Genomic DNA, 60,948 nt, shown 5'->3' with positions numbered 1-60,948 from the left:
AAGCCTACTTGATGTAGTCACTCAAATGACACGAGGTGTGATTAAGAAAACAAAACAAAAAAGTGGCTGTATTATGATATGTGGTCTGTTAAACAACAACTAGGCTGTACTTATTTTTGAAGTCAGACGTTGAGAGAAGAACAGTGCATTTTGCCAATGCTGGTGGTGATTGTTTTTTATTTATTTATTTTCAATCGAATGTATTTTATCTGTTATGTTCCGTGCTACATTCTCATCTTATCTCGGTGAAATTCCTAATGTTGTACCGATGGAATACGAGAGGTTTGATCATTTTGCGTAGAGTTGGCTATAACATTTGGGCAATACGGTGTAGGCTAATTGATCAGGTTAAGAAAATGAAAATGAATGTGAACATGTAGGCTATCGAGTAAAGGGTCACAAAGAGGGACATTTCAGTAACAAGCTTGTGTAGTTTTTTTCTTGTTATAGCCTATGTGAGCAAAAGTTGTAAATGACGATTGGAGGCGATATTTATGAATTCTGGTTTAACCTAATGAGACATTTTGCTACTAGTCAGAGCATCATGCGGAGGAGAGGGGGAGGGTTGGACAGCTGTTCCACAAACACCCGGTACTATAGGTCAGAATGATGCGCTAACGGCAGCCACGTGTCAGTGCGTGCGCTTAGTAGTAGGCAGGCTGCTGCGTAGGTAGCTTGGTGGTTATCCGAAGACCCCCACTCTGCGACTGCAAGACAAACGATTATTATTATTTTATCCTCAGTCTCCTCAGACGCAAGGACTCGAGTCAAACTGGAGCAGACAATAGCGTACCCAGAGTGGACCGGCACAGAGAGGCAGCCCCCTCCGTGGACCGATGAACTTGCGGAGATGTCCCGACATATTTACACCCGCCACGGGATAGGTGATGGAGTCCAGAAGCCTATGTTTCAGGTAGGTACACGAATTGCACACGGACACAGACGGTAATCCACCGAGGTGCTCTGCACGAAATGCTTTTGCCAGAGGACAATGGAATGAGACATTTTATACCTGCTATGATTTTCTTTCTCATGCTTTCCCGTTATCAGCGCTGAAGTGCATTTGGAAAATTGTCATAAGTCACCTGTAAACTGCCAGTATTATACAGTGACATTATTACACTTTTATTTATTTATTAGTTTATTTTCTGCACTTCGCACAGTTAGACTGTTTTTCAAGTAGCCTACACCCTGCGCATTTGATGAAATTGTATGCAAGATAGCTTACAGTGTGGCCACAGTCTAAAACATCGACTTCATCACCTTACAATACACCTAAAAGAGTCATGAATAACCTGCGCGCTGTAAAAATGTATGTGCTTCACTCATTTGTGTAAATGACTATATAGAATCATTAGTAAGCTACTGCTATTCTCTTCTAAATCAAAAGTAAAGAAAAGGGCTGACCCAATTAGTTAGTCCCTGTTTTGTAATCTGAGTTGGTGACTTCCTTGTTGTTTCCCATGGGTACTTGACTTGTTGTGGATGTACTGTAGGTGTTTCATTAATTTAATAATTGTAAAGGGCAGTCTGAATACTTGAAAATATGCAACAGCAGGGGGGAAACAATGATCAGCAAACTGCAATGCGGCCATCTGTCTCTCTGTTCGCCTGAGGCTAAACACAGTGCCCCTCTTGGACCAGAGGGGCTGAGAGAGGGCACGGTGGCACTGGGATGTTATGGGATGTCAGGCTGCGTTCAGATGATGATGTGCAGTGGCGTACTGTATCCCTCACACTGAGCTCTCTGCCAGTTTAACTTAGTCAGCGGCCCAGTTAAAGGACTTCTCCCCACAGACTGCTGCAGCTGGACAACGGACATTCACATGCAGGTTTACAGTAGTAGTAACAGTAGCCTTTAGTCAGTGTTATGCTATCATGACAACATGTGTTGATTGGACCATGTTTTATTTTATTACTTGCATCATTCATTTGACATGTTGGTACTCTCTACCAAGCAACTTACAAACAAGATAAAGTATGCTCCAGGCAGCCTCACAGGAGCTTAGGAATGTAATGACAATGCTCAGTTATTTATACCAGAGTGAAATAATTTGACATTCATCAATGCATGACCTGGATATGTGAGCCATTATAAACTGTAACATTCCAACCATTTACTGCCCTAAATGTAATTATAGACTGTCAATATACATTATATAACACCAAATAATTCCCAGTCAATATACAATATACATTACTGTCAATATACATTATATAACACCAAATTATTCCCAAATAATTCCACAGGCAGCTGTGTTGTCCATGTGGAGCTACAGATGTAAATTGCACACACTGTACAATGCAGGATGCATCTATGCTCACAGCCGACCACGGCTCCTATTTTTGGCGGAGGGGCTGGTGTGTGTGTGAGGAGGGGGGGGGGGGGTTGAAGGTGCCCTTGTCCTGTCAGCAAGAAAGAGGGGGGGAGAATTGGAGTGATTTATGTCCCGTGGTTCCTCTGCAGGTAAACCGAGGGACCTACTCTCGCCGCAGCCGCCTGAAGAGGTCCGACGGCAGCACCACCTCCACTAGCTTCATCCTCCGACAGGTAAAATAGCCATGTTACACAAACACTAAGAACCTCATCCTCCGGCAGGTGAAACAGCCATGTTGCACAAACACTAAGAACTTCATCTTTTCATAGGCTACACAGGAGAGATGTTAAATTCTTAGTGCTATAGGTAGGTGTTACATTCCTAGTGCTATAGGTAGGAGATTTCACACAGCAGCCAATCAACAAGCATGAACATTCTAACATTTCAATTCTATTTGCTTGTGTCAGAAGTTTTTAGTACATCGAGTACATGTGGGTGTTGTGCTGAAGAGTTCACGTAGTGTTATTTCTCAAAGTCTTACATAAAAAAGTTCCATGCTCAAATTAACCTTCTGTACCAGTACATCTCACCAGCCATTAAAAAGGCTCGACAGTGGTCTTCCAAGAACAAGAATAATCCGACCTCTAGTTCCTCTCAAAGAGCTGTTTAAAGGAGAGGCCGTTTCGTCTCACAAATGCCACTGAAAATGTTCAGGCAAATGCATAATACCAGGCACTGAAGTGTTAGACTGATAATTGGAGAAAACATTTTGTATGGAGGAGTCGCTTTGAATCACTGTGTGGACCTCTCCACATAACATTAGCAGAAATCAGCACCATAATAATAGCAAGATGGGGGCTGGGGTAAGAAGGAGAGAGGCGGGGGGGGAGGGGGGGCTGGGGGCTCGATTGCCTTGATTTGCGTCGATGAGGGACATCAGTGGACTGCACTCTCGCCGGCTGCCTCAGATCCGGCGCTGGCCATGCATAATTGATAAAGTGCACGCAGCCCTAGCTGCTGCCAGGAGCAAAGACTCCATCCAGTACGGTGACAAATACTAATGTTTCCGCCTTATGAAATCATTATCATCATCAGTTTCCCGGCTTCAGAGACCACTCGGTTACCGGACACCCCAAAACAAACAAATAAGTTGCCATGGCTTACCAAGGTGTAATCCTAGGTTTTGTTGTGGTTGTCGGTTACTATAGCTTTCCATACGATTCAAGGCACATACCAGCCCATAGTGGTGCAGGCTGATATAGAAATGTGGATTTTGTCACTATGGTGGATACCCCCCCTGCAAATGCAGCACCCTCCATCCCCTAGATTCAGAGCAGCCTACTTGGGTAATGCCCCATGCTTTCTTCCCCTGTGAATATTAAAGTCAGCGTTTAACTTTTAGCCGTCTTATGCTTGTGACATGGCTGTCAGTGAGGATAATAGCTCACAGTCAGCAGAGACACCTCCTGCTGTTTGCTGGTTATATTGGGCTCTCAGTTGGAAATAGCAGAGTAATGAGCCCCACAGCAGTACAGGGGTTCAGCACTGAAGGTGATGTTAATGAATGTATAGTGGTCAGTGAATACACTAGAACTGATGATGATGTTGGGAAACAAGAGCATCAGTGGGACTACAGCTCAGTATGCTGTCCAGGTTGTGAAATGAAATATACATCAAATGCCTTAAATATACAACATCGGACACAAACACAGCTGAAGCGATTAAAAAATAAATAAAAGTGTAAGTATAAGTATATATACTCTTTTGATCCTGTGTGGGAAATTTGGTCTCTGCATTTATCCCAATCCGTGAATCACACTCAGCACTCAGCAGTGAGGTGAAGCACACACTAATCTCGGTGCAGTGAGCTGCCTGCAACAACAGCGGCGCTCGGGGAGCAGTGAGGGGTTAGGTGTCTTGCTCAAGGGCACTTCAGCCGGAACTACTGGTCAGGGTTCGAACCGGCAACCCTCCGGTTACAAGTCCGAAGTCCAGTAGGCCACGGCTGAGTTGCTCAGATTGATGAAATAAGGTTGTGATAACAAAACAAAATGGTTTTGCTTTATTTATTTATTTACCACCCCTCCTTATCACAGTGTTAACCCATCCTATTCAATCAAAATGAGACCAGTCAGTGATCATGTCAGACAAAATGGATGGGCTTCAGCCTGCTGCCTCAGCGGCTCCTTGTCCCTCCAGAATGGTGCCGAACTGGAAACTTACAGCAATGTCCATTTCGCTAGTGTCCAGTGGTGACCGCTAGACAGTTGGCGTGTATTAATTGCCTGAGCTTGTGCGGTCACTGTTTCAGAACAGACTCTCATTTTGGGTTAGCCGAGCTGAAAAGTGACTTGCCGCTTTATGCCACTAGAATGAATAGTTTAAAAAAATTTGTTGTGTTCAACAATGCTGGTCCTCTTACTCTAACGGCACTGATTATCAACAGCTGATTTACATGGTTAATCCCTTGATGTAGGTCATAGTGCCACACTGGTGCTGAAGACGAGGCACAAAATCCTCTCCAGTGGTCCAACAGATTGCTCTTTGCCACCATTAATTATGTCAGTAAAAGGCATGCTGGTCTGTTGGAGGAATGACTCTGAGGTGGTGCATTCATAACCAGCCACTCACTCATCTGTTGAAGTAAAATATCTGTAATGCCAAAATCACTTCTCAGAAAGTTTAAATTGTCATTTAGATTAGATTACATTAAACTTTATTGTCATTGTGCAGAGTACAAGTACAAAGCCAACGAAATGCATGAGCTCTATATTTTAGTGTATTGCACTTCTACAGTAAATTTTACTGCCAGAATCTTATTAAAATCATGTAAATAAATGAGCGTTATGTCAATGGTGTAGTCTAGTTAGCTGTAGCAGGTATACTGTGATCAACCCCAAATGTTAATACTTATCCTTGCCTATTTTAAGTGGGTATATTGAGATGGTGAGTGTACTGCAGTGGGTATACTGCGTGAGTGTACTGAAGTGGGTATACTGCGTAGTCCTGCGTATCACAGACTACACCACTGCCTTATGTTATGTTGGTTGGATATTCCCTTTCCCCTCACTTTTCCAGGTCTAGTTGTTTCTGTCATTGATTAGTGATCTAATTGATTCGTTCACATATATTGATCTACAGCTGAGAAAGACTCCTGAGTCAGACAAAGAGAGAGAGGCTGCAGGCTGTGGAGGTTGTTAACAGCAACATAAATACAGTATCTCTCTTTCCTGGGGTTTTGTCTGTCCTAAGGCATGTTACGTAAAAGCATGTTGCACTTGCTAGAAAATGTGCAAAGCTTGCAAACCGAGCAGTAAATGTTTGTTCCGCTGTTTAGTGCTGCCCATCTCAAGTGAGGTATAATATCTGTCTCTTCCTTCCTACTTTAATCATTGATACGTCAGGAAAGACAAGTAATCGAGGAGTTGGTCATGCATAAAACCTTGAGATAGTGCTCTAGTGCTCTCTGCTGCCTGTGCTATGATACTGTTTAAATATGGGCTTAACAACATTAGCATTGCATTAGAATTTGTGATCACCTGATGGTTTCAACCATTTCAACCTGAGCTGAGCAATTAACTGTAATTATAGGATACTCCACCAATCCTTAGGGCATACATCTTGAATGATGGACTTAGGCAGATATAGCAGTTGCTGTGAGATTTTAAAAACAGACGAAATGTGTTTGATTCCTGTTCTCATAGTTTGTCTGGGCATCATAATATTACATATTATGGTGGATTTCCACCAATTCCTTGGACATGTCTTTCCTTGGATACAAAATTGCACCTGTGACTGAGACAAGGTTGTATCCTGCATTTGCCCGCAGAGGGCGCTAGTGGGACAATATATACATGTTTTTGTGTTTTTCTCTGTGCAAATGTGGTCATATGAGTAATAGTTCATTTTTGGTATTTCATATTTTTATTCTTTCTTTGAAGTTAATTGTGTACAGAATCAGCTGTGATGACCAAATGTTTGCCCTTGTGCACAAACATACATGGATTGGTGATGGAAACACAATATCCCTTCATATTGTGGTGCTGTTTTACCCATTTCTTTGGTTAAAGATGTAGCTAACAGACCTGTGAATGTGAGGACTCACCTCTCTTCATCTACATCCATTCTCTTGTCTCTTCTTCTTGTTCTCTCTCCATCGCTCTCTGTCTCTGGCGGGTCTAGAGAAAGGAGGAGGTTTGTTTTATGGCCAGGCTCAGGGAGCTCAGCTCTCGGAGAAGTAATGGTACATCCCAGCTCCATTGTGTCCAAGCTTCAGCAGCAGGTCAATAATCCCAGGACACGCTCGTATTTATGTTTCATTGTTTTCTCATTCACATGGGCCTGAAGACTCATGTGTACATGATGGGTTCAGGCTAGAGGTAGGATGACATATCTTGAATTTCCCCTGGGGATCAATAAAGTATCTATCTATCTATCTATTTTTCTATCTATCTATCAATCTATCTATCTCTGTGTGTTTGTGTGTGTGTGTGTGTTTGTGTTGGAGGGAGGAAGGGAGTCTGCTTTTATGGTTGAGCTTGTGAAACATATGATTGTCTTTGAAAGGAAGTTTTGGCCATGTCCTAATACAGTACATCTACATACAGTATGCCTGCACATGATGCTCTGTTTGCTGCAGGCTAAATGTGAGCAAGAGCTGGAGATCATATTTGGATTAGACAAAATCAAAACACAAATTCACCTGAATGCCTGAAATACAGACCAATCCTACATATGATGGTGTAGAGAAGAAATGTGTTGGTAATAAAATGATTCAGGACCCGCCTCCCTCCCCTCCTCCGCCCATTCACAGCCGAGGAGATGCTACCCTCTCTCAGCCAGCCAATCAGCAGTGGCGCATCACCGCCCCTGTCATGGGCAGCCTTTGACTGAGGAAGGATTCTCTCCTGCTCCGTATTTGGAGGCAGCTGATGAGGCGCCACGAGCAGAGCAGCAGCAGCAGCCGCATCTGGAGAGAGACGCGCACAGACAACACCGCCGTCGCCGCCGTGCCATGTGAACGGTCAGAGCACTCCAGACTGGGCAACAGGCAGGCGCAGCGCAGCAGCCAAACGGCAACACCACGAATCTGAAGATAAAAACCTGCCCATTTTTGGTTGATTGTTTTGTTTGTTTGTTTGTTTTTATACACACCCCCCACCCATCCCCTGTTCTTTGTGTTCCGCTTTGCCTTCTGCTCTTGGAGGGGTGTCCCTGTGGTGAAGGTGGTGGGAAGGGGGTTGGTCAGCAGGGACTGACTCCTCTCACTTTGCTACGGCAGCATTCCCATCCTCCACCCATCTTTATTGATTCCTGAAGAGACGCCTTTTGGGAATATCAAACCTCCATGTACGAAAATTTGTACCTGCATGGATTTGAAGACTCGGAGGGGGTGAGTGGAAGCGGCTTGTCTTGGGTGGATGACAGTTATATCATTATTGGCTGTTGTGGGGGTTTTGTTAGGTCGTTTTATGTTATTTAAGATGCGACTTTATGAAATGTGATGAAATCCTAGAGCAGGTCAACAGACATATGTACATACAGACTCCAGAGTTGAGTAGAGATTGTGATTGTACTCAGGGGCTTTGACTGGTATAGTGGTAGAAAGAGAGAGGGAGGGAGGGAGGGAGGGAGGCAGAGATGGCAAGAGTGAGTGTGTGTGTGTGTGTGTGTGTGTGTGTGTGTGTGTGTGTGTGTGTGTGTGTGTGTGTGTGTGTGTGTATGTCTGTTTGCGCACAGGCATGTTGAAGTATATCACTGTCACCCACACCAAGTTCCCTATCCCTCTCTCCAGCCTTCCGTTTGTCTCTCCAGTGCACTCGCTACCTCTCTCCCTCCGCTCCAAGCTGAGTTCCCGAGGCATCGGGGGAGGAGAGCTGGCTCCTGTATCTCACCCTGTTGTTGTGAGCGCAGGCTGTTGGCTCTGTTTGTTTATTATCCTGTTGGTGACGATGCGTGCGGCTGTGTACTTGGTGGAGACGGTGGTGGTGTTTGGTGTGGTGGTGGTCTTTTTTCGCAGTGCCTGCCCCTTTTGAAAGGCTGTATTTAGCTTAATGTATCATTATGTAGCTCTCTCTTATGTGGAATGGAAAAGGGAGTTGTGTCGTTTTAAAGGGACAATGCACATGTGCCACCTCTTGCTCATGCGGAATAATGCAGGCTTGATCAACCAGGAGGAGTCAGTGCTGTATTATCCACATCCAGTGCTTTCTCCAGGTTTCAGAAGACCTCAGATGTTTTCTGGTTCTGACGAACCACTGAGGCAGCCCTGAAATCCGATGCCTTCTAGGCCTAATGACACACTTCGGGCAGGCTGGTCTCTCCTCTCTGGTGGCGTTGAGTAGCCCGCTGTTGTATTGATGTATATTGTTTCCTATTGATGGCTATCGGGGCGAGAGTTTTGTGTAGGATCAGCGGAGGAAGAGAGAGTGCTTACAGAGCCAATTAGATGGCATGGCTGCAGAAAGACTGGCGCTGAAGAGGCTTACCTCCTCATCTCCAATGAGCCTTTCTTAGGTCAAAATGTACTTCTGTGATCAGGTGGTGTTATTACATCATTTAAGACAGTGTTTTTCAACCTTTTTTGTGCCACGGCACACTTTTGACATTTAAAATGTCCCACAGCACACTAACATCCTGTGTGAAGAGAAAATAAACATACCATAGTCTAAAATTTCAAATAATACACAGATATGGCCTTATTATGGCTTCTACGCAAGACCTGCTCAATAAAACAAGCGCCCTCTGTTTCATTTGTAGGTGACTATATCTAATTTAATTGTTGTTATGAACTGGATATGTGATGATTCTGTGAATACTGGATATGGGGCCCCGTTGTACAATGCCTGCATACCACAAACAGTGCAATCATACAATCAATGAGAGCATGTGGTTATAAATTCTTTATGAAACAGTTGCTTTTCTGGACCAGTGAGTGACATTTGGGTAATTTTCTGCGGCACACCTGATGATCTCTCACGGCACACTAGTGTGCCCCGGCACAGTGGTTGAAAAACACTGATTTAAGAGACAGAAAAAACTGGAAAAAAATCACTCAGCACACGTGCTAGAAATATTCGTTTATTTTAACAGCAGACTGATGGTAGGGAATTTGATTATGATGATGAGAAGTAAGTTTTGTATTATTAATAATTTTGGTTTACTCTGTATGCAATGAAGTGAGAAAACAATATGCTTGTTAGAATAATTCTGGTTTGTTGCTTTCCCTAAAACGTCTCTGACCTCTTCACATTCCTGTGTGGACTTATCGGCTGTCGCTGGCAGTGGACCTCTGGTTGTATTTCTGGAGACCATTTCTTCACATAGACCAACTCAGATAGACCTACTCAAAAACCAGAGAAGAAATTGAGAAATCTGAAAGAATTTGATGAAGTATTCGAAGATGTAACGATGGAATATACACGGTTTAACCCCCCCAGTTTTCATTTATCCTTAGTTCCAGTGCAGTCAGGCTCTTTATTTTGCCACCAGGACACTTTCAAAGAAAGAACTGCCCGCACTGAAAGCAGCGTCTCCATTGTGAGTCATCTACTGCTTTCTTCAAAGCCCAGAGATGGAAGTCTATTTAAGGGAGTGTCAGGTGTACACTGCCTTTTTTGTCTCTTCCCAGCTTAGTTTGGCAAAGACACTTGTCCTGCATACCCACCAGGAGGACTGCTCACTGATAAGGGATGGAACACACTACAGATATTCATCTCACTTCATAATTTGTGCCACATGCCATATATGAGAAACTGTCTTACGATGGATTGTTATAATTAGAAGAGATGTTGTTACTTTGAGATAAATTAACCCGCTTCAGTGTCACACAACCATAAACATTTCCTCTCTCCCACCTTTTTAATAATCAGTTAGTTGATGCATGAGCTAAGTATATGGGACCATTCATAATGTGGTTCCAGCGTTTATTGTTCTGTGGCAAGTCTCTTTCTACTCATTCCAACAGATCTTTGAGCCTAGGCCTGTGTGAAAATGTGTTCATGAGTTCCAAGTAATTTAAGCACCCTTTAAACGTCTCATTGCAACACATTTGTAGGTATCAAGTGGTGTAACACATACATTGGGTTATTTTGTGGTATGTCTACCCCAACAATGTTATCAAAACAATGCAGGTGGTCAAAAGTGGAACTATTTTTTATATACAACCCATTTTCAGATTTAGATAAAGATTTAGTGTTATAAAAAGGCATTTATCTTCTTCATTTGGTGGAAGAAGTTGGTGTGAGATGTTTGTTTTTAGACTGGGGAGAAGTGCTGCTGTTCTGCTTTGCGATGCTTCACATCAAGTGACACTCACTGCATGATGGATGAGGTCTCTTTCTCTAAGCTCAGCAAAAGCAAGTATAGCGTCAGCCACCATCGCCTGTCACAGGGGACACAAACTAATGTCGATCACTCACATTACACTCACAGGACACAGAAAGGCCACACAAATAGGGAACATTTTCTTAGTTTTCATGAAGCATTAATAAAAAGGACAAAATACCAGTCATTTATCTACTATCAGGACTGACTTTCAGTTTGTAATAAAAAAGGGAAGACGATCAGGATGAGGACACTCAGTATCCTTAAACAGTGACCCTCAAACCTACATAGTGAGAGTCCCTATCCACCAAAGCTGTATCTCTGTATACTCAATTGTAGAACCACTGTCAACACTTACACAAAGTTGGCACAGACTACTTCTCCATTAGTTTTATCGTCTCTTTTTTTTATCTGATGGATCTCTGAGTCATTGTTGGTATGCCATTCCGTACCACACTAGATAGATGCATGCCCATGCTTATCCAGGGCTCGGGGGTGAGCTCAGACGTAGTAGTTGGCCGTGGATGGGCTGGGTTGGGTTCCTTCAAAGACTTCCGAAGAGGGCAGGCCGCCACTGCCCAGTGCGTCTGGGCTGCGTCATGCCCAGTGGGACTGGATAAGGCAGGGAGCCAAGCGCAGCCTGGCGTCGTGCGCGATAAGGCCAGAGTGTGGTGTGACACACTCAAGCCCAACCTCTCAACGCCTGGCAGATAAGGCCCCAACAAATGGCTGAGTGGCTTTGTTATGTGTCTGTGTGTTCAGGCCAGTCATTTGAGGAAGACAGATTCACTTTTGTCTGCAGGATGTCCTGATCTGATTTTAAACTGTGTTTGCTTTATTGGTTATTCATGTCTTAACATAACCCATCATATCCTATCATTAGAGAGTGAGTATCATTTTTTATTAATTTTGTAGATCTCACCAGTAAAGTTGTGTCAGGGTTTGAACTTTGGTCTGGTTCATTTTAGTCTTTTTTTTTCTGCTGCCAAGCAACAGGTTCTACTGTCTTTTTTTGCTACCAACATCAGATGTATTCTTGTTTTTTCTGCGTCTTGTTTTTTTTTTTAACTACACTTTGCCTCAGTGACATTTCATCGTGTGACTAATCTAGAGAGCCGCCCAGCGGTCGTGTTGGAAGGCTAACGTTAGCCAGGGGGGGTGACATGCTAATGGGCCTGGAGGCCACTATACGAGGCTGAAGACAGAGCGCTCTAGTGTCACTCTGTGTTTTTCTTAGCTGTCTCTCCAGCAGCAGAAATGGCAGTGCTCTTTGCATTTGTCATTAACTCCTATTTGACGGAATGGTGGGCTAACCGACTCATTGGGTGACTCTGTCGTCTGTGAGTTTTTATTAATCCCCTTATGACTGGTTCCATGGGTATCCTCCATTTGGGTGAGGGATGCTGTTCCAGACACGCTCTCTGTAATTGAACCTGACTCTCGCCACCACAACGCTGATGCCATCGACTGCAGAATGACACTTTTTGTCAAGCGCATCCGTTTCCCTCTTATTGTGCTTTTGCATTATGGATTTTGTATTTTAATGAAGCCATTAATACCTGTTATACGTATCAGTGGGAGGGCTCCTTCGCCGCTAAACGGATCACGATAAGGACGTAAAGTCATTTTCTTGACCACTGGGACAATGCTTCACGGCCGAGTGAGAAGCGCAAATGTGCTACATTCATTCCATTTTGTCAGCGAAAATGATTTCTTATCTGTCTCCCCGAGTGAGCCCCTTTGAACTGCATATTGCATATATGGTTCCAAATAGGTTTTTGAATGCCAGAAGAACGTTTCCTAAAGCACATTTTTATTTGTTTTTATGAAGCCCATTTAGGATGCATTTGTTCATTTTCAAAGCAATGAAATATGATGTGTATTATTTCAATAGCCATTTCAGTTATTTTGAAGTAGCCCTTGAATTTATGATCTTGTATCCTAAATGTTCTCTCTCACTTGTGTTTTGAAGCATTGAAGGCTATATGAAGGAATCGTTTTATGATGTGTCCTACCATAAACCGACTGCCCGTGCCATAAGCTCAAAGAAGCTCATGATGAACTGGTTGTGGCACATTCTCTGGATGATAATGGGAAGGGAGTGTTTTGCAGAGCAAACTGATATTCACAGGACCACCATGCATCATATGGTGTCAAGCTACCCTTTGTAAGCATGTTTTTCACAGACATAAAAGCTCTCTTGGTTGGGGGGGGGGGGGGGGGGGTTGTGTACATACACACAGGCATGCAAGAGTGAGAGAGCCACTCTCACTGTGGTGTGGGAGGGTATGTTACCTTCTTGTCTAGTGAAAATCAGTTACCTTTACCTTAGCTTTTCATGTAAATGCAAAATACTAGCATAATTGCCATTGCAATAATGTTTGTTTGATATTGTGTATATGTGGTTAGCACCTGGTCCGGTGTACCCATCCTTCTCCAGGTCACCAATCCCAAATTGCAAAATACTTTGGAATAATCAACATTTGGAGAAGGGATGTGTTCACTGATTCCATTCAAATGAATGAGTGTGAGGGCACTACGTTTAGAATATTTCCTTATAAAACATTGGAATTCAAAATATTGCGGTCACCAACCTTTTGTGTGACTCTCAGCTGGCAGGGCAGCTTTGCATTGTATGCAAACTAGCTTTGGACAATGACCCATGCAAGAGACAGGAAAGGAAGAGGACCTAGTGGCGAAGCTCGGCCCAGTTGCTCCATATGGCTGGACTGCGGCCAGGCTCCTGGTGACATCACAGCAGAGTGGACAGCATGGGCTCTCGAGAGCATCTGTGGTGGAGGGGAAGATGGAGGAAGGGAAGTGGTGATAAGTGAAGAAGACTACAACCAGAGAGGCGGCCTGTACCACATGGGTGTGCGTGTGCACAGAGTTGGATTCTGATTTTAACAAAAAGAAAGAAAGAAAAACATGTTCAGTTCAGTTCCATCGCGTTTTTCATAGCTCCCCACACATTATATATGGTGGAAATGATATCTGATTGAACTGTATGTATGCTGTTCTGGGCTTTAAAGAATCCCCAACTCTCCCACTCTAATGCTGCTCAGAATGAGGCCCGGTTACAACTCTGCCTGAGGGGAGGTACGCAGGATTACTGAATTACCTATGAAAGGGGCCTGGGTCTGCTTTACAGTGAGGCTTGTTTGGGAAAGGATCTGCATAGAAAACCTGGGTGAACCTTTTCCATGTAACAAATCCTTTACTGGTGGGAAATGTATATTGTGGCTGTTTAAATGATTGCCAGTCCAAACAAAAAAATGCTACAAAGCACAAAGAGTCAATCAGTTGCTCAAAGGTGAATCATTACTGGTAATGAAGCTAGAGCGATCATTTTGTTGTCTTGATGTACTTGCCGTTACTGTCAGATTGTGTATTTTTGTGTTGACCAAATTCTACTGTAGCCTACTGTAGGTCTGTGTACTGCACCCAGTTGGATCAACATGTAGCACAGCCAGCCAGCTGAGCCAAAGTGCAGTTGTTTGAAAGCAGCCCAGGCAGCTGTTGGAGCCCGTATCCAGCCTCCAGAAGGGTGAAGGGTCGGTACGTAAATTGAGCAGCCAGCCGAGGAAACAAGCTGGCGGTGTCAGGCTGAGGTGAAAGCCACTGTCATCTGCTGTGCAAACAATTCTGTCCAGCTCCCTGCGTCCCCATACACACCCCCCTTCGGAGTACTGCCGAGTCGGCATTGCTCGATGGAAGCGCACCAGCTGGCCAATGGCTGTAATGCATTCCAAAGTGGAGTGATTGGCTGATGGAGGACTATGTAAGTGCTCTTGTGTGTGTGTGTGTGTGTGTGTGTGTGTGTGTGTGTTTGAGAGAGAGAAAGAGAGAGAGAGAGAGAGAGATTCTTGCTGCTGTGCTACCAATAACAATAATGATTTGAAAAAAAACCTGAGTCCCTTGTTGCCAACAGCAGACCGGCCTCTCAGTCGGGCGCAGGAGGTTGCCAAGATGAGTGGGGGGAGGATAGATGGTGATTCATAAAGCCCGTGGTTGCTTTTGACACTTGAATGAATTCTGTGGACTGACTAATTCTGTGAAATGAAAACAGGAAATCTGTTGTGGCTAAACTTCTTTATTTAGTGCTCAATTTCATTCGTATTGGAATGCGTTGTGAAGCCAGACGTGCCCCTACACTTTCCTGAATGCATACGTCAATTAAGGCATTTGTTATGAAGGCACAATGAATGAGGGAGTCATTATCGCTTAAAATATTTACGTTGAATTGAACAGAACTGGATTATTCTACTATAGGCTATGTACAGTATGTATTATGCGGTATTGGATGTCCACTTCTGTGGTTGTTGAAAAGTGAATAGTTATGGTATGAGCATTTTTCTGGACTAGCATTCAGATCCCTGGAGTACTTTCTTTGAGCACACAAGCGTTTGAGCTCCAGAGTGGTCTACTTCAGATGCCTGCTTCAGTGATTCACGTCAGATGCCAGTGGGCCAAAGGGGCAAGGTGAGCCACATGGTACCCGCATGGGCACAGATTGGTATGGTGGCACAGTGGAATTCTGAGATACTCCTTCAGAACTTTCCTTTGTGACAGAGGAAGTAATATCAGCTTTGATGTCATTTGGGGCTGATTTTCTGTAGAGGCGCAAAAGCATAGCATTCAAGAATTGTACGGTTGTATCTGTAGCAAAGGTAATGAGTGGAGTTGTGTGTGTTTGATAGAAGGAGATCAGTGGTCTTATGATAGATACTTGAAATTGCTATGTCTACCTGTTGTCTCCATTGATCATCATCCTGATATTGAGATGCAGTATAAACACATGAATGTCTAATACATAGGTTCTGTTGTAATGATTAGGGAGCTATGCATGCATATGATTTATTCTCTGAGTGGAGAGGGATTTGAGCTATACGAGAAATTATCTGGGATATAAAAGACTTCCCACAGGCTAGAAGCATCCCTCTGCCATCAGAACCATCTGTGCACATATGGACACATGGAGACAACCAATGGGGTTCAGAGATCATAATTGCCCTGTGGGACTAACCTTTAAATACACAGAACATTACTTAAGATAAGGTGATTATGATAGGCCAGGTTGATGCTAACTGAATGTGATTTCCTGTGATAAAAATGGAGGAAATATCTGGGTTGACAACCCAGCAGCTATTTTGGTAGCGTAGATGTTGTTTTTTCTCATACCAGATGTGCTGTCCATGTGTGAAGCTTAAGTCAACCAGCCACAAGACAACATTCTTTGTTTCTCCTTGTCACTTATAACATAAAATGAAATGTTTTAAGATTGACAGTGGATTGCATTATTCACAGAAATATAGGGTGAATGCACATTGTTATATTTTACAAACCTCCTTGTGCAAGTGTATGCAACCCAGGGGCTACTACAACGTATCAGCTATGCACTGGGAAGGACAATAGATATGTGCACCCTGTAGAACATAAGGCAATTGCATTAGCAAACTCACAGTCAGTTCACATCAAATCATATAACTGTGAATGTAGGCCTGCATGCATTTACACAGTAAGCCAACCACACAGCCCAGAGATGTACTGCTCTTAAGATAATGTAGCTATATCTCCCATGATGTACTGCTCTTAAGATAATGTAGCTATATCTCCCATGGTAAACTTTTTGAACTGTGCCATGTAACCATATAAAATAATACATTATTAATACATTAAGAATACATTTGTATCCCCTGTAATTGTGCTTTGAGCCATTATGTAAGCATTAGCCTAGCACAAGTGCAGATAACCAGAGAGAGAGAGAGAGAGAGAACCATGCACTGTACAGAGAACGTACTAGAGTACCATAGTCAAGTCAAGTCAGTTTTATAGCGCATTTAACATGCACAGAGTGCAACCCAAAGCGCTCCACATATAAGACATTGTCATTGACACATAACAAAAGACAATAGATGCGGGACGGAGCCGCGTAGTCGCCAGCGTACCCGTGACACCAAGACATGACAAATACATTAATTTCACAGTGAGATAGATGAATTTGTCGCTTGTCATTAAGTGTGTCACCAGTGTTCATTCTCGGCTGGCCCACCTCACTCAACAGGGCTTCATGCAGCCCTGATGTATGGAGAGCTGATTACACCTCTGTGTACACCACTGTGCGGGTACTGGTAGTGGGCCAGCAATGATGACTGGCAGCTCACACTGATGAGCCAGCCGGCCAGTCAGTGCCTTAGCAAGGCCCTGCAGAGCTCAACGCTTTGGCCATCTTGCTGCCTCAGTCCATAATGCGTGCTAACACTCACATTTCAACATCAATAGATGACCCAGTCCTATACATATTCAGACCTTTTTTAAAAAAAAACAATCAAATAAATCATGTTCTCATTGGTGCTCCGCTGTTTCATGAGTGTTTCATGTCCAGTGGAAGCCATGTGGAAGGAGAAGCATGCAGCCGTGACAGTAAACTAGAATGACACATTCTGTTTCCCTTGGCCTTCCTCTCGTCTATTTTCAGTTTCCCTCTGTTTGCTGTTCAGCTTCTACCTCCCACAGATGGGTACTGTGTCATTCATAACAAAAACCCCAGATGAGTCAGAATCAACAATCTTATTAACAGGGTCTGACTTCTATAAGACCAGATAGCATCACGTTCACATGTAGTCACTAGACTTCCATCCAAAACACATGACAAAGGTACTACCCACACCACCCATGATATGTTTTGATCGGAACTGAAACCACAACCTTGGCCTTGCTCTTTGCATCCCCTAGAGAGGCTTATTGTAGAGTACTGTCTACTGTGAGAGACAATGGGCTATAATCTAGCCAAGCTGCTGCAGCTGAGTGTGATGCCTGAAATAGCTTGTCTTCTTAAGGAGGCTACAGGGGATGCTGGGGCTTCACGTCAGGTGGGGAGTGGTGACATTTAGACATGGCCGCCTGGGGTTTGTGTTCTTGCCGTCTTAGAAGGCCACACCGGAGATCCCCACTTCTTTTCCTCATCCCTGTGTGCCCTACTGTTTGACCTGTAGAGATCTGCGCTGTCTTCCTCATCTGGGTTGTCAATCAGTAGGTCCCAAAACGTAACACCTTTCACTTCCTTCTTTCTGTTTAATCAAACCCTCGTTCAGTGACCAATGCTTGTTCAGTGTGTTCATTTATTTTTGTTCATTATGAAATGAAAGCTACTTTCTGTTTCACTGGGTAATGGGGGTAATGAGGTTATACTGTAATCATCGTACTGTGTATACTGATGTTGCATTAACATGTCACTGATTCAGTGGGGCAGATTCAGAACTAGCCAGTCTCGCCTCATCTTTTCTCTCTCCTCAGTCTCTGTCGTTTTTTTCTTCTCCTTCTTCTTTTTAACCCCTTCTCTCCCCCTCCTCCCACCACTCTCTCCCTCTCTGCTCTCTTGAGGGGTGAGTGGGTGTAGCGCAGGACTGCAGGTGCTGTCTCCCAGTAGCCAGCCAGTCATTTGCTAATAAGGGAAGGTGGGAGATGGCTCTTGCAGCTCGTGTGATAGTAATGACATCAGACACTTGTTCTGCCAAGAGGAGAACGAGTCAGCCCACCCCCGCAGAGAGAGCGAGAGAGCTATAGAGAGAAAGAGAGAGAAATTGTCTTCAGGGTTTGCGCCACGTACAGCTATTTTAGTATCCATGAAACAGCGAGTTAGAACCTTGTCTCAGTTTGCCCAGCGCTCAAATGAAACATTAGAGTTGAGTGTTAATATTTTAGTAGATGAATGAAGGGTACCTCAGAATTATATATTCCATGGTGTAATACTGTAATACTGCCTTCTTAATTTGCTCAGATATGGGGGGAAAATACTCCAGTGAATCTTTCATAATGTATGAGGAACTAGCCTCCGGGCTAACTAGCTGAGTACCATTTTTTTTTTTTTTTTGGTAAAAATCACAATCTGGCAAGCAGTAAGAATTCTGCGGGCCCTTGTGCTGTGGGTTTATGGAGATAATGGCTGCATCAGTGGCGTTGGGTTCCTTACACCACTGTGATCAACCACTCAAGCACACTCCAGTTTCCCATGCCACACGCACTGAGGAGTCATCCACCTTGGAAATCTCTGTGACAGGCATGAAAATGTGATGTAGATGTTATTGCCATTATTTGAGTAAAATAATGTGTGTGTCGGTGTGTGTGTGTGTGTGTGTGTGTGTGTGTGTGTGTGTGTGTGTGTGTGTGTGTGTGTGTGTGTGTGTTTGTATGAGAGAGCAAGAGAGAGAGAGGAGAATGAGGGACAGAAAGAAAGGAAGGAAGGAAGGAAGGAAGGAAGGAAGGAAGGGCCCATGTGTCTAACCTGAGAGGGCATTACAAGGTGAATTTCTACTTAGATTCATGTATTGCCATTCTATGTTTTTCATTCTCTTACAAGGTTGGTGACGCAACTGTTTCATATGGAACCTTTTGATAGTGGCTTCAAAGCCCCGTTTGATTTTGCATTTAGTGGTTCTCTTCACCTGTAAAAAGGAGCTCTGTTTGAAGTCAGTGCTTTACCCCATCCATCTCCATGCGTCATTCAAAGGCTCAGAGGAACCTCTGCAGATACTGCATCATTCAGTTCCTCCTCTAGATGATCTGTGTGATGTTTGCAGAAGGTTTTCAATAGACAATAACTGTTCATGTTATTTCCATAGACATATTAATGACCTACAGTATTTTAAGCTACCAAACTGAGTTGGGTTTGATACAACTGTGAAAAAAAATATTAATAAGTAAAACGCTAGTTTATTGATGAGCACTGTGTTTACTGTTTACTGTGCAGAAGGTTCACAGTTAATATCTGTTGATATTTCACATTACTTTAATATCTGTTGATATTTTACGTTATTTTAAACCAATCAAATTGAACCGCATTGAATTGAATGCACAATGGTACTAAAATAAATCTAGTTTAGCTTATCTTCAAGAATTCTTAGAGCATCCATCAGCAGTGTTCTCTCCAGAGTTTTGTCTAATCATCCTCCTTTCTTCATCACATTCACAATACATTTACATTAACATTTACATTGCATTACATTTACATACACATGCATGCACATTAGATCAAGTCTTGGCCCTTTTAAAAAAAATTCTACTTCGGAGACTACTTTCTGCTGACCTCCAAACCTTTCTGTGTATGTTGGAAGTGCGTCCTGGGATTTGCAGCTTTAATCAGAGCTGCTTTGATTACCGCTCAGCCCTGGCCTCATTCCTCATTCCATCTCCTCTTCTGCACCTGCATCCATACACGTTACAGTCACGCAAGTTCTACAGCCGCAGACCGCTACGTCACCTGGTCTCAAAAACCCCACATAATGCAGGCAGCAGTTCTTAGAAGACGTTCTCTTTACATTAGTTCAACTTTAAAGATGCATTTTTGTGTGCGGATGAAGAGAGCTCATCTAAGCTGAGTTCTGAGTTTTTAATGTTGAATGACAGTGGAAGTGATCATTTAACAGCATGATATTGTGCAATGCTCAAATAGTTTGGCATCAGTCTGTGATGGTGCTCCCACAAACTGTATAATGAACAAGTTACCCAGAGTATGTGCAAAGGTTCATTTAATCTGCTTTGGATAAGATGATATTCTGCTCTGTCCTCCAGGCATCCGTGTGCAGCTTATCTTGCCCCAGTGTATTTGGTTCATCTCAGATAGGTATCATGCATTTAGTCTGACTTCCCTTATAATGAGCAGCCTTACTGTATGTCATGAGTTGAGATGTCATGTCATGTTATTTGACAATTGGATACAACGCAAGGTCACTGCATGGTGGTCAGCGCTGGGCTCCCTGGACTCACACTCCATGCGCACTGTGTGTTTGTGACTTGAGGTGACTGATATGGTGCGCGCGTGGCGTAACCCCGCCCCTGCGTTCCGTCTTCCCGCAGGGTTCCGCTGATTCGTACACTAGCAGGCCGTCGGACTCGGATGTGTCTCTGGACGAGGAGCGGGAGGGCGGGCGGCAGGAGCGCGAGCAGCAGGCCGCACAGCAGCTGGAGAGGGCCAAGGTGAGCCTGAGGGGGAGGAACTCCATACAGACGCTGCTCAATCAAACTCTATACAGACACTCACTCTTCATTCACACTTCACACAGACACTCCTCATTCAAACTCCATACAGACACTCACTCTTCATTCACACTTCACACAGACACTCCTCATTCAAACTCCATACAGACACTCACTCTTCATTCACACTTCACACAGACACTCCTCATTCAAACTCCATACAGACACTCACTCTTCATTCACACTTCACACAGACACTCCTCATTCAAACTCCATACAGACACTCACTCTTCATTCACACTTCACACAGACACTCCTCATTCAAACTCCACACAGACACTCCTCATTCAAACTCCATACAGATGCTCCTCATTCAAACTCCATTTACACACTTCTAAAACTCTATCCTCATTCTGCTCAGTGGCTAACTCTACCTTTTTCCAGCAGGAGTCAGAGGTTTAGATGGTATATTACTGTTTGCCAATATTTGTAGTTTTTCCACCATGTAAGGGCCATTGGGTTCTTATAAAGTCACTCAAACTATTCTGCAATTTCATAACCACCAAATGTCAAAGCTAATATATACTATATGTCTAAATACATATATGTATGTTTATATATAAATATAAATATATATATATAAATATATATTTATAAATTCAGGCGAAAGCAGTTGCTTTTGCAGTGAAGACCAATGTCAGCTACTGTGGAGCTCTGGATGAGGATGTCCCAGTGGCTGGAACTGCCATTTCATTTGATACCAAGGACTTCCTCCATATCAAAGAGGTACTAAGTCACTGGACTACTACCTACTTAAAACTATAAGTATAAGTATATGTCATACTTGTGTGTTTGTCTTTGTCTGCTTAGAGTGAAAATAAACACTTTGTCATCAGTGGTTTTATGTATAAAAATATATTTTAGAAACAAAAGCAATCAAGTAAATGTAGTACATCATTGTCACACTTATAGTATTTCACTCAATACCTTGATTTGATTTGATAGCTTACCATGCAGTAGTATATACTAGAGTATTCCATTATATACTAAGGGTATTTTGTCACATTCTGTCTAGTAATGTTTTAATCCATCACCGGTCCCGCTTTGCAGAAATACAACAATGACTGGTGGATAGGTCGTCTGGTGAAGGAGGGCTGTGACATCGGCTTCATCCCCAGCCCCCTCAAACTGGAGAACATTCGTCTCCAGCAGGAGCAGAAGAGAGGACGCTTTGGCGGGTGAGTGACTACCACTTGAGCCTCAAGCCCTCCCTTTGAGTGACCACCACCTGGGCCTCAAGCCCTCCATCTCCACCTGCACTGTTTCTGCAAGAATTCCCCACAACTCAGTCACACCTAACCGGCCTCACCTACAAATTGGTCTAAAATGGTTGCCACGTCGGTCTAATGCTCATTATTGCCATTCATTCTAATATGGTCCTATTTACCATTTGAATTAAGTTTATTTGATTTTTTTTCCATTTCATTTATTGAAAAAATTGATTTTCATACAGATAATATACACTCTGTTAGAAACACCTAGACCACACCTAGACCTGTTAAAATACCTAGACGATCTAGTCATTATTCAGAGTCAGTAGTAACATAGACATTCATTCAAAGGTGATTCATTCATCACCTCACATACATACAGCACACTGCTTGCTACAGTAAGCCTCTACATACTTGCTGCACACTGCCCCCCCCCCCCTCCCTACATACACAGCACATTGTCTTCAGGATCTTCTCCAACACACATCCTCTACATACTTACAGCACACTGCCCCCACCTACTCACACACACAATACACACACACACACACACAGTCACTGCTTCACTCCCCTCCCGCCCACACACACATCTTCACTGTCATCACTCACATACATCATACATACAGTACTCTGCTTGCAATAGTAAGTCCCTTCACCATACTTGCAGTACACTGCCCCCCCCCTCTCCCCTACATACATAGCACATTGTCTCATGAGGAAGCTTCTCCAACACACATATTGCACACTGCCCTCTCCCCACATACACTGCACACTATCCCATCTCCCCTGTCATCCCCCCAACACACACACCAAGACCCCTGGCAGTTGGGTTAGCCCCTTGAGCCCTGGATCTGCCCAAGGTTTCTTCCTTGGTAAGGGAGTTTTTCCTTGCCCCTGTTGCTCTTGGGTGCTCCTTGTTGGTGCCCCCCCCCCAATCCCAATCCTCCCCCACCTTTCTTATGCAGCCCTTGCCACTTAATCTACTAAACCCCTCTTCTACTGCACTCCCCCCCCCATAAATGCACAAATAGGCTGACACCAGACATAATTTCACTGCATTTCTTACTTCCTTGTATCCTTGTAAATGCTAAGTAGATTTACTCACACAACAGTAAACTGCTGGCACCAAAGCAATCGCTTCAATAAGATCATATGAAAAAGGACAGTCTCAGTTATTGGTATCAGACATTTCTCGCATTGAGTCCAGCACAAGTGGCGTTGTGTTTGTTAGACACTTTGTTACCCCTGTTTCACAGCGTAATTTATATTCTGCGGTGGCCAACCCGAGTGGAGTCGCCTGCTTTTTTGTCAGGTTTGATATATGGTGCTGTCTACCTCGTTAACGCCACTCCCTATCCTTTTGTCCTCTGTGCTGTGCTTGCAGTAAGACCAGTGGGAATTCCTCCTCCAGTCTGGGGGAGATGGTCTCGGGCACTTTCAAACCCAACCCTCCCTCAGCAGGTAAACTCTTGCGTGTCAGCCTCAGCCGGGGTGAGAGAGAGAGAGAGAGAGAGAGAGCTAGAGAGAGAAAGAGAGGGGGTGAACGCCTTTCGGAGCTGACCCACTTTAAAAACACAGCTGGAAAGAAACCAGTCAATGAGAGATGGTGCCCTCAATTTAAGTTCTAGTTAAATACAAGTTGCAAGAATGAATGAAAAAAAAAACTGTGATAGACCTTGAAGTGCTATCCATCATAAGTGTTCTTTTTGGGTTAGGCTCTTTTTATGGGCATTTTCAATGTTACAAATGATCTGTGGCTGTGAACCCTGTCAAGCAGGATCATATTAATTAAGCTTGTCTGAACTGCCCACATCTGAGAAGAGTTGAGGTGGAGTCTATTTCATTTATTCTCATGCCTCGTTATCGTCAGTGTTCTCCTCCCATTCAGCAGAGAACACAGACCACTTTGATTTATAATACAGCCTCACAGTAGAGAAAAACATCTTCTGTGAAATCTGCTCTTACACCTGAACTAGTCAGGAAGAATACAAACATCTTGTTTGTTTTGAACGTATCTGTATGTGTTCATATTAGTTCGATATAGGAATTCTTCAGTTTTGTTATATTCCCTGAAACAAGTTATGATTGAAACCATCACCTTCTCTTACATATGGGTGTTTGAAATGCAGTAGTTTAGAACATTTCATTAATTGACCTATTAATGTATTGCAGTATGTATAGAAGTATCTATTGTAAATATAATTATATAATGTATGTAAATGCTGATTCAAGACTGTATAGTTCTTTCAACATGTTTCTTTTTTCCATAGGAAAACAGAAGCAGAAAGTGGTAAGTGGTCACTCTGTTACTTTTTATGGTTGTTGCTGTTTTTTTTTTCTGTTTTGTGACTGTATAACATTTATCCTGTGTACTGTGTCTTTTGCCTTGGCTTAACAAATAGAGCCAAACCCAACTGCTCTATCAATATTTCTAATAGGAGTCACAGGGTGATGGTGTATTGACATTTAAGCTTAGTTTGTAGATGATGAAGATCATTTGTGTTACTTAAAATAGCAGGCAATATCTAATACCCAAGCTAAAGGTGAAATAAAATTTGACAAATTACGTCCACTGTTAAATGAAGCAGGGCTGCCCATTGACTATTGATTTCATTTCTCAATAGACACATTACTGTGCTCTAAGCGACCCAGCACCCCTGTTCATCAGCAGTATAGTGTGAGCACGATGCTGCCGTCTGCACAAAAGGGCAATCACCCGGCTATTTCCTCTGCATATTCCCATGTCTATGTAAAATTCAGAGGAAATGGGAGTCACAACCAGCATCCTCCTGCTTAGCGAATGCCGCTGACAAAGTTGGTTTGGAGTTTGGGGTAACACTCTGGATAACATTGTTTTCTTTTGTTGTTGTTGTTGTTGTTGTTGTTGTTGTTGTTTTGACAGGCAGAACACATTCCTCCCTATGACGTTGTTCCCTCCATGAGGCCGGTGGTCTTAGTGGGTCCCTCTCTTAAAGGTTACGAGGTATGTTATCATCAACATTCATTTCTTTAATAATTTATTTAACCACAATGCTGTTTTGTCCCGTTACACACTTTATGAACAGTATCGTAAACGTGCTAATTACCAACCATTTTGTTCGAAAATTCTAAAACAATGATGTTTTTTAATACTTCAAAATAACATTTGTTAAATGAACCTTACATTTTCAGTAGCCATACATGTAGGTGTGTAGATTTGAACAAAATCTAGTTTGGTGGGTGTGGGTGTGGGTGGTTGCGTTTCTTTAGGAATCCGCCATCTTGGTTTGTATAGAAATGAATATTAAGTGACACATACATGTACAGTAAAAGGTTGGAAATACGGGACGGTTGGTAATAGCTGACGTTACGATATATCAGCACATGATATCAATGAACTCCAGGTTCCAACAGCACTTGCCCACCACGTCTTATATCCCTCATTACTGCACTGTTTACGAGCTCACAATATGAATGAAGCAGGCAGAGGGGGTGGCAGAACTGACAAGAGAGCCATTGCTCCCCCTTCAGTTCTGGACACTGTTGTGAAACAATGGTGCTTCCTACCAGTCATACACATGGATATGGGTTATTGATACAGGTGGGGAAAAGGGATCGTCTTTCCCCCGGCAGTTTGGAGGGGGAAGGGGACTTTGATTATGAGGTGGGGAGAAGCTGAAATAGTCACAGAATCACATTCCTCTTCTCTGCGCGGTGTTGTCAAGGCAACAACCTTCTGGGTACACCACGTCAGTCTCAAAAGTGGAGCGTGGTTTCAAATTAGAAACAGGGAGAAGGCAACAAAGCATCTGAGAAGTCAATGTGAGACTAGATACACCAATCATCTGCGTGCAAATAAAAGGGTGGTTCATAGCTGGGCAAGTGCAGAGCAGGAGTGTGAGCTTAATCCTGCAGATTTGTGTATGTTCTAGTGACATGGGGTCTGTGACACCTGGGAAATGAATGTGCAACATATGAATGATCAACATCAATACTCTATTCATGTGAAGAAGACATAATACCACATAGAGAGCTCTCTGAAATCATTCACTGTTTGTCTAGTCTGATATTGCTATAAAATATTTCAGCAGAGGAGGGAATTTCACTTGTTTACCATCAATTGTTTTATTAATGGTAACATACAAGAAGCAAATGGCAGTCAATACATGAAAAAACTCTGTGTTATGAGGGTTTAAAACGACTATGTTATTGAATGTGTTTTCTCATCACTATACTCTTTAATCAAAAGCAGAATTGATTCAGGGGCATTTATGAAATAACTTAAATTCTACATTTTTGTGGAAATTATCGTAATCTAAGTAATGTGTGACAAAAATACAAATACTTCCAAAAGGAAGTATTTGTCTGTAGATATGTAAAGGTCCAGTATGTAGGAAATAATAGAAAATAAATGGTAACCATTCCAAAAATGATCACCATATGTTGTCAGAGAGTAAAGAAAAATGATGAATTGAAGTAATGGCTTATTTGACATTACTATAACCTGTAAAACCCATGAAAAAAAATGAGTTACGGGGCGGAACCTCTTGGAATTTTCGTTTATGTTTTGAACGATTAATTCTATAGCGTATTAATAATGTGCTGGCGAGTCCTCCTATTTGTGTTGCCAAATTAGCAAAGGCCAACTGTCAACTCGCTGTCAGTTGTAGTCATGAACGCCTACGAGAGGCAGGCAAATTTCCAAAATTAAAACAAGAAACAAATTAAGTGGACATCGGAGGAGCTTGCTGATATGGCGACGTCTTCGTCAAACGAAGAATATCAAGTCTGACGCAGAGCTGGCCATATTTCTCCATGACAGGTAGCCTATTCTAGGCTAAACTTCATCTGCATCGCTAACTTCAGCTAAATATGTTACGTTGGTTACAGAGGTATTTTTTGTTTTCACTGTTTCCGTAATGTGTAGCTGGGTCATGGTTGGGGAAACGTTAAAGCAGCTGCAAGTCAACTAACGTTATTAGCTAAGTGTTAATTACATCTGGCAACCCAGAAGAGGCTCGCGTCTGGTAATCTTGAGAACGTTCACCAGTGTTTTGATTTCGGCCTACAGAACGTTCGGTAACAATCCTACAAATCGCTCCTTTAAGAAAAAACAGCAAAGCCATTCATGTAACCCCTTTTACACCTGAAATGTTAAAAGGTGATGATTCATGGGGCAACCTTTTAAGCAATGTTGCTGGGCAACCAACCACATCATCGGTTCCGTGTGTTCTAATTGGATGATCATGACAATTTGCCTACTGATGAGTTGTTCAGAAAAATGTTTTCATCATCAGTGGTATTTCAATATCAGTAGCAAGCAATGTGCCAAAATCCCAATATTCAGGAACACTGCATTGCACATTGTTCAAAAAGTCTTGAGTATCATCTACTTAAGCCTAATTATCTTCCAGTGCAAACTTTGATCAACTTGCATCAAACACTGAAACCAAATGAATGAGGCAACAGGAGTCATAGAAATGAGTCTCAAATACAGTCTTACGTCTTCCTCTTCTTCCTCTCTCCAGCATCTGCTTAGTTATAGACCTTGTTTAAGTACTACCATTGCCGGACGGTCCTCCTCTCTGACTGTCCTCTCTCATGTTGAGCATGTCCTCCTCTTGTCCTCTCTCACGCTCCCCTCGTCTGCTCCTCTGCCTTTCCCTGGGATGCCTTGCGAGCAGGTGACTGACATGATGCAGAAAGCACTCTTTGACTTCCTGAAGCACAGGTTTGACGGCAGGTGAGGAGGGTCACACCTTGCATGTTGTGGCTGAGAAGCAGCTCGTAGGACTCATGCACAGTGTGAATGCTGGGAGGGGTGTTGTCATTGCAGTTATGGGGATAAATGATGACTTTGAATGGTACAAGAGAAGTCCATTTTTCAAAAGCCCATAACACATGCATGTGTGCGTTTTAATTTAACGTGTGTGCGTCATCCTAGTCTTCGTGCTTCTATGCTTTTCTCCTACCACCTTCTCTATTCTGGTGATCTAAGGCCTGTCTTGTTTGGCGGTTGTTGCATTATCTGTTGTACTGTATTTTGTTCAGAGGATGTACAGTCATTTTACCACCTTTCTCATAACAGGATATCCATCACAAGAGTGACTGCAGATATATCTCTGGCCAAAAGATCTGTGCTCAACAATCCTAGCAAGAGGGCCATCATCGAGAGATCCAACACCAGATCCAGCTTGGGTATGATGTTCTCCTGGTTAAAACTGTAAAGCATTAAGGCTGTGCTGTATGCCACACCACACTGTATGTTGGGATTTCAGTGTTGATGTGTTTTTTCTCACGGGTATTAGCGCGCTATTCCTTAGCATTTACACTCTCCCGTCAGAGCGCTGACCTCTGCAGCTGTTTGATTTTTTTCTTGACCCGTCCGAGTGGCGCAGTGTTGACATGCCGACTTCTCTCTCATGTCTTCCACAGCCGAGGTGCAGAGCGAGATTGAGCGGATTTTCGAGCTGGCCCGGTCCTTGCAGCTGGTTGTGCTCGATGCGGACACAATCAACCATCCGGCACAGCTCATTAAAACCTCCTTAGCACCCATCATTGTCCATGTCAAAGTATCCTCTCCCAAGGTAAGAGTGAATTGCATCCAACAAATCCACTGGCAACTATTTACAGCGGCATCGACAGATAGTGTCCCTCCTCTGTTACTGTCCATTCATTATTGCTGCCCCCTTCTGGAAAATCAGACATAAATGGTCCAACACATTCATATGCAATCGAGCTCACATTAGCTCACGTAATGACAATTACAGATCTTTGTACAAATGAATTATTTTTCATTATTTTGTTCTGTAGTCATAATTCATATGACTGATACCACTGAAACTCTTATTATGGGTGTCTGTCTGTGTGTGTGTGTGTGTGTGTGTGTGTGCGCATGTGTGCTTGCTCATGCGCCACAGGTGTTGCAACGGTTGATCAAGTCACGTGGGAAGTCCCAGAGCAAGCACTTGAACGTTCAGCTGGTGGCGGCAGACAAGCTGGCACAGTGTCCCCCGGTGCGTATCCCACACACCCACTTCCCTCTTCGCCCGTTACCCCTCAGAAACCAAGAATGTCATGACTCACTCTCCCCGTCGGTGTGTGTCACCCCTCAGGAAATGTTTGACATCATTTTGGACGAGAATCAGCTGGAGGACGCCTGTGAGCACCTGGCCGAGTACCTGGAGGCGTACTGGCGTGCGACGCACACGTCTCTCAGCACCCCGCTCAACCCCATACTGGGAAGGAACCTGGGATCCACGGCTCTCTCTCCATATCCCTCTGGGCTGCAGGTATGTTTTCGTCAGGCTAGTTTCCAAATAGTTCACAAAGCTCCACAGTTGGTGGTATATTGTACCTGAAGATCTGGAGATGTATGGCTGGTTTTCCAGTTGTCAATTTTATGTTGTTATGGCCTGTATTTTCTACCTTTCATGCAGGCTATAGCACCATAGCATTGTTGGCACTGTGCACAGAGCAGACAGGTCTGAATGACTGTGTAATGCCGCTAAGAGTGCTGCTGTAACTCAGCAGAACACAATATCATGAATATTTAATATCTTGTCTTAATATATCTTCATATCTTAATAACGTGTATATTGTAAGTGGACTGGAAGTATCATGGAAAGCATTGGTTCATTTTTAGATACATTTGTAATTGTTTTCAGTGGATACTAGTCTGTTAGTAAATATGGTGGATTTTTAAAAAATGACTCTGCAATCTATCCATCAACAGAGCCAGAAGAATAAGCAGGGCAATCACATGGGGGAGCTATCCCCTGCCGAAAAACGTAGCCTGATGACGGCCGACGAGAACTACCACAATAACGAGCGGGCGAGGAAGAACCGCAACCGCCTGTCATCCGAGTCGCAGCAGAGCCGGGACAACTACCCGCTGGTGGAGGAGGACTACCAGGACCCTTACCAGGACACGTACAAACCCCACCGCAGCCGAGGCTCCCCAGGCGGCTACAGCCACGAGTCCAGGCAAAGGCTATGAGTCCAGGCCACTCCAGAAACAAACGAAAGAAACAAAAAAACTACAAATACAACTGGTCTCTCCTCTCTGTAAAGCTCTGTAAAGGAGGGGGCTCCTGTGAGACTTTCTCCAGAGTATTTATGGGAAGTGTAGTACTTCAGTCTTCTTGTGTGGCACAGTCTCCCTGCAGTGTGGTGGCGATAGGCCTCAAAAAGCAAGCGCCACCACTTCCTGCCGACCAAAACACGAGGCACAGAATACTCATAATTGCTGGATGTTGAAAGTGTAGCGGATATTTTCAGAGGCAGTGCAGAGCACAGAATAGTTAGGAATTTAGTTTAGGCGGGGAAAATAAGCAGACCATCCACCGAGCCTTAGGGTGTTTTGGTAGCGTGAGTCTCGGGAGCTCTGTCAGTGTTAGGTCAGACTGCTGTGGCATGTTGTTCCTGCACCCTGAACCGATGTCAGCATGCGGAAATGCTAGACAGCGCCAAGAGCCCCAAAGTCGACACGGAGCCTTCCCTTGCACGTTTTGTTTTTCTTCAGTAGCCAGTGGAGGCAGTGGAGTGTGATGCATCGTTAATGTTATTTCATTTGTTCCAGTTGTCTTGGCTGGTTGTGAGTGTTTTCCGGTGCACTGCGGGGCACGGGGCAAGTAGAAAAGAAAATTCTCACAGTTAAAATGTTGAGTGAATCTTGTCAGGCTTTGACTTTTCCCTTAGATCTTTTTTTCCCCAATTCAAATTCAGTACCAATCATTTCCAAACACAAGGACATGTCTTAGCTATTTGCTTTTTGCAGTTGAACCAGAGTTTCTGCATATTGTCCATTAGGGATGTAACGATTACCGGTATAATGGTAAACCACGATAAAAATGTTGACGATAACAATTACCGTTTTCTTTTCAAATATCATAATTATCACGGTTGATTACCGCAGTGTGGAAACCGTGTGTTTAATCCTTCCCAGCTTCATCCAAGCCTGCTTTTGACATACAGTAGGCCTGGTACAATGAAACAAAACTGGTACCTTACTGATTCTGTTGTCTAATTGATGGTTGATTTTAAAAAGTTGGAACATTTTCACCGCAAAATGTGCACTGTATCATGTAGCCACTCTGCGTCTTTTTATGTTCGTGTCCACATTAAATCCATTCCACTCACGTTATCAAGAGAATACAGTAGCCTAAAGTTTTATTTTGAACGCTTACTTTGGTCTCACTCATTGGATCCAAACAACAAAAATAGCAAACTCTAAGTTATGGTAGGGTAAGTTAAGCTATAAGCACATAACCAATTAAACATGAAGAAAAAAGTGAACAGGACAATTTTTGAAACTATTTCAGTATGTAGGCCTATCAGTGCTTTCTGAACATATTGAACACACTTTTTGAAATACCGTGATAATACCGAAAACCGTGATAATTTTGGTCACTATACCCGTGAGGTTAAATTTTCATACCGTTACATTGTCCATGCCCATACCCTGTATTCCAGGCATGTTGGGACATCTTTAGTGATGTCTTGTGTGTTTCAGAGTCGACAGAAAGTTGAGTTGTTCCAATTATACTGCTTACGTGACATAAAAGGCCACATAGTTCATTCAGAAAGCTGCTCTGCAAGGGGAAAATAGCGGTAAGATGAATCTGAGTGATCTACTGAGCGTGTCAGTAAATCACAATATCTTCATTATGTTTCTAGTGTACCCTCCTTCTCTCAGTGAGCTTGTCAGAGGAGGGGAAGGAACACTCCATTCGGTAATGGAGAAAGAGCCTGGCTCAGCACAGTAGAGCTCAAGTTCCACTGATCACGTTACACTAGTGCAGCTTGCCCTTCTGCTTACCAAGAATGATCATATCAAACACTGGGGGGGGGGGGGGGGGGGCTAGACAACACAAGGAACTGTACTGTTCAGATGATCTATGTTATCTATTCTTCATCAGAGTAGCATTTTATGAATTGGAGGACAGGATCATGGTTCTTCTCCATATCCGTTTGTTTTTGTTTCTCAGTTTATCCCATTCTTATGATGTTTCTCACATAATCCCTCATTGTAATTCAGAAGTGTAGATTAGCAGGCATTTCAGGCTCTCATGTTCCTTATAATTTATGTTCAACTATACACACACCATTAATAACATATAATGTGTTCATTTTATTGTGAAAAACATTTGATCAGAAAGGCATGCATAATATGAGACCAGGCAACATCCTGATGTGTGAAGGTTGTTCTTCAATTTACAAAACCAGAATGACTGAACTTATGTGATATCCATGTGTGTAACTGATTAATGGGAGTAACTAAAACATGAGCATTTTTAATATCATTTAAAAGTATATCTTATTAGTAGCTTCATGATAGCACATCTGAAAGGGCAATTGCACTTTGGTAGCAGCACAAGTAGGGTGGTACAATATTGTAGTGTTGAACTTGAAAAAGAGCCATTGGTTCACTTGTTGGCCTGCATATATTTGTAAAGCTTACGTTACATTTAAGCTTTTTAACATTTATCTGGTTTGTGGGTTGGAAGGGGATTCAGGGGAATAGAGCATTTGTGTACAGTGGTTTTGATCCAGATGTAATTCAGGCCTGGACAGTTATTTTCTTCAAAGAAGATACCAACTCTAGAAGACTTTTGTAGGAAAGTTATTTAAAAGATGTATACTTTTTTCTTTTATTCCAGTCTCATCCTTATTAGTCTGTAGAAAAGTATTTACAGGCCCCAGCTGTGGCGCAACTAGCTGGGGCACCTGCACCGTACGCCGGCGACCCGGGTTCGATTCCCCCCCCCCGTGGTCCTTTCAGGATCCCACCCCTGTTCTCTCTCTTATTCGCTTCCTGTCAGTCTCCACTGTCCTATCATTAAAGGCATAAAGCCCAAAAAATATATTTAAAAAAAAAAAAGAAAAGTATTTACAGATCACTTTGCCATTTCCAGAGATTAGTTCAATTGAAATCCTGATATTTCTCAAAAGTCAAAAAGCCTGAATTGAGTGTTTGTTGGAGATAAGTGCAGTTTGAGATAAGTGTCCGTACTGTACTAGCACTGCCATACATTACCATACATTCCATCCACATCTCCTATTTCCTAGAAAGTATGAATACATTACTTGGGGGCCTTCTGTTAAGCTATTCAGGTAAATTCACCCAGTTGTATTAAATTAAGGAGATTTAATGGTGCCGCCCCTCAAGTTGGGCCATTTTCATTACTCAATGCCAGACCCTTAATCTTTTGTATTTGGGTCTGGATTCTAGGCTAGAAAATGTACTGAATTAATTGAATAAACTTTCAAAATGCCCGTTGAAAGTATACAATGCTTCAGTCTAAGATTTATATGTTCACAGAATGAGTTATGAAACATCTCTAGACATTGGTTAAGTATATCGATAACACTTTACGTTAAGGGTACATGAATTTTCATGAATTCATGCATGAATTAATGAATGATTTATGTATTACTTCATTTCTTAATATCTCATGAATCATCAGGAATTTTTTTTTCCTGCCAAAAATGTGGTAATCACTGCTCAAATTCTGATTTGAACATAACTTGTTTTCTGTAAACACGTGACATTATTCACTACTTTAGGGGTCACAGACATGATTAACTCATGAGCAATTAACCTTAAATTCATGTAATCATGATGATCATTCTTAGGAAATCATAATGATGTACCCACCGTACCTAATGCTTTTGTTGATATGTTGTTCATGCATGAGGTCATGAATGAGAGACTATGAACATGTCAATTCCTGATGATTCATACAATATAAAGGAATGAAGTAATGCATAAATCATGAATTAATTCATGCATGAATTCATGATAATTCATGTACCCTTACCGTAAAGTGTTACCAGTATATCAGTGTTTAAGCGCAGTCAAACGTGTTGCTCTTCTCAGAAAGTAATATTTCACAAGAAAACTAGTCATGGAATGTGTGGGGCTCTTTTGTTATAGTCAAGAATATAGATATATCCCTAATAATAGAAACCATCTGCTATGAGACATTTTCTGGGCTTATTTCTGGGTTAAACAGACAGCGTGAGCCACTGCCCACATATTTTAATGAGTGAAATGAAACTGAGTGTAGTGTGTGGTGTGCTAAAGCTCTCTGAAGTCCTTACACTTTGTATTGACAAGGGAAATGTTGACAATAATTTCCTTACAAGTATCCCAGCCAAAGAAAACCTCTTCTTTCTGTACCTGCATCTAGTTTAAAAAGATTTCCCGAAGAGCATAATTTGGTGTAGTCACTCTGTTATGAATATTATTTAGTCATACTGAATCTTTGTGACCCCATAGATCTTGTATGAATTGTAAAGGAAGATGCTTTCACATTGATTTGAAACATGATTTTGTTCCATCTCAAGATACCTCCTTTGTTTAGTCCCTGTCATTTATATGTAACCATGACCTGGGCAAGGCAGAAAAAAAGACCTTTGCAATAGCCATGTTTTCGTAATGCTGATTAAATTACTTTATATAGGCTAAAAACTAAATTGGATGCTATTATCTTTTTGATAATTTTTTTTTTCACCATCCAAACAGGCACATTTGTAAGAAGGAGACAACGGTGAAGGATAATATAAAATGTCAATTTACTATGCAAATGTGTACAGTGCTGCATGTTGATGCTTTACCTCCCTCTGCTAAGTAGCGGCTTTGATGGAGTTCAAATGAAGTTGTGTCGTTATTTTTGTGAAAGATGACAAAAATGCAATGCAAGTCTGCATGCAGAATATATAACTTTGAGTAGCCTAATTGCTGAGAGAGAATATAGTTTATGGAAATTAGAAGTGTGAAACCTGACTCTAGCTGCATTTCAAATGTTTTTTTTTTTTAATAAAGAGAAAGTGCTAAAAACTTGAGTTTTAACCTGTGTTTTAGCTTTGAACATAGAATGATCCCTACATATGGCCTACATCAGTGGTTCTCAAAGTGTGGGGCAGGCCTCACTAATGAGGGATAGAGACAACACATGACAAACAGGAAGGAAGAAATGTGTCTTTTTTGTGCCTATCTTTATGAATGCCTTTCTTTATTGATAATGAAGATTATACTCTCAAAACAACCACATGCAAACAGTCATCATTGGCCTACATACAAATTAAAACAACATCAGATCAAGGGGAGCGGGAGGAAAATATAACATGGAACCATGGTGCAAAAATCTTTTAATGTTGCTACAATTTTGTTGGGACAATGGGGGACAGGTGGGCCTTGAAAATTGGGGAATGACAGAAAAAGTAATAGGCCTTTAATATGCCAGCCAGGCCTACATACAGAAATATAAGACACATAATACAGTAAACACATAGACAAACAGGGCCTAAGGTTGCCGATCTAAGTTTTAACACCAGGTGGGCAATCTTAAAATAAATAAAAAATACATTAGGCCTACTACACCTTGGCCTAATTATAGCCTATTCACAGTTTAGGCTACAGGGCAGGTCTTTAACTAAACGCATGCATACAAACGCATGTTGTGCGTATCAAATAATTGTTTCAGTGTGTTATAGATGGAGACTTTTGTAATTAGTGTGGTATTTAACACTTTAAGGACCCCGGTGTTTTCAGGTCAGGTCAGAGGCCTCTGGACAATGAGTGAATGGGGTGAGCGTCAATTGCAGTCATACGTCACACGTTTTCTGGGTGTTTGACCGTGGTAAAGTTGGTTTTATATTGGACGTTGGATATTCGACACATTCGAAAAATCTATTTAGCACTGACTACGAGGGTCGAGTTTGTGTCAAACCAACTTTAATGTGTTTAAAACAAGGCCTGCTTATATTACACAAAGCTTCTTTTGTCCAAAAACCCATGTTTTGATTTTATGAATTTTTTATGCTGATGAAAGATTTCAATCTATTATGTGGCTTCACCTTTTGACTTACCCATACTAAAACACATCTCCTGAACTCGCCTTACTGCCCTTTCTAGTACACAAAGCTTCTTTTTCCCTAAAACCTACTCTTTGATTTTATACAATTTTTAATGTTAAATGTTTCAAATCTATTATGCGGCTTGCCCTTTTGACCTACCCATGTCAAAACACATCTGGTGAACTCGGATTACTGCTCTATATAGTACACAAAGCTTCTTTTTCCCAAAAACCCATTCTTTGATTTTATAAATATTTTGTAATGTAAAAAAAATGCTATAAATGCTTTAAATCTATTATGCGGCTTGACCTTTTGACCTACCCATGTCAAAACACATCTGTTGCACTCAGCTAACTGTCCTTCATAGTGCACAACGCTTCTTTTTTCCAGAAACTCCCTCTTTGATTTTATATTAATTTTTTACTTTATAAAAATGCTATAAATCTATTATGCGAATTGACCTTTTGACCTACCCATGTCAAAACACATCTGCTGCACTCAGCTAACTGCCCTACATAGTACAAAAAGGTTCTTTTTTTCAAAAATGCACTCTTTGATTTTATATTATTTTTTTACTATTCAAAAATGCTATAAATCTATTATGCGGCTTGACCTTTTGACCTACCCATGTCAAAACACATCTGTTGCACTCAGCTAACTGCCCTACATAGTACACAAAGCTTATTTTTTTCAAAAATGCACTCTTTGATTTTATATCATTTTTTTACTATTCAAAAATGCTATGAATCTATTATGTGCCTTCAACTTTTCACCTACCCATTTTTTTTCACCTACACTATTTTTTACAGTAATAAATGTATATAAAATCAAAGAGGGAGTTTTTGGGAAAAAGAAGCTTTGTGTACTATGTAGGGCAGTTAGATGAGTGCAACAGATGTGTTTTGACATGGGTAGGTCGAAAGGTGAAGGCACATAATAGATTTATAGCATTTTTGAATAGTAAAAAATAATATAAAATCAAAGAGTGCGTTTTTGAAAAAAAGAAGCTTTGTGTACTATGTAGGGCAGTTAGCTGAGTGCAACAGATGTGTTTTGACATGGGTAGGTCAAAAGGTCAAGCCGCATAATAGATTTATAGCATTTTTGAATAGTAAAAAATGTATATAAAATCAAAGAGTGAGTTTTTGAAAAAAAGAAGCTTTGTGTACTATGTAGGGCAGTTAGCCAAGTGCAACAGATGTGTTTTGACATGGGTAGGTCAAAAGGTGAAGGCACATAATAGATTTATAGCATTTTTGAATAGTAAAAAATAATATAAAATCAAAGAGTGCGTTTTTGAAAAAAAGAAGCGTTGTGTACTATGTAGGGCAGTTAGCTGAGTGCAGTAGATGTGTTTTGACATGGGTAGGTCAAAAGGTCAGGTCGCATAATAGATTTATAGCATTTTTATAAAGTAAAAAATTAATATAAAATCAAAGAGGGAGTTTCTGGACAAAAGAAGCGTTGTGCACTATGAAGGGCAGTTAGCTGAGTGCAACAGATGTGTTTTGACATGGGTAGGTCAAAAGGTCAAGCCGCATAATAGATTTAAAGCATTTATAGCATTTTTCTTACATTAAAAAATATTTATAAAATCAAAGAATGGGTTTTTGGGAAAAAGAAGCTTTGTGTACAATATAGAGCAGTAATCTGAGTTCACCAGATGTGTTTTGACATGGGTAGGTCAAAAGGGCAAGCCGCATAATAGATTTGAAACATTTAACATTAAAAATTGTATAAAATCAAAGAGTAGGTTTTAGGGAAAAAGAAGCTTTGTGTACTAGAAAGGGCAGTAAGGCGAGTTCAGGAGATGTGTTTTAGTATGGGTAAGTCAAAAGGTGAAGCCGCATAATAGATTGAAATCTTTTATCAGCATAAAAAATTATAAAATCAAAACATGGGTTTTTGGACAAAAGAAGCTTTGTGTAATATAGGCAGGCCTTGTTTAAACACATTAAAGTTAATTTGACACAAACTCGACCCTCGTAGTCAGTGCTAAATAGGGTTTTCGAATATGTCGAATATCTAACGTCCAATATAAAACCAACTTTACCACGGTTTCAGTTTGAGGCCCCATGTGTCAGCACTGGTTGAGCTGCTGCATAGCCACAGCTGTGTCCTCATCGACAGCGTTGTACTCTGGAGCAGCAAACCCGAACACCAGGCCTGATCCCTTTCTCGCCAGATCTCGGCTAAGATGTGTATGATGCTGGGTAGTTAGGCTATCGCAGTGTACCTACATGTAAGAAGATGTCTCCAAAAATGTCGATATATCGTTAACTCTTCGTAGAATCAATGAGAAATCGTGGCAAAGGTCTTGCTTTAATGGAAACTGAAGTATTCAATGCTCGCTATTCCAGCAGTTCTTGGTAGCTTGCTTGCTAGCTTGGGCTAACCAACGAGCCAGCAGATTGTTTTCAAAGTCTCGAATTTGTGGCTGCCTCTGAAGGCCCTTGGTCTGCAATGGGAATTATTTTTACGAAGTTATGGAGGCTGTTTAATCACCAAGGTAAGCATGTCATTAACAGTAAGCGGTTGTGGAGTAGCAGCTAGCTTATATTTACATGTAGTTTGTTAGCGGGCTTGCTAATTGGCAAGCTGTAACGTTATTATGGTAAGCGTAAGGTAGTTAGCAGTGTACAGTTAACGTTAGCTTAGAACCACGAACTCTGGTATTTGCAGTGATGGAACCATTAGTGCAAACTATAATATTTTGGTATGTAAGATAATATTATAACTTAGTGCACACAGCGGGTTACATACTCCAGTAATAGTGTGTTGTTTTTCTATCATTTTCGCGACGCGGTGCTAACACAACTGGTTAGCAAAGCTCCTCATAAAAGCGTACTGGAAACGGTTACGCTTTGGAAAGCCTTCATACAGCAGTTGTTTCCAGATGTAAAACAATAACTACTGAGTGTACTGAGTGATAAGCCAAACATCACATCAAATGTCTAGCCTCGTCAGTGATGGTTTAACATTAAATGACTGGAGGGACGTTCTTACAACCTCGTGATAGGCGGCTTGGCAGACTACATTAATAAGTTAGACGTTTTTATCTGATAGTGGTGTTCAGCTGCCTTGCTAACAAGCTTTCCTGACTTCAAGGTTTTAAACAGACAGCTAACGCAGAAAATAAACACTGTCATAAACTTGGGCAACTAACGTTGATGACATTGCCTTTGCAAAGCGATACAAAATCGTTTTATTAACATTGACAACGCCTTATAACGAACGTTAACACTTAGTTTTACGTGAAGTGTTCAATACATAACAAGGAATATGGGGAATATTGGTAGGTTGACTAACGTTATATCAGGTAGCATTGTTGTCAGTAAAAAAAAAAATCATATACTAAAGCCCCCGTGTCCTCGGAAACATAATTTCTAAACCCCGCATAGGACATGTGATAACTGTTTGCCTGTCACCAAGCCTATTCATTTTAATTTCATAAAAACTGTTTCAAAACAATTTTTGCCATTCCATTAATCTTCAAATATCACAAGTAGAATAATTGATTTCCATTTGTCATGTGTTTCATGACACATTCCAATATAGCCTAACTTGAAATCAGCTCATTAAAAAGCTTTCCACAAAGATGTTTAGATCAATTGTTAATGCAGGGTCATTGTTTAATATAATGAACTGTAACCTGAAGGCGCCCTTTGCAGCTTCCCGGGCCCCTTGTAGGCCCTTCCCTGTTGAGAAGCACTGGGCAAGGATAAAGGGTAGGCCTAGTTACTGCACTGGCCAGGTACATCACCTTTAGTAGCACCTAGCCTTCATGCATGCTGCATTAGTCTTTCGTAGGCTAACATTTTCGTGGTGTGTTCATATGACTGTGGTTGTCTGTCTGTGAGGAGGCTAGTAGGTATCAAGTTAACATTCTTGGATTGGATACATGAGGGATGTTGCACAACCATTGCATAGTATAGCAGCCAGTGGAAATAGAGAACAGAGGCTTGTGTGGAATACATGCTAAAACGTTGTGCATGCACAAAACCTGGAAAGAAGTTTACACACACAAAAAAAAATATGATTTATGAATCTGGGTGTATGCAGCATTCCACACATAGCAGTTAGTAGAAATGTAGAACTGATTCAGCACCCATTGGCAAAAAGATAACAATTAAAGATATCTGTTGTTTGTCCATTTAAGTTGTCTGTTTGTTCATTTAAGTTGTTTGTTAAGTTTTCTCTCAGATTCTTGGAAAGTGTAAGCTATAGGTGACCGCTAAGTAGAAATCGAATAGAAGGTAATTAATATGCTCTGTTAATAAATAAATAGCATTATTTAGACCTGTTTACTTCTCTTGTACTTTTCTAGTGTGGTGGTCTTTTCTTTAACAACAAGACAATGGTGTGGGATGACACAGCCTAGCAGGTTAGTCCTAAAGTGATAGGAGTTAACAAGGCCGATATTGGCCGATACCTATGTTTGACTGATATATCGGTGCATCCCTAGTGACCGATCCTCTATATCAATTATACATGCAATGGGTCCTACATAGACAGCTGGGGCAGTTATCCACTGGCTCCAAAATGCATGTTTGCTGTAAAGTCTTGACTTTTCTAATTATAAGGATACAGATGGCCTGAAAACTTGTTCTACAGTAGTCTTCCCTCCATATGTGAGAGTGAGTGAATTTGTGCAAATAGTGACTTCCTTAGCAGACAGTGAAGGGCAAGTGGGAATGTAATCAAATTTGTCTATGGAGGCCTAAACATCTCTTGACTTGAGAGGTGAAGAGAGATGGCTATTTTAATAATCGGAAGGCATACAATGTCCTGTCATACTTAACTGTACTTCCTTGGGTTTTTCTTTTCAAACTGTTTTTTTTAAAATAAGGCTAACCTAAGCTATTTTAAAGGCTGTAGGCTGTTGAGCAAACAAATCGAATTTCGTACTACGTCTAATTGAATAGCTCAAATTATGAAATGAAAGAAGAATAAATCAGTAGCCTTAAGTATTGCTGTACTATGTGTAACATCAGTTCTAGCTTCAGTGGCTGGCATGTCCCATCTTGTAGCTGGTCGTTTTGGAGGTCAGCCATCAATTTGAAGTAAAAAAAGAATCCTGCAACACAGCATCAAGCATACATCCTGTACCCAAATGTAGCTCTTTGTGTTAAAATGTCATGTGACCTTGTTCACACATAAATGGCCTTTGTTACTCTGCTGTCCTAATATAGTATAATGCCTGATGTCCATAGCAAGTTACAAACCCAGAAATTATGAAATAGGCATATCTTACTTCTACTGTCAAAACATGTTTGAATTGATCAATTTCAATTTAGAAATTCAATTTCAGTTTAGAGTGAATGATGTTAACCCCAAAAAAGTTAAGGATGTTAAGGTTAGGGATGTTTTTTAATTTGGTTGAATTGGAAGGAAATCTCACAAGCTGACTTTTCTTGACTAGGGAGAAGTGGTCTTACTTTGTGAAATACTCTTTGTTCCAAACCTTTAGCAGAGCATGTCCACAGCATACTAGTTAGTCTTATCCATCGTCAATCCAGCATTGGGTTTGTTTTAGTTCATCATGACTGTATCCAGCTGTTAATTATGGAAAAAACAAGCCAGATTTAACATAACAGAACATAATTCATAGCTATTTTTATGTGGATTGGATTGAACTGCAAAGCGTAGTAGTGTTGGCTGTCAAATTAGTTATTTATTATGTTATATATAATGTTATTGATAAAGTTGCTTAATATTAGTATTGTTCCTTTATCTGTGACATTGCTCAAAGTAAGCAGCTTTCTGTTCTCTATTTGAATCTGTATATTTACACTATGGCTTGCCAGATGGCTGGTTTAGGGAAATGGATGTCTTCAGCGCACAGGCAGGTTATGATGAAAAAAGATAAGTCTATATCAGCAACATCACACTTCTGCCAGCACTTCACAAGGAAACTTCCATTGCACAGAAATGATGCAGAAGACAGAACAATGCATGTGCAAGACAAGGCCTGAGGTTTTCAGCTTTGTTATTGTGGGCTGTTCAGCTCGCAGTGGAAATAAGGTTGTGATAAATGAGCTAGCTGCTCAAATCTGGGAAGTCAGTGTATTTCAGGCCTCGATTGATTCTCCACAAAATACATTTATTTTCATAGAATGCCCCCCCCCCCCCCATCTACAAATAGTTGTTTTTGCTGTGGCCTGTGATAAAAAAAAAAAAGCCATTTTGATTCAGGCTATTTCAAATATTTAGGTCATGAGATTATTGGTAGTCTCTTGAGCATCGCCATTTTGTTCTTGAGTGGTTCCCAAAAGCCTTACATTAAGGACTCCGTAGTACAGGCTTGGCTTTCTAGCATCATGTGCTGGTGTTTTAAGATGAAGCAATATGACATTAGTGGGAGTTGGGTTGGTAAAGGATATTGCCACGGCTGTAATTGACACTCGTGGTCGTGGGGCTGGTAAAGGATATTGCCACGGCTGAAATTGCCTTTGGCCTCGTACCTACCGCCGAATTACAGCTGTGGCGATATCCTTTACCAACCCCACGACCACGAGTGTCATTGCTTTTATACAGAAATTGTGTTTTCTATCATTTATTTACATTTTTGTTCGTTCATCCTCCATCCACAAATAGTTCTAATCTTTAACCTCTTCGTTTACCATTGCCAAGCAACGTGACACCACTCGTTGCTTGCAAGTGAACTCGAAAAAAATTATCCAACATGGCGGTGCTAACTCTAAAACGGCAGTAGTTCTGTATTAACGTGTGTGTTGGTAATTTAATGCAATATGCAGAATGATTACCAACAGTGAAAAGTCTGGGGTGCTGGGATATCGCCACTCGTGATGCCTCTCGTCCAATAAAAAAATATTAAATAGCTCGACCGGACCTAACTGTATAATTATAGTGGATGGAATCCACTATCTTGAAATCTCCTGGCTGCTTCTTCTTATTATAACCTTTTCTTTTTACCTTTTCAAAAGTGAATGCGACTCTAACCGCTTAACGTACAGGCATGTTGAAATAACTATTCTGAAGGTCTGGTGTGGGGCAAGAGAGTTATTATTTCAGATTTTTTAAAAAGTTTATACTTTTTGAGAAATAGGGGATTAAAAATGTTAAAAAGCTAATTTTTCCCCCATAGACTTGAATGGCTGTGATATCATAATGGCCTAAAGCCAGCTGCGCTCGTTAAGCTCCCAGAGTAGTTCCCTGGCTAATCAGAACACTGGCACAGGTGTCACCTGTGAATCCAACTGTCTCAGCTTCTAATGCATACAATGTGGCGCTCCCCAAAACTACACATCCTGTTTAACTGCTTCCCGTGTGTCAAAATAAAAGTCACAGCCATATCTCATGCTTTGCGCATTATATCTCCAGAACAGCTTGACGCATATGCTTCAAATTTGGTACAAGTGTTTGTATGGACTCAAAGATTAAGTGAGTTGATGTTGGAGGTCAAAGGTCAAGTCCATGAATACTCTGAGTGCGATATCTCAAGAATGCCTTGACATACATGCCTGAAATTTGGTATGAGTGTTTGTATGGACTCAAAGATGAAGTGAATTCATGTTGGAGGTCAAATGTCAAGGTCAAAAACACCTTGAGTGTTATATCTCAAGAACGCCTTGACACACAAGGTTTTTGGTACAAGGGTTTGTATGAACTCAAAGATTAAGTGATTCAATGTTTTTTTCCCAGGAATCTCCCCACCAACATTAAGCCAGCAGCTTTCCATCCACTATTGTAATTCCTGTGGCATTACATTTCTAGTTGAAGATGTTTTTCGCTGTGATCATTTTTTCTTTTATGTATTTTTTATGGTAGTGGCTGACTCCAAATGAATCCTTTTTGACTACTATAGTCAACCGATAGTACTGCGGCGCTATGCCCAGCTTTTCCACCCTGTGTGTTCAAGAGCATTCATTGTGGCCAACCCACAAGTAGGCTATCATTTCAGTGTTCTAAATGGGAGCGCTGAATTCACCACGTCTTGGAGATGTTATTGTTTAGCCCAGAAAGACAAGATCAAAAAATCTGCTAATGTGCTCAGACTAAACCCCAGTCAGAGGCATGTGGGCTGAAAAAACGTTCACATTTCTTGTCTCCACTCGTCTGAACTGTGCTTTTAGTGTTATATAGGTCAAATGCCACGGGCTGCAGGAAGACAGCGATACGGTTTGCCTTTTTACTTTAAACTCGAGCATTATATTTTCTCTCCCTGTGGAAAAGGCCTCGCCCTCATACTCCAGACAGCCAGCAGATTATTTCCAAGGTACTAGACAAGTCGTCAGGGAGTCAGAGCCTGTTTTGTGTGCCCCTACGTAAGAGTGTGTATAGTGAGGATTACAGAACAATTTTGCAGTTTGATGAACACATATAGCCTGTCAGATGCACTCTGAAAGCTGAAAACAAATGGACAGGTGTTTCTTGCAAAAGTTGTAAGGAGATGTTGTAAAGGAAAGAATTGTCATATTCTTCCTTCTCCCTGATGAGCATCATTAAAGTGAATCAGAGATCATCAAATATTTCAGGCAGCAGACAGCTTGCACCTGAGTTGATTGTTGACAGGAAACCAGTCAGACATGTTATTGTTAGCCCGTAACTATGGCTTCCTGTTTAGAATGTTGTTCGCCAATAGTGTTGCACCTAAAAAAAAAGCATACTGAGGATATGCCTCCTTCTTAGGTAGGCTACTCACATCATAGGTTATAGCCTAATCACTGATAAAAAAAAAACGCTTTGTTTTGTATTTTAGATCACGGTTGAGTCTGATGATCCATTATTTAGTTTACAGCTCAAATCAAGTTTAATCAGGCCGTGACCTCATAGTTTAGAAATGATTGTGGTAGGCTTGGTTCTCTTTTCAAGTTCTGCTTAAGTCTGCTCTTCTGTCTGCCTGTGTTTTTCCTTGAGGTCTTTCTTGTAAGCTTACATGTTGCATGCTAAACAATAGCCGTAACATGTTCATTCACAGTGAATTTATCCTACATGTAAAAAAAAAAAAATTTAAAAAAAGAGTTGCCCTGTGAGTTAACATGAAAGGAGCACAATCTAATAGAAGATGCCGTCACAGAATAGAACACAGCTCACACTGCACCGGAAATATATGTGCTAGCTAAATAGCCCTCTGTGCAGGGCTCTACAGTGCTGTTTTATTTGTTTGTATTGGTAACCCGTGCAGATCAGGTACCCACACCGTCACAACACAGCTCACACTGCACCGGAAATATATGTGCTGGCTAAATAGCCCTATGTGGCATATAGTCTATTGAGGCAGGTTCTAAGTTGGTTGAGGCTTGTCTGGTTCAAAGCTGTAGTAAATCACCTCAGAAAATTGTCAGATGTTGAATAGGCTGAAACGGAAATACCACACACTAGCAGCAAATAATAGGCTACTCCCTTTTATGTTTGTTTGACATTACAGCAGTGTTTCTCTGAGAGGAAATCAGGTCTTGGACTTGACCTTGGACTGGGTGCATCATGCAGGGGCGCAACTACCCATTTTTGAGGGGTATGCAACAACAATATTGGCGCCCCCCCCCCCAAAAAAAAACCCCACACAAACTAAAGCAAAACAAAAGACCAATAATTTACACTATTACTGTGTATTAGTGTCTATTGAATATGTTTTTAAAGAAATGCTGCCAATTTGATGTTTAACTTGATGTTATACTTGATAAGTATTGATAAATGGTGCATTGCCACTTTAAGGGAGTCTAAACGGTTCTCATAACGTCCTTTTGCCAGCTAATGCTCACAATGGATAAGGCTGATACATGTAGGCACTCTAGCCTTGTTTGTTTGCACCGCATTGACAACACAATATTAAGTTATTAGAAGGAGCCTTCATTGTTAGGATATGGAAAAATTTTATGAGTTACTGCTAGCATGACATTTCTGTTTGCAGTTGGCCATTAAAAGTGCAGTATGAGCATGGTAGCCACCTAGCTATCTGAATGGAATAGGCTATGTTTCAATCGGCATTATGCTTAACAAACGCTAGTTAGTCTGTTAACATTCATATTTGCAAGCCTCCAAGTACAGACGTCATCACTTTAAATCCTTCCTGTTGCCTTTCACCGTCCACTTATTTAACTGCTGTTGCATCCCTTGACATGCCATCTCCTTTTCCCTCTTTCTTTTTCTATTTTTAGTCGTCAACAGCTTTTTTTTTTCTGTATCCATCTTTTTCCATAGACGGCAACTCACTACTCGTAGGCCTATCTGCTCGCCCAGCGCTCACGGCGCCCCCACTCCCTCTTCTATGTCAAAATTCTATAATGGAATCTTATGAGAAAGGACGCCTACTCTAGCCCGTTAGTCCTCTAAAATGTTATAGCCTAGAACATTGAGAAAAAGTTGAAATGATTTAGAAACGGACAGCAGTAGCTACATATAGAAAATACCATATATATATATATATATATATATATATATATATATATATATATATATTTTACCATCGCTTTGGCGCCCCCATGGAGCTGCGCCCCTATGCGCCGCATATAACGCATACCCACTTTTTGCGCCACTGGCATCATGGGTCACCCACATCTGAATGTAAAAACAAAAGAATAGCCAGAAAAACAAATGAGCTCACCAGAGAGGAAAAGTTTGCCCTGCCAATATCACTTTTGCCACTTTGTTGCACACTGATGTTTCAGTTTCTTTGTGTATTGCTTTATGGCTTAGACTTTGACAGCTTGTAAACTAGGTCAGAGAGAGGCTGTTTTGGTCTTGATGTTTTAAAATAAAATAAAAATAAAAATGTTTTTTATGCGTTTTGGTATAACACATGCATTGTCTGAGCACTGGGTATGCAAGAAAATTGTTTCAATAGTACAGATTCAAGAGAGACTTGGAATCAGGTGTGGTTTTGTGTTTGAGTAGATTATATGAACGTCCTGTTTTCTTTCAGCTGACTCCATGGGGTGTTTGCATCTGGACTAACTGAATGAGTTGGCTACCAAGTTTCAGTCTCCAGTCAACTGTGTCAGAAATAATAAAAGGCAAACTAAAGGACCTCTGTAATCATAAGACACGAATTCTTATAGCAATTCATTACAGCATTTCAGGTTAACACACTAGCAGTTAAATTGTTTATGAATTGGATTCTATTCGAGACAAACTTTTGCAAACAGTAAGGTAATTCATACTTTAACAACTTCAACATTAACCGACATTATGATATTATTGTGGAATCATGAAAGCGATTCATTCGTCAGAGATTAGCCCAAGTCTGTGAGGGTAACCATAGTCTCTCTGGACAAACTGTGAGGTCTGGCGGTGCCAAGTCCAGCTCAGGTTGTGTTGTGTGCTTGTGTGGGTCCCTGACTGATTTATGGCCATTACAGTGGCAGGCTGTGTGAGAGAGGGGTCCCTTTTGAAGATGATTCATCACCGGAGCTGCAAAGGGCTAACAATGTCCTCAGTGTTTCAACAAACACAAAGGGCTCAGGGCCCAGACAAAAAAAGACTTTCACTGTCTTGATAGTCTTTTACAATATAATCTATATGTATTTGCCTAAAAATCAGAGGCCTTTGTTACTTCCTTTTATGGTAAAATAGTCAACTGGTCTCATTAACTTCAAAGCTTTATATAACGAATCCTTAATCTAAACCAATATCACTACTTTTCACTACTTACAGAAAAGCTTTTATCACTTTCATCATCACTGTTGATTGAGAATACCACATTGTGGAAGATCTGTTTTTGATAGGCATGGTAGGTACATCAGGTCTTATGAAATGGCTCCTCACATTGTGTTTGCTTCATTATATGTTTCAGAGCACAAGGTCATCATTGTGGGCCTCGACAATGCAGGGAAGACGACCATTCTTTATCAGTTGTAAGTACCGACCCAACTTCCTTTTTGACTACTTTTGGTAATAAGGGAAATGGTAGTGCAAGGCGAGGTGAGTTAAAGGAAATCATTTAAACAGTCTTTCCTGAGACAAGGGACAAAAGACACGACACACAGTGGGGGGGAATACACTTGACGAATTAAACCGCATGTTCATATTTACCATGTAGTACTCCGCTAGAGAGAGAGATGACCTGATGCAGCCTTTCAACTTGTGAATTAATTTGATGGTCTGACAGCATTGATGGTCAACACAACAAATAATTTTCACAAGATAAATGGAATTAATGGAGCAGTTCAGTTCAGTTATTTATTATCCACCCCACCCCCCTCACGGACAGTTTCAAGGCACCCCTGATGACCCTTTCATCTGTCCATCGCTTTGTCCCATTACCGTCTATTTAAGGGCGCTTTCATACCTATTTTGCACCTCTTCCAGGCGGTCTCGGTCCATTTGTTTTGTTCCAAAACAGAGAGTGATTGTTGCTTTCACATACCTAATCGAACCAATCTTTAGGGTAAACGTTCCACGTTCCGATCCAACGAGCCAGGTATGAAAGCGCCCTAAAAAAACGAACCCACCTCTAATCACTGTTGGAGAAAACACATAAGAGCCAAGGAACACAGCGCAGAGGTATCCTCGAGCAACAGAGTTTTGGTGCACAATTCCAGGCGTGTTAGGGGTGTTCTGTGTAGTCTATAGACAACATAGGTGATTTTTGTCCTTGATATTTACAGATTGGATAAAAGTAGAGTTGACAAATACGGACATCTGCATTAAATCTATTACACTAAAAGGATTACAAACATTGCTGTCCCTTTTTACAGATTATTATTACAGGCATTATCTGTATCAAATTTCAGTCTCATCAATAACTGTTCCAAGATGCCTATCCGCTACTATGTATCAATATCAACAGAATGGTAACCTAATCGTTTTGTGTTTACTATTGATGCTTGCTGCTTCAATCTACTATCTTTTAAGAGTAATGGGATCTAAAATTTGATGGTGTTGACATATCATGGTTACAACACAGGGGATGTTAAATTGAACAAACTATTCAAAAACTAAAAGGAATCAAAGCCTGTCTGACATTGATGTATTCTAGCTAGGTGGGTCCTTGTGTCCTTGATGTTGCCTAATTTTGTTAAAGTTTAGTGGATGCCTGTAAGTTTTGACATAAAAGTGGGGACACAACTGTGAAACCTTTATAAAAGGAAGCATGTTTTCACCTGCTCATTTAAAAAAAGATGACTAAATAAAAATGAGAAGGATAGTGTTAAATATGTTTCATATATAATTTACCATTATATTTTTTAAAGCAAAATATTTTTTTGACCAAAGAATAATGCCTTTAAACTCATTTTGATGCCACACAGAGGAGAGTGTCTTAGATTGCCAGAGCGCCCAGAACGCCTGGTATTGCAATAATGTTTTCGTCAATTTTAGACAAATTTGGTAACCTCTAAATGGGTACATAGTGCATTTAAAATGGCTGAAAGGGGTATTTCCTACATTGTGTTAATTTAATGTAAAATGAAATGTTAATGGTAAATGTAATAAACCTGGGAATAGTTACATTTAGTTGTCTCATGTCTCAAGAATGGTTATATTTACTTATTTTGTTTTTCGTATTTTTACTTTGGTTATGATACTCAAATTATGATCTGGTGTGCAGAACAGACACATCTGTTGTCCAGGTTGTCTTGGTGGTTTGTAGTAGATTGGAACACCCTGCAAAAATACACAGAAATAATCTTCAACAATGTTGTCAGTTTTACAAGTTGACACATTTATCAGTGCCATTGGCGCAGTGGGTGTTGATTACAAGGGTTTGCATGTTTTTTTGGTGTTGGTCGCTTGGTAGTTTTAGTAGGACACACATGCCTTTTTTTAGTTTCTTATCTGTATAAACAGGAGAACTAAACGGAATAGTTGGGTCAACAAAGAAGACTGAGAAAAAAATTCTTTGTATTGAACACACACTGGGGTAGCCTGGAAACCAAGGTCTAACTAAAGCTAATTTAATAACTACGCAAAATGAATTTGCTAACTTAACACCATGGGCAAGACCTTAACTCATTGAATGCCAAGCTGTTTTCGGGAGCTTTGTCCTAGAGTGCCAGCAATCTAGACCATTGTTGATGATTTTTGTACAGCCACAGCATATTCTGTGTTATAGCTATGAACACACAATAGCTCGATTAAAAGGTGAGACTTTAAGCTCTCGGTGGGTGCAAACCGTGTATTTCTACACGCCTCTGTTCCTGAGAAATCCCAAGCTAAACAGTGGCTAGTTTTCATCAAAATCGCTGTTTTTTTCTAGAAATGGAGATATAACATCTTTCATGAAATATGAAGTGTTGCCTGTTACTTACTTGTGTAAACTTTCCGGGAAGTGATCAGCGAGACCTGGCGAGACTGCCATCTAGTGATAGACCCACGAAAATGGCCTGGTTTTGACCTGGCGTGCATCTGTCACTGATTCGACCCAAAGCGGCAACCGAGTTATGATAAAATGTCCAGATAAAATGTCCAGATTGTGCGTTTTCATGAGTTTCATGATCGTCATATATTTCATTTCCATTCATCACAGAGTTCCCAAAATCACATATAAGGTGTGTTAGAGTGTCTAGTTTCGTAATTTAAAAAAAAAAGCTAAAAACGTAATATTACGTTTTTGGCACTCAATGAGTTAAATGCAAAAGTAGTTGACTCCCACATGCCATATGATATGCATGCATAGTAACTTTGCTTTTTCACTGACTTTGGCCTTTGCCCACTATTTAAATTAGGGCCCTGGATGTGTCTCGTTGGCCAACGCTGGACGGTTGCTAACTGTATTCATTTGCTCTCATTTCCCCAGCTCAATGAACGAGGTGGTACACACCTCGCCGACAATAGGCAGCAATGTGGAAGAGATAGTGGTCAACAACACCCATTTCCTCATGTGGGACATTGGGGGTCAGGAGTCCCTGCGCTCGTCGTGGAACACTTACTACACGAACACCGAGGTGAGACCTCTCACTTGACACGCTCACATGTTTGGAGAACTTGATACAATCGCATATAAAAGGCAAAGGAGGGTTTATGTCTACCTCCTGCGGTGTGAACTAACTAGCGCACACTAATTTACCAGTCATAATGACATGTTATGATAGCACCTGTGCCTTACTAAGCAGACATGGGCAGTATTTTAATTAGATGTATTTGAAATGCGTATTTAATTACTTTAGGGTATTTTGTAATTTGTATTTTGCAGGATTGGAAAAAATAAAATGTAGTTTGCAACAAAATACTTTAAGGTATTGTATTTAGTAGTATTTAAAAAAAAAAATCCTAAAATAAGCCAAAATTTCATCACTCATATGTTATCTACAGCCATGACAATAGGCTATGCTTATTATAGTTCGGAAGGCCAGAATCGTGGTGAACTTGGTTTTGTTTGTTAAAGTTTTTTCTTTGCAGTTGCCTTTTGTTGCCTAGGGGTTACTCAATCAGAATAGGGAGGGCGCCTGGAGGGTAGGGAGTAGGTGAGCTACACATGCAAAGACACACACACATACCCACATGCTTCTCCATGCACACACAAACATACACAGACATAAAAAGAAAGAAAGCAGGCTCTGTCTGCCAATATTAACTAGGGATACTTTTACTGTGCATTAATGCTTCCCTATGTACAAACCAAGTCATAAGACAGCCAATATGAAATAAATAAAAGATATATATGAATTTAAATTTGCCTCATGGGGCCTACTGTGGGCCTGTAGGAGAAACAGACAAATCTGAATGAGAGAAAAAGAGAGAAAAACAAAACAAACAAAGTTTAGGCAATAAATCATTCCTCCCATATACTCAGGCCAAATAAGATCCAACTTATGTTCAACAACCATGGGCTTATAAGAAGAAGAGAAAGAAAAAAAGAAAAAAATGCTTTAGTAAGAATAGGGAAAAGAAATGAGAAATTTCAGTTCCCATCAATTACATCTAGGCCTTCAACCAAGGATATCAGTGTGAAAAACTGCATAATGCAACAGATTATTTTAATCTTGTACGTCGAACAAACGAGTGATGATAGTCATTCAGGGCAGGTTTGTGTAGTGTCCCGTAGAAAAGATTCCACTTCTCCTTCTTCCACTTTAGAGTAGCAGGGTAAAGCAAAGAATATTCCATATCACGTTCGCAGAGTTTTTTCTTGATATCATCAAACTGCCAACACTTGAGGAGCGGGCCATAGTGTTAATTTCGTCAGACGAGACGAGAGGAAATATGTTCGTCAACAACCTTTTTTTTCATGACTAAGACGAGACGATAGTAATGTCCTGAAACACTGACTAAGACTATCTTAAGATGCATTATTGTTGACGAAAAAAGACGAGACTAAAATGTTTTGCATGAAATAAAAACTAAGATAAAATCTCTCTTCATTTTCGTCTACAAAATGAGAAGACAGAATATCTAGCTGTTACGTTTTCAAAATATTCTGAATGAGTTCATACGCAACAGCTTTCCTGTAGGCTAGTCTACGTGCTGCTGCTGCAACCCTGTGGCTGCAACACGAAACTACATGGAACAAGAACACTGGAGATTTCTGCCAGAGTTAGCAAGCTAACTACCTAAGCTTTATGCCACAATGCTACATACCCAGAAGTTAAAGCTTCTCTCATACAAATTAACATCCCTCAGAATGTCCATACGAAAATGTTCATCATGTAATGTCAACTATTTAACTAGTTAGACTGATGATGCAAAGTTTGCTAGCAAGTAAGCTAATATGGAAAGTTCGCTAGCAAGTTAGCTATGGCTAAGATGGAGAGCCTGTTTGGGGAATGTGTTGTGTTTGGGCGCATATCGCCATCTAGCGAGGCAGAGTAAAACATTAATACTTTGGCCTATGACAGTGTTTCTCAAACTTTTTCAGTTTCAGGACCACTTAACTAACCCTAGCTAAAAAAAAAAAAAGATTAGACCTACTTCAACAGTAGCCTATAATTAGTCTACACAGTAGGCCTACTCACTGAACCACCTTGCTTATTGTCTTTGCACTTTGCTTATTGTGTGGATTCATACTGTATGATTTAAACTGGCATATCTTACATAGACAGTGTTGCAGAACTGTTTTTACATACAAGTTGGTCAATATTGCAAACAACTCATCTATATTATATTTTACCACATCTGCTCGCGGACTACTTGGGATAGCTTGCGGACCACCAGTGATCCCCGGACCACACTTTGAGAAACACTGGTCTACGAATATTACAGTGGTCCAGTCAAATCTTTTACTGTCTATGGTCAAATCCCAGCCGAGCTGTAGCTCGACTTACCTGTGCATGTAAACATACTGACTGACAAAAAATCAGAATGAGTAATTATAACAGACGAGTAGCCCTGTGGACACACAATATTGTTGGAAAATTGAGATGTGTGAAACACTATTTGACTCATGGTAATCAGAAATAATTTGTTATAAAAAAAAAAGACTAAAATGTGTTGACTAAAACTGACTAAGACTAAGATACCTTTAGTTTTCTTTTGACTAAAACTAGACTAAAATGAAGAGACTTTTAGTCGACTAAAACTTGACTAACAAAAATGATATTTGAATGACTAAATATTACAAAGACTAAAAAGGACATTTCGTCACAAGACTAAGACTAAATTAAAAAAAGGTGACAAAATTAACACTAGCGCCGGGCCAGCACTGAAGTCAGGGAAAATATGGACGCGGTTGCCATTGTACTCGTTCTTGTTTCTCACGGCCAAGTCGTAGGAGTTTCGCCAGAAAAGGCCTCGGCTCAGCATTCTGATTCTTCGATTGCATGGAAGAGTGGTAAGCCCACTCTGTGGCTGGCTCTATTCCCTAGTGCAACATCTACCCGGCTATGTGTAGACACTAACTACACTACCAATAGGGCTGCACAGTCCCGCCCACAGCCGATGTCGGAAGTAAAAATTCAATGCAATTTCTCCATTGACAATGCGTGGTAGACTTAAAACCAGCTACGGCTGTACTAAGCGATTGTATATGCTCATATAGACGCCAAGAGTTCATAGGGCACTAACCTTGTTTTGAGATAAATGCCTTTTATTCGCGATCTCTTGGATAAGTACTTCATTACCCACAATCCTGAACAATCCCACAGTGATGCCTCTGATTGGTAGAAAGGCCGTTATGGTCATAGCTTGAAACTTTCTCAGCGAAAATTATTGACAAAGATGGCGGAGTATTTTACTGCCTATGGCGAAAATTTTAATGTCATTTAAAAACTTTCTTGACGAATATTGGTACTTGTATCAAGGATTGTGGTTTATACACACGAACTTAGTCAGGGCCAATAAACTATCAAATAGACCACTGTAAATGTTAGTTTAAACACTCAAACTTTTCAGGTAGCCGACAGGCTAACCTTTAGCATTTTCGACATTGTATGTCATTACATAATGCAGCTAACGTTAGCCTACATGCTGCAACACAGGTATGAAATATATTATGTTTTAGTCAGTATCCAAAAGGGTTAAAGCTACTTTAAATCGGGTCACATTAGTGACTGTTGTGTGTCCAAGAGTCAGCTTGTGGGTTTTGTAAGGGCCAGCATGAGGGACAAGACCTACAAAGTTGTGGTGAGTTAAGCAGGGAGGTTGGTAACGTTAATGCTGCTAGTTAAACATTAGCTAGGCTACTGTAGCCTTCATACTGTATGATTCATATCAATCATTAACCTAGGAATACTTCTTCGTGCATTTAATTAACATTTTGTGTAATAATTCACGGCAAATTAATAAACTGAATATGGTGGTCCAAGAGCAGACCATGCACCGGTCCATGCATCAGCCCGACTGAGCAGTGATGACAGTCAGGTACGAAGCACTGCACCATGTTGCTAACGTTAACGTTAACCGCTTTCACACACACACACAATATAAAATACTCGATGATAAATATAAAATTCAATGTCAAAACACTATTATTTACACGATTACTCCTGAAATAACTGCTATTAACTGCACATTCACTATATAAAAATCACAGTTTGCAGGAAAGGGTTCACGTGCTGTTGCCGGTTGGAAATTGTTCAAATGGCAATATTCGCGCCGTTTCGTCCTTGCTTATATTATTCAGTGAGGCGTGGTGGTTTATGGGATGAGTAGTTCCTTTGCTCGGAAATGAAAATATGTACACAGTCTTGTACCTTTGACTTTTTTTGGATTTTCTCTTAGTTTTTTCACTCGAAATGATATGTTGTATGCTTATGAGTTATGCTGTAGCTGGTTAGCCTAAGACATGCTGTAAAACTCTTTAGATACGGATTTTTCCGATAGATAGATACTTTATTGATCCCCAGGGGAAATGATGCACCTAGCCCTTCCACCCTTGGGCGCTGCCATGGCAACGAGTGGCCATGATTCATTGAGAATATGCTTTGCTGATGTTCCGAGCTTTGCCGCTCGGTGTACTGAAAAGCATACGCCTTTGTTCTGTGTCGTCCTCTCACGCGACCTCTTGTTCTGTTATCTCGTCATAGTTTGTGATCGTGGTGGTTGACAGTACAGACAGAGAGAGGATCTCCGTGACCAGAGAGGAACTGTACAGAATGCTTGCACATGAAGTAAGTGAGGTCTTCAAAGTGGCATACAGGTCGACAGCAGTGTGTCGTGTCCTAATCCTTGTGTTTATGCAACAGAGGTGCGTTTCCCAAAACCATAGTTGCTAACCTGTTAGCAACCTGTTGCATTGCAACCAACAAAGTTGCTAACTTTGGGAAACGTGCCCCAGTCTAGTTTCACATTTATTTGATAACGCTATAATTTATTGCTTAAAGGCACCCATATGTCACAGCAGAGTAGGATGTTCGAAAGAAACTGTTTGTTGTTTAGTTGAGGGTACTTTCAGTTCCTTTCAGCCTTCTTGTTTTGAGTTCAACATTAGACCACAGGGTTTTTTATTGCCCTGTCAATAGAATTTGTTTAATAGGTGCTCTAGTTACAAAGTTGAACCAAAGCCCAATCGGACTTTGAAGTACATTGTTGCAAGTAGCTTTGTACCACATACCATGGTGGCAAACTTGAAGATGTAGTTTCTCAACTTATGAAACAGATCATCCTTCTAATACAAACATATTTGTGTGATGCCATTGTCATATTTGCATTTTAAAAAAATATGCTCATAAAAATATTACACCTTCCAGTAGGTACCTTAAATAAGCATGTTCTACCCCCCAGGACCTTAAGAAGGCTGGTTTATTGATTTTTGCCAATAAACAAGATGTGAAGGATTGCATGACCGTGGCGGAGATCTCTCAGAGCCTGCAGCTCACCTCGGTGAAGGACCATCAGTGGCACATCCAGGCCTGCTGCGCTCTCACTGGCGAAGGGTACGACCTGCCGCACTGCCATGCTCCAGGGAGGAGGAATAGACACTGGGTTGCTTGTCACAGAGAGAATCACTATGATTTTAGCTGTGCCTTTCTGTTTATTTTAAATTGGACTGAACTCTTTGATCTGATTGTAGTGAATGGAGAATACTATTTGGGACTGTCTAACTTTAGAATGTGATATGGTGTTTACAGTTGACCTCTATGGTACGAGTCAGAAAACTGCAGTGTGATGTGTGTTGTGTGCATGCATATCTATGGTATGTCGTGTTTTGGACTCAAGATGGCTAAATTGCCCTGACATCCCTCTCCTTTCTTTTTGCTCGCCCTGCAGGTTATGCCAGGGCCTGGAGTGGATGATGTCACGGCTGCGAGTGAGATGACCTCTGACCCCTTAGCGTGCAGTGGGTTCACTCTGATGTGCAGGCGTGACTGGGGGCCGGCTGCTGCTCAGCTCACTGTGAAGGTGACACAGTGACGTCACCAGGACTCATGGTTTTATTTATTTACAGATCACTGCTCAGATTAAGAACTGTGAACAACCACAACACCACAGCAACAATAACAACAACAACAACAACAACAAACAAAACAAAAACAAATACCAGACTGAATTCACACCAACCCAAACACCTGTGTTTCATTTTGATTTTTTTTTGGTCTTGATTTCATTTGTTTTGTTTTTCCTGCACGGTTTTACCCTGTCATTAAGAAAGGAGAGGTCGGAAGGGGGAAAAACAATTAAAAATAAGAATGAGAATGGATCTAACAGTAGATGCAGAGGAGAGCTTTGGAGAAGACCGAGACCCAGATGAGTGTACATGCCTGTCTGGAGTACTGCAGTACTGCCAGCCTGCTGGAGATTGTGTTGCCCTGTATGTGCAGTCCAGTATTTGCATTAACCTTGTGCCTGCATCAGAGCCCTTAGGCATTAAGGGCTGAAGAGACAAGTGAAGAGCGAAGAGGGGAAAATATCCTCCGCTCAGCTCATGTAAAAAAAAACAGTGAAATAAAGTGTTTTTATCTGTCATTGCTGCTGTCGTTGTAGTTTATTATGTATTCTATATATGTTTTTTCCAATATACAGACCATTGCCTTTTGTAATTTACTGTTGTTTGCTCCCAGGCTGTTATACCAAGTGTATACAGAAGGCTGCCAGGGACTCATCCAAAACCATTTGAGAAGCTTAAAGTACTTGCTAAACCAGTGTTTGATTACAGAGTACCGGTACATTGTTTAGGCGTATAGTGGAATTATAGTGCTCACACTGTTGACCAATCCCAAGTAAAGTGTGATACACCATCAGTCCTGATGAGGGCAATGTTTTTACTTTGTCACTGACAATGCTTTACACTCCTGACTAAGGGACAGAATAGGACGTTTGAACAGCTTCACAATGTTCTTGTATTTTGTATTGTAAACAGTGGTTTCCTGTTAAGAAGTTTTCAGTCTGGAGTTGTTCAGATTTAGCCTTCTAGTTTGGAAGTGTTAAATATGTAGCTACTCAGCTAGTCAGTAGCCTAAACCAAAGATTTTAGAGCACTAGGCTACACTAAATTATATGGTTAGTTATTTTCAAATCTAATCAGAATAAACATCTAATTGTTTTCAAAGTACATATTTTAGTTGAGTGCCCAGTGTAGACCACATTGTCAGAACAAATGTGGGTATTGTACTAGGTAGAATAAGCTCACTACATTGCCTCAGCTATGAATTTCTTAACCAGAAAAAAAAGCAAAGAGCTCATTGTTTTTGTTTGTTTTTTTTCAATGTGGTGTACTATTGTGCTTGAGAGACAAAACATGTTGAGAGACAACATTCACAGATGATCTTGAAAACTGGTTCTGGTTCTGCTGTGCAAGAGGCCTGAACCCATGACCAGCATGAGGTATAATGTTAGAATTTTTGTCATAAGATATTGGCAGGTAGACACTGTAATATGTATATATATTTTTTTTTTTTACCTCTTAAGGTTATGCTCAACGGAGGTAATCTACCAATACTCAAGTTCCATGCAACATCAGTTCTCCAAAGTGAACCACTACCGGTTTTCCTCAGCAAGGTCACCATTCTGTAATGCTATTTAAGTGCTGACCTTGACAAAGGGTTCATGATGTCCACATATTTGGATTTGATGATGGGCACCAATTAACAGATGCAATCAAGAAGCACTATGAATACTGCATTTGATCATCACTCAGTTTTGTATGATGTAGCCTTCTATGATCTCATAAGTGCCATTTGTTAGGCATATTATGTAGCATAATTTTTCCAGTGTTTAATGCCATCACTTCATTTAGCATGCTTACCTCAGTGATGAAGAGTTTTGTTTTCTGATATGAGAGTGCGCAGTGTGGGGGTCCAGTTGTCCTTTCTCCAGCGTGTCATGTTTTCCAGTGACTAAGCATCCCTGGTCTTGTTTTCCTTCTGCTCTCTGTCATCACTCTCCATTTAGGCTACTTCTGTAGCTGACTGCCCCCAAACAGCACTGCCCTCCAGTGTGTGGTGGTCCATCAAACTGTCTCTTTTTAAAAGCTCTTCAGATGGTCCCCGTTAATGATGGAATTGGATTCAGTGCAGTGTTGTGCCTGAACGCGTTCATTGAACGAAAGTTCATGAACTCGTTCATATTTTGACCGAACTTGAACTGAACGTCCTGCATTACTGCCTGATGAACGTTACTGTGAACTCGTTCATTCTGGTGTCTGTGAACGGCACGCTCTTTCAGTTTAACTTCGTTCAATAGGGTGCCAGATTTCTACACAGCCTTCCACATGAAAACCCGGCTAAAACACACCGTAAAAAGGCCTTAATATGGCAGCATGCAGGTCACCATTTCTCAAACTATGGGCCGCGGTCCGCAACGTGGACAATGCTGGTCTGCAGAGTGAAATTATTCCCGGGGCATCGTCTGATAATTTGCTGCGCAATTGATCAAGGAACCGCGGACAGAAAAAGAAAACAAACGTTTCTGCAATTAGTAGGAAATACTTGTTAATTTGGTGTCATCAAACATAGAGGCATAGAATTAAGTCGTGGTATGAGCGTTTATTCAATGCATGCGTGTGCACGTTGGTAGCAAAGCTAAGCTCAACCTATTGGAAGGCTATTTAATTATGAAACGACATTTAATAGAACGACGTGGATTTACGCAACTTCCATAAAAACAGAGCACAGACTATATAAAACACTGTCTAGCATTAAGTATTAAAGTCAGCCAAAAGCTATTAATTAGTCTTAGTTAAAGATAGCTAAAGATCTCCAGATCAGTGATTTACGCATGATCTGATCCGCCATTTACCATTCACAAAAGCTGGTTGTGCTTCCTGAATCCTTACAATCAGGCATTCAAATGAAATGTATTTAAATAGCATATAAATATTCTATCAGTGTATGATGCTTGCATGAGGGAAAGATCCCAAAACAACGGCACCCATATAATTGCTTTTGTTTTGAGAAGTATTTCTCATGCAAGCATCATCCAACAATGCAAAAACATTGCAGGCCTAATTATATTTTACAGTAAAGCAGTACTCTGATGTGCATGTTTTCACAAACTTTTGTGAACAATCTTAGCACTTTAAACATTGACTGTTTTGAAGTGCATGTATAGCAATATAGTATAAAAATAATAATAATTGTGATATCATTATAATTTGATGGGGGGTGGGAGGAGGGGGTGGGTTCATGTAGGTGGGCCCTATGACCCCAAAGTATGCCTTGACTGGGCCTCAGGTCAAAGAAGTTTGAGAAAGGCTGATGTAGACGACAAAGCAGCAAGGAGGCGTCGTATGATCATTTAAACAAGTTTTATGACAAGGTCGGTGAGGATGGGAAAAATCGTACATTTCTGTGCAAACTTTGCCAGCACTTCAGTCACATCCACAGCAAACCTGAAACGGCACATTGAACTGAAGCACCTGGCTAGCCTTTCAAGGTATGTGCAAGCCAATACAAAATCAAAAGACTGTCAAGACAGATCCTCAACCCAAATTAACTGCATTCTATGGGCTGTGGCAATAATTTTGAAAAATAATAGCTCGCAGCAACATATGAAAAAAAAAAAGAACTATGAACTAGTTCATTTTTGGAAAGTGTGAACTTAGTTCAAAATTTTGAATTATGAACTATGAACTGAACTAGTTCATTTTAAAATTTGTGAACTGAACTTTGAACTAGTTCACGTAGAAAGTGAACTTTCCCAACACTGATTCAGTGTCCCTTCACTTTCTGTATGTTTTAAAGTGACAACCATAAATAGTGTCAGTGATGCTCTATTTGAACATTTTTGTTCGTGTTTTGTCTAGTTGCACGTGTTTTGTTGATTTGCATGTGTTATAAGTTGCACGTCGTTTGCACCTGTCGGCCACCGTACTGCTCTCCTGCTTTCAATGAATCGAATTTTTGCATTGGACAATTCAATGCAAAATGAGTGGGGATGTCCTGAGATATCGCTACTCATGGAATGCCTCCTGTTCAATTTAATATTAATAAATAGTTAGACTCAACCTAACTGTTGTATAAAAAAGACTAACAATATAATGATTGATTATAATAACATAAGACAACAGGTGCTTGTACACTGCCCCAGCAAACTCCAACAAACCATGCCCACCAGTCTGGGTTTGTTGGTGTTTGCCATCAAAAGTGCGAGAGATCACCGCATTGGTGTATTAACTGATTGTTTTATTCTATTGGCATGAACGACGTGTTTTGCTGTTGCTTCGTCAGGTTTACTCTTTAACTTCACATGACACCCACAGGTGAAATAAGCAATTACAAGATCACCTGACCTCACCACATTCAATGTTTATATACATAAATACTTTGTACAAAAATATAATTATGAAAAATACAGGACCAAGGGCCGAATATCCAGAGAAAGCGCTAATACCGAATTTTTCTATGCGCAGAAATCGAATGCTGTGCTTTACCATATTGCGTGGAATTTACTAAGATGTCACTTCATTACTTAAACAGCGCTCATCGCCATCCCTGCCCCCTCTA

General features: G+C 41.0%; 2 protein-coding genes across 3 annotated transcripts; both read left to right on the top strand.

Moving 5' to 3' along the window:
- The first annotated feature begins 803 nt into the window (after positions 1–803).
- cacnb4a (calcium channel, voltage-dependent, beta 4a subunit) lies at positions 804–31,157 on the top strand. Its single transcript, XM_076264016.1, has 14 exons — positions 804–913; positions 2,468–2,551; positions 20,499–20,618; positions 21,282–21,404; positions 21,729–21,856; positions 23,274–23,350; positions 24,160–24,179; positions 24,792–24,872; positions 27,553–27,611; positions 27,957–28,066; positions 28,304–28,455; positions 28,789–28,884; positions 28,984–29,160; positions 29,604–31,157. Exons 1-14 carry the CDS (start codon positions 851–853, stop codon positions 29,865–29,867), a joined length of 1,554 nt encoding a protein of 517 aa, XP_076120131.1. The 5' UTR covers positions 804–850; the 3' UTR covers positions 29,868–31,157.
- A 6,676-nt stretch (positions 31,158–37,833) lies between these two features.
- On the top strand, positions 37,834–56,971 carry arl5a (ADP-ribosylation factor-like 5A). 2 transcript variants are annotated; one of them, XM_076264015.1, is made up of 7 exons: positions 37,835–38,240; positions 40,059–40,115; positions 47,487–47,547; positions 50,430–50,577; positions 55,093–55,176; positions 55,790–55,941; positions 56,276–56,971. In XM_076264015.1, the coding sequence occupies exons 4-7, from the start codon at positions 50,434–50,436 to the stop codon at positions 56,322–56,324; spliced, it is 429 nt and encodes a 142-aa protein (XP_076120130.1). In that variant the 5' UTR covers positions 37,835–38,240; positions 40,059–40,115; positions 47,487–47,547; positions 50,430–50,433; the 3' UTR covers positions 56,325–56,971. The 2 variants fall into 2 exon arrangements, with proteins under 2 accessions (XP_076120129.1, XP_076120130.1); XM_076264014.1 differs by lacking the exon at positions 40,059–40,115 and having other exon boundaries at positions 37,834–38,240.
- The last annotated feature ends 3,977 nt before the right edge of the window (positions 56,972–60,948 follow it).

Source organism: Alosa pseudoharengus, unplaced genomic scaffold (assembly GCF_046254945.1).
Source record: "Alosa pseudoharengus isolate Yale_2024_CS ecotype anadromous, Long Island Sound unplaced genomic scaffold, YU_APseudo_1.1 YU_APseudo_1.1_scf_3, whole genome shotgun sequence".
NCBI classification, from domain to species: Eukaryota; Metazoa; Chordata; class Actinopteri; order Clupeiformes; family Clupeidae; genus Alosa; species Alosa pseudoharengus.
Note: the sequence above shows the minus strand (reverse complement) of the source record. Positions and strands in the feature narration are given on the sequence as shown.

Coding starts and splice junctions, on each gene's coding strand:
- cacnb4a (XM_076264016.1), top strand. CDS start 851: ATGTCCCGACATATTTACACCCGCCACGGGATAGGTGATGGAGTCCAG. Junction 914..2,467: donor TCCAGAAGCCTATGTTTCAG/GTAGGTACACGA, acceptor GTTCCTCTGCAG/GTAAACCGAGGGACCTACTC. Junction 21,857..23,273: donor AAGAGAGGACGCTTTGGCGG/GTGAGTGACTAC, acceptor CTGTGCTTGCAG/TAAGACCAGTGGGAATTCCT.
- arl5a (XM_076264014.1), top strand. CDS start 38,195: ATGGGAATTATTTTTACGAAGTTATGGAGGCTGTTTAATCACCAAG. Junction 38,241..47,486: donor GAGGCTGTTTAATCACCAAG/GTAAGCATGTCA, acceptor TATATGTTTCAG/AGCACAAGGTCATCATTGTG. Junction 47,548..50,429: donor ACGACCATTCTTTATCAGTT/GTAAGTACCGAC, acceptor TCATTTCCCCAG/CTCAATGAACGAGGTGGTAC.